This window comes from Cryptomeria japonica, chromosome 5, assembly GCF_030272615.1.
Source record: "Cryptomeria japonica chromosome 5, Sugi_1.0, whole genome shotgun sequence".
Lineage (NCBI taxonomy): Eukaryota > Viridiplantae > Streptophyta > Pinopsida > Cupressales > Cupressaceae > Cryptomeria > Cryptomeria japonica.
The window spans coordinates 796,531,609-796,603,697 of record NC_081409.1 but is presented as its reverse complement, the minus strand read 5'-3'; the positions used below and the strand labels follow the sequence as shown (position 1 = coordinate 796,603,697).

The window sequence follows — 72,089 nt, the reverse complement described above, 5'->3', positions numbered from 1 at the left end:
TCCCAATCTCACTCTCTCTCCCTCTCTCTCTCTCTCCCTCCCCCTCTCCTTCTCTCCTTCTCTCCCTCTCCCCCTCTCCTTTCCCAAATCTCTCTTTTTCCCAATGTCCCTCTCTCTCCCTCTCCCTCCCCCTCTCCTTTTCCCAATCTCACTCTCTCCCTCTTCCCCTCTCCTTTTCCCAATCTCCCTCTCTCTCCCTCTCCTCCTCTCCTTTCCCCAATCTCCCTCTCTCCCTCCCCCTCTCCTTCTCTCCCTCTCTCCCTCTCCCCAACTCCTTTTCCCAATCTCCCTCTCTCTCTCCCTCCCCCCCTCTCCCCCTCTCCTTTCCCCAATCTCCCTCCCCCTCTCCTTCTCTCCCTCTCTCCCTCTCTTTTTCCCAATCTCCCTCTCTCTCCCTCTCCCTCTCCCTTCCTCTCTCCCTCCCCCTCTCCTTCTCTCCCTCCCTCTCTTCATCTCCCCCTCTCCTTTTCCCAATCTCACTTTCTCTCCCTCTCCCCCTCTCCTTTCCCCAATCTCCCTCTCTCTCCCTCTCCCTCTCCCCCTCTCCTTTTCCCAATCTCGCTCTCTCCCTCTCCCTCCCTCCCTCTCCCTCCCCCTCTCCTTTTCCCAATCTCTCTCTCCCTCTCCCTCTCTCCCTCTCTCCCTCTCCTTTTTCCCAATCTCCCTCTCTTTACCTCTCCCCCTCTCCTTTTCCCAATCTCCCTCTCTCTCCCTCTCCCCCTCTCCTTTCCCCAATCTCCCTCTCTCCCTCCCCCTCTCCTTCTCTCCCTCTCTCCCTCTCCTTTTCCCAATCTCCCTCTCTCTCCCTCTCCCTCTCCCTTCCTCTCTCCCTATCCCGCTCTCATTTTCCCTCCCTCTCCCTCCCTCTCTTCATCTCTCCCTCTCCTTTTCCCAATCTCGCTTTCTCTCCCTCTCCCCCTCTCCTTTCCCCAATCTCCCTCTCTCTCCCTCTCCCTCTCCCCCTCTCCTTTTCCCTCTCTCTCCCTCTCCCTCTCCCTCTCCCCCTCTCCTTTCCCCAATCTCTCCTTTTCCCAATCTCCCTCTCTCCCTCTCCCTCTCTCCCTCCCCCTCTCCTTCTCTCCCTCTCTCCCTCTCCTTTTCCTAATCTCCCTCCCCCTCTCCCTCTCTCCCTCTCTCCCTCTCCCCCTCTCGCTCTCCCTCCCTCTCCCTCCCTCTCCCTCTCCCCCTCTCCTTTTCCTAGTTCTACATAGCCCGTACGGGTAGAACTAAGGCCAAAACTTCTAGTTCTCCATAACCCGTACGGGTTATGAGAAATTGTGAATGTTGACATATAAGGTTTCCATAACCCGTACGGGTTATGGGAAAATCTTTATATATTTTAGTCCCAACGGCCTAAAAAACAACATTGCAAGTTGCTTGAAGGCCCCACTGCTTTTGCACATGATTTTCTGGGACAGTAACAGTTAGGTTTTCATATTCTTTTGTCACTTTTTCTTTGGAATGATTGATTTTTAAGTTATTTTATAATTGTTACTTTAGATAATAACAAAATCATGATCATTTGTTGTTTTTTTGCTTTGATTATGATTTATTTGTCTTGTATTTTGGTTTTTTTTGAAGTTATTTTATTATTGTTACTTTAGATTATAACAAAATGATGATCATTTGTTGTTTTTTTGCTATTTGATTGTGGATTGTCATCGTGATGCTATGTGTAGGACAATGGGAAAGAATAAGAGAGGAACAAATGAACAAAGAGAGGCAGCAAAGGAAAGACAAAGGGAGCGTATGAAGAGATTACGTGAAGGTATGTCATCTAATGCACCTAATGAAAGTGATGAACATTCAACAATTGAAATTGATATGATTAATGCACCAAATCAAAATGATCAACATACACCAATTCAAATACATATGATGAATGCACCTAATGAATGCAACGAACATAGACCATTTGAAAAGGATTCGGTAAATGCACATGTTAATGAAATTGAAGAAAATTTACCATTTGAATTTGATGTGATCAATGCACATAATGCACCTAATGAAAACGAAGAGCATGCACCAATCTTAACACCTCTTAGAATAATTCATAGAAAACCAAAGTTCCTAATAGATATTGATGAAAATATTGTGAAGCCAATGCATGATAAAATTTCCGAAAGAACTTGTAGAAGAACGGTTAGAAGAATTTGTAATAACTATTTTGAAAACTTAAATCAAAGTGGAAGATGCCAATTAGTTGTTGAAATGATTAAAAATCTGAAATTTAGAGAGACAATGAAAATTTTGGGGTTAAGAACATCCAAAAATAATAGTGAAAGAACCATTGTGAGAAATCTTTTTGATGCATACCAAGCCATTGGTTCAAAATCACGCACTAAAGATGCTAATGTTACTCGTCATGTCCTCACATCAACCATAATGGGAAAGGAAATGAAAAAATATCGTTTAATAAGCAAAACAAGCAAGTCATTAAGGATAAGTAGAACCACATTACACTATGCCTTAGAGAGGCGAGAGAAAATTGAGGATCCTAACAATAATTCTCTTTGGGCATTCTCTGATAGACTCCCACACAAGGACAAGGTTGTTGTTGATGCACTCAGAACGTTAATTGAGAGATTTTGGCATGACAACACAAGGGTTTCACCCAACCAAAGAGATGTTGTTAGAAGGCGAATTGGAATTAGTAATTGTGAGCCACATCCAAAAAACTATTTAGATACAACTCAAACACAATTTTATGAAAGGTTTCTTCAAAGCTTTCCTCAGATTAAAATTAGTCAAAGACTTTTTGAGATGACAAAACCATTTTATGTTAAGATTAATCATGCACGTACTACATGTTGTTGTAGGCTCCATGTTGAATTTTCCATGCATTATGATATTTATCGCTATATCTGTTGTACTTTGCACACTAACGATGTTTTGCAGGAATGTGGTCTACAAGCACCTCCTAAGTCACCAAGAGAATTTATTTCAAGTGTACTATGTAGACGAGATGACGGGTGCATTTATTATAAGATGATGTGTTTGAGAGGTTTTTGTCCTACATGTGGTGGTTTGCAATAGTTGCATAGATGCCTACATCTGGATAACATACATGAAATTGGTAAGGAACTAGTTTCTATTGGAAAAAATAGGTCAGTAACATATGGTGTTAAAGATGGAAAAGAATTAAAGAGGTGTGAGTTAGTGAAAAGGGATATATGCATAGCTGATTTTATGAAGATGTTTCAAGAGAAACTAGTATATGAGTACATAGGTCACACATATAGAGCTAGATGGTTAGATGAGCAATTCAAGTTGTGTAAGGACACTTTCCCCCTCGGCACTATTGTCTCTGTCGTTGATTTTGCTGAGAATTATACACTAAAGCCACAAAATGAAGTACAATCTATGTATTACCACTCTACATAAGTTACAATTTTTGTACACATAGCATTCATGCATGCACATGATAGCACCGAGGAGGATAGAAAGGTTATAAGAGAATATCACTTCTATATCAGCGATGATTGTACACATTCCTCAGAGTTTGTGCAAGGATGTTTTACAGTCCTCTATGATAGTTTAAGGGAAAGAGATATAAGATACAACCAACACTTAATATGGTCGGACAATTGTACCGCACAATTCAAGAATGCAAGGATGTTCTACTGGTTGACTAGGATGCATGTGACAAGTGGTGTGCAACATTTTTGTAATTTCATTGAGGCAGGGCATGGAAAGGGAGAGCATGATGGTGCGGGAGCATGTGTGAAAAGAGCTCTTACCAGAGAGGAATTGAAGTATGAAGGTGGTGCAATGTTAATAGATGCAAAAACAATTGTGCAATGGTGTAGCTCTATGATGGGACCAAGTAATGCAGATAAGTCTTAGATGTGTAGCTCTACGATGGGACATGGCTTAGAAGGTACCACATTGTTGTGTCGAGTTGTATTGAGACCTCTTAAACTCATTTATTTAGCAGTCATTGTATTGATTTTGGCATTATTCTTCTATAAAATGTAGGTACCCTATCAAAAATTCTAATGCCTAGTTGTTTGAGGACTTTGAGACACATAGACATATTCTTCATTACTCAAACCTTCTTGTTGCAACAAATATTCATTTGATTAAATATCATCCATAAGTGCCACGGTCTCCGAGTTAGGCTACGTCAAAGTTTGACCCTTTTTTTCCGCTTTGAGCACTCAAGGGAAAATGTCGCTACGAGGTGGCTCGCAATGATCAGACGCATTGGGGAGTGAGACAAGGGCACACCTAACGTAAACCCGACCACCCAGACGCGCTCGCGTTGACGGTTCATTGCCACGACAAGCAGAACGAAAGATGCACCATTTTGCCACCTCTCACTGACAGCTTTTTACGGTTTTTGATGCGACAAAAAAAATCTCACCACAAGAAAACGGAATCGAGTTGCCCAAATCCGAGATAGGATTTTCTAGGCAGCGATAGCACAACCCCATAGGTTCAAACAGATCATCCATAAGTACCATGGTCTCTAAGTTAGGCTACATCAAAGTTTGACCATTTTTTCCGCTTTGAGCGCTCAAGGGAAAACGTCGCTATGAGGTGGCTCGTAACGATCGGACGTCTTGGGGAGTGAGACAAGGGCACACCTAGCGTAAACTCAGCCACTTAGACGTGCTCGCACTGACGGTTCATTCCCACGACAAGCAGAATGAAAGATGCACTATTTTGCCACCTCTCAATGATAGTTTTTGGCGGTTTTTGATGCAATAGAAAAAATCTCACCACAAGAAAATAGAATCGAGTTGCCCAAAACCGAGATAGGATTTTGTAGGCAGTGACAACACGACCCCATAGGTTCAAGCAGATCATCCATAAGTTCTATGACCTCCGAGTTACGAGACATCAAAGTTTGACCATTTTTTCCACTTTGAGCGCTCAAGGGAAAACGTCGCTACGAGGTGGCTCGTAATGATCAGACGCCTTGGGGAGAAAGACAAGGGCACACCTAGCGTAAACCCGTCCACCTGGATGCGCTCGCACTAACGGTACATTCCCACGACAAGCAGAACGAAAGATGCGCTATTTTGCCACCTCTCACTGACAGCTTTTGATGTTTTTGATGCGACAGAAAAAATCTCATCACAAGAAAACGGAATCGAGTTGCCCGAAACTGAGATAGGATTGTTTAGGTAGCGATAACACGACCCCATAGGTTCAAATAGATTGTCCATAAGTGCTTCAAATCTTCTTTTATAGGTGATGAAATGATGAACTTCACTCCATAAGCATGAAATGATGAACTTAAGCATGAAATGTCTTAATTGGTTCTTGAAATGATGAACTTCACTCCATAAGCACGAGTTTATGAAATAATAACTTCAATCCAATCTCTTCATGCACGAAGGACTCAAAGCAAATTCACTCAATCAAAATACATAATATCAACATTACCGGTATCAGTACTTGGGTATACACAATATGAGCAATAGATAGTTTAAAAGTATACGCCATATGAGTTACAAGTAATGAACAAATTGGATCACATTTCCAGACATATACACAACTAACAAATTTGATCACATTTCAATAGCAAATAACTAAGTTTCAGGAATATCATGTTTCATATATATCAATGAACAAATTGGATCGAATATCAAGTTTCATATATATCAAAATGAACAATAATCATGTACATATATCAAAAAATGGCATAGATGCCGAATCAATAATAGTTACAAAAATGTGGCATGTGCCATGTCTGTCAAAGTCGATATATACATATACAAATGTCGAATATATAAAAAATTGGCCCTTCAATGACCACAACTATAACTATATGTCTCTATCAGTATCTATGACTATGGCGGATCATCAAAATCGAGCCTCTTCGAAGGAGTACGTGGCTCTGCAGGTGGCTACACAAGGACAATTCAAATGTCTAATCAGATATATTTTCTCAATATAACATCAAAATAACTAAATACTAAACTCTAAATTGTTTGAAGTTGAAATGTTGATTACCTCATCTCTGTCTTCTGCAATTCGGTGATGCTGAGGATCTGTGGGATGTCCTGCAGGAGGCTATAACTGGTAAAATAATATTAATACATGTTAATGACATATATGTCAAATAACACATAATAACTAAAAATGAATAGACTAAAAAACTAAAGCATACCGGAGCCTCAGATGGATGTGCTGTGGTCCTAGAAGGCAAAGTCACAGATGAATCAGTTACGACCATTTCCTATATCCATGGTAAGTGATCCAAAAGGAGTTAACTAGACGGTTTCAACTCCGTTGTGCACTTAGTGAAAAGGAGTTGATCTAAGATAGACATACCTTTTGCCTTGGTCGTGTTGGATCCCATAATATACGTGTAGGACTTCTACTAAAATGGAATGGTAGAATAACAGTAGGAAGTTTGCAAGGGGCCTGTAATAGTTTAAAGACAATCATACAAGTTAATAACCCAAAGTTGTTGACAAACTAGATAAAACAAATATTTTTAACATATGTAGAAAAAATGCACACCGAAGCCTCGTATAGTTCTCCTGTAACCTTAGGAGGCCTAGTTGAATCTGATGCAGCTATTACCATTTCCTGTATGAAAAATGATAACATATGATATAGACATAAAAGGATTTAGTTATTTCGAACAAGCAAGAATGCAATCCAAAGTGAATATGAAGATATCACCTCTTCCCTCTACTGAACCTCATTGACATCAGGTGCATTAATTAATTCCGTAAACCCCATATGTTTCTGTATATAGAACAAATAAATTAAGTGCATTTATCAATATCTACATATACATGTTTGATCATAATACATTTCAACAATTGAATTTAAATTGTAGTGAATTACCTTCTATCGTTTGGGTGTCCGAGAGGATATCTTTTTCTGCCTCGGAGTGCTAGAGGATGGCTTTCTCACACGAGATGTCCTCGAGGTAGGTGGGGTAAACTAATGGAAAAAAATTAACATAAGGGAAAAGAGCATGTATTTAATACATCACTTAAGTAAAAAATATATAAATCTAAATGGTACCACATAGCTATCTTGGCTAAAGTCAATAGCTGAAAGCGTGATATCATCAAGTTGGGACATCTCAACCACTGATAAGCCCTACAAAATATCAAGTAATGATACATATAATTAAAAAAATATATTTTGAATCCAATGTATTATTATATTTTTAACAAATTTGCAAATCTTTACCCCTGGTGGCGAAACTATTCGTGACCGTGGAGTCGACTGAACAGTATGGGGTGTACTCCCACCACCTGTTGCACCCTGCAATGCATTTTATTTATATGTCACTTTAAATTGTTCTAAAAATAAAAATTCATTTCTTTTTATAAGATTTAGTCACTTAATTGATAACATGTCATAAACATAATTAAATGCACCTGTGTCTGATAGAGAGGGTACAACATATTGAGCAGTTCGTCGGTGAGGGCCACATCCTCTGCAGTGGAAGCATGACATCTACTCCCACAACATGTACACGAATGAGATGTCCCATCATCCTCATCCGCGTCAGTGTCTACACCAGAACATACACCTTGGTAGGTGGGGCACATATGCTGAATGGGTTGGCTCATGCCAGATGATGCATGAGGTGCTGCTGATGAAGGAGGTGTCGCCGAGGAAGGAGATGCTGCTGATGAAGGAGGTGTCACTGATGAAGGAGGTCCTGGTACATCCTCTGCTTCGACTAGCTGTGTGCCATGCTGAACAATGACATCAGTCAATGATGCAACTACCTGAAGAGTCTGTAATTCCATAGACTCCTTCAAGGATATAGGGATAGTGACATGAACCATGGGTTTAGGAGCTGTACGCCTCCTATGTTGTGGATCTACCACCCTATGGGCCCCAGGTCTATCTTGTGTAGAGCCTCTCCCTCTACCCTGAAATTGTTGGATGTCAAAGTAATTCAGCTTCTTGCCGAGGATAAACTCACAATACAACTTTCTCAAAAAATATAGAGGCACCTCCCAATTATTACAAGGTGGTTGGTCAAATACCATATACCACCTATCCCAAAAAGCATCTTTCAACCTAGCATGAACACACCAATGTATAGGAAACTGAGTCATATTTAGTTCTAGGTTGTTACTGGTAACAGGATCGGTAAAAAGAGCACATATGTCAGCTTTAACTATGCCCTTTTTCTTCAATTGATCATATGACAACCCATCCAAATAAAATGTTCGACATCTAACCCTCCATGAACCCTATTTCGTAACCTCCCTAGATACCTCATTTGCACTATTAGCCTTTGTTTCTAGTGTTCTGGCAAGGGTTGAGTGGTGCTCAAGCTTAGAGGTCCTCAACCTATTCACCAATATAGAAATTTGGGCACTATTTTGTGTAAGGCAATTGATGAGATCCTCTTGTGTGGCATCTATATGATCTAATGGAGGATGTGGAGGGTTTCGGGGTGGTGGTGGTTGTTGAGGAGCAACATTTTCAGGATTTTGAGGGTTTTCTTGTTGCTCTTGTGCAATGTTAACAGGGTTTTCTTGTGTTGCTTGTGTAGGAGGAGGTCTTTGTTGTCTATTTCATTTTTGGGGATTGCTTGAAGAATTTGACATCAAATTAATAAAAATAAAACTTAAATCAATTAAAAAATCCTAATTTAATTAAAATGCAAAGAAAAATAATCAAACAAATCAAATCTGACCTGTTCGACGGGGTGCCATTGTTGAAAATTGCTTTCGATGATGGGAAAATAAAAAATTGTTGCAAACCCGTGCGGGTTCGATGCTTTTTTTGGCTTCTCCTTACTGTTGTTCCATGGGTTTTGGCGTTGAAAATGGCCAAAACCCGTGGCCTAAACAAAAGAAATATGTTTCTCAAAACCCGTACGGGTTTTGAGAATCTTTAAATTTTTGTATTAAAAAAAATGTTCCTCAAAACCCGCACGGGTTTTGAGAATCTTTAAATTGTTTTTTTAATTGTTTTTCTCTAGGCTTGGTGTTACCAAGCCTAGCCCGTTTTTGAAATTTTAGAACCCGCACGAGTTATGAAAATTTTTGTTTTTTTTGGCATGTGGCCACTTTTCTGTTCACCATCTTGGTGCACTTACTCAAATAGAAGCTCCTATAAACTTAGGGCACCTTAGAAATACAAAGATTATAGCGAGTACTATTAATAATGAAATGACTATAAAGAAAACCATCAAATATGCATTGGAAAATAAGAGGATGAATTGAAGCTATACAAAACTCAAGACGAGGTAGATATAGGCCTAAAGGTTTTTAACATTGGCACCTGAAAATAAAACGATGATACTCAAGATTACCAATTCACTAGGCTAGAAATAAAAGTGAACACCAAAACCTTAAAAATAAAAAATAAAAGAGAAAAGGAAGAGGACTTGGAAGGTATCAAAAGAGAATGTCCAAATATTGATGGCTGTAGAAAAGTTAATGCAATCCACAAGCTCTAACGAGATCATTAAAGCCCTATAAAGACATTGTTGAAAATTCATTTATGGAGGCGTATAATTTATCTTTCTTATCCTAAAGTTCATGGAGATGACTTTGATGCTTGACACCATGTCATGAAAAGAAATAGATAGAGGTGAATTTTCCCTCTTCCTAATGTTACAATTTAAAACAAAAGATACAAAAACAAACCTAAACAAATTTCATTTTAAAAATACTTTTAAAGATTTGTTTCAATTTCCCATTAGGATTAGACTACATTATTTGTAATATTCATATCAACTACTTGCATCTCAACATAAACATATTCATAAATTTTTATTCTTACAAAACATAAGTCATTTTTCATTTGCATACAAGTACAATATACACCCTATGTTCAAATATAATATACACTATCATCAAATTATAAAGATAATTTGAAGATAAATTGTTAGAAGAAAGAAAGATTATTCATTACAACGTAGCTTTAAACAACATAGACATGTATCAAGACATAAACAATATAACTTAAACCCCCAAAACTGAATAATCTAGCCCCATAACCATATAACTAAAAACCCCATAAAAGATAACGACCATGACCATGTGGAAGTTACAACCTAGACCCCTGCCTTGAAGCACTAAATATTAAAACTATAAAATTATTGTATAAATATTCATATAAATTAAACCCCTTTTAATAGTAAAACATTAGACACCCCGAAACTTGAAACCCATTTGAAAGTATCACTTAAACCCCACTAACAGAATAACTAGGCGAAACATTAAACACCATAAAACCCAAAGAAACAAATTGGGTAGAACATTACACGACACTTACAATAGTTAAATAATACAATATCAAACGAGTAGCCAAAGAAAAATGCATCAACATTCAATGCAAATCAAAGCAATAGTATCTAAATGATTGGAATGATTTGTCTTTTTCTTAGAAACCCAACTTGTTTACAACAATGCTTGAACAAAACATTTATTTCCATTAGTTTTGGTGTGTTTATGAACCTATTTTTTTATTAGTGTTCATGAGCACCACATACGCAAGCAAGAGAACTGGCAAATAGAGAAAACTAGAGCTGAAGAACCTTTGAGGAAAGGTTAGAGACTACAAAACGATATGAATAAAGCAAAAAACAATATAGAGCACACAACAGACAAAATGTTCAATGATAGCCTTAGTGAGGAATAGTTCCTCACCTGGATCAAATGATGCTCACAATGCACAACAAAAACCCCTCCCGTTGGCCACAAAAATTTGCAACCAACTGTCAAACGGAAGTAACCTGCCAAGAAAACCAAATAGTTTTTTGAGAAATGCCAAACAAACGACAACAATTACCTTAAGTGGCAACCAGAAGACGAGGACATCGAGAATAGTGGCATGACAAGGAGGTGTCTTCGAATATGTCGAGGTCTCCATGTGTGCGAGCATCTTGCTACACATGAAACAATGGTTTTTGGTCCTCAAGCAACCCACTTCTAGTTGCTAGAACGACGTATAATCTAGGATAAGCATGAAAGAAAGGAGGGAAAGTGGGTGTGTTTTAAGATGAAATGGACCATTAAGTGGATCTTGTGTTGGATATTGGGCAATAAATAGGTTGGTGAAATGCAACGAGACACATAGTAAATGCCCTTAATCGGATGACATTCAGAGGACGACGCAACATTAATGCAACTCGTCCTTCGCAAAGGGTGGCAAACTGCTTGCATGCTATGCAGACAGTACAACCTTGATGCCTGCCTTAACACACCACTTCTCCTGGTTGACATGCACAATGACCTGTCGATCCAAACATGGGCCCCTTTTTCGATAATTTAGACCAATTACGCTATTGCATGTGGTAGATCGAGTCCAAGGTGGACAAAATATTTTTTCCTAGGTTTGCAACTAGTTTGATTGCATACTAGAGTAGTTGAATGCTAACATGTGTATACGCGGCAGTCCACATGACAACCTGGACATAGGGTGCCCAACTTCTAATCCTCTCCCCTAACAACTCCACATAAAATCCCCATGTGTAAGACATGCAAATTGTAAACAATATTCATTTATCACTATTATATCTATATTTTAAAAATATATGTAAAATATGGTGAGAGATATCTTATAATAGAAGAGAATCATTTGTAAAATAAATGTTCTTCTAAAATACTAAACGTCAAGAATATAAATCTATTAAAGTTTCACATGCAAAAAATTGTGAATCTAGTTGGAGACAAGTGGCGAGGGTTCTATTTTATTTGGAGTAATAAAATAACACCTCCACAAAAGCAGAAACATGACATATTTCATGCATTTACCCGTCATTTGCATGTCAAATTGTTTTAAAAATAGATTTTTGTTTATAGACATTTTGATGTCATTGTAGATGCCTCAATCGGCATAAATAATGCATATCTCAATTAAGTGCCACTTGGGTTTTACATGCAATGCAATTATTAACCAATGAATGTAAGCCATCATTTTACCTTGTTGATCGAATGAAGAAAACAACTGGTCGTTTATGAAAATGCATAAATAAATGAATGAAACCATCATTCATATCTTGTTGCTCAAACTTCAACTAGGGGAAGTGTACCAGTAGCCATTCTAGCTAACTTCACACACCCACATATTCTAAATGATACATTGGATTTTGACGATTTTTTGTTGTTGTTGTCTTTGCATGCAACTTAACTGCTTATAGCTAATGTTTTGGCTTTTGGGTGGTAACAATGCACACTATGGATTCCATTATGTGTGCAAGAGTAAAAAAGTACACATTTCAAAGTGTTGCTCGATACTTGCTTAAAGATGTCCCAATAACCGTACACTTATAATCATCTCTACTTATGCAAAAATGCTCCAGTAGTAGTGCACTATGGGTACTGATAAAGGTGCACAAATTGGCCAATTATGATCCAAAAAAGCTAAAAATGAGCGGCCATTGATATATGTGAAATTTATTAATGAACTTTTTTAGTTATTTATTTTTTGATTTTTTAAAAGTTAATATTAAAAGATTAGATAAACAAAAATAAACGATTATTTGATCTAACATGAGAGAAGATGCTCTTCCCCTAAGTATCTTTGGATGGCTGGGGTTTCCGCATCATTTCTTCAACATACTGGTCCGGCATCAGAGATCAGGAACGACCCAAGAACGTTTGAAAGGAGGCTTTACATCTAAAACATTATGGGGACAAAGCAAAGTTTCCAAGCTGTCGCCGCATATCCGATAGTTACGGCGATGGAGACAAAAGTAACCTGGGGATGCGTCCCCTTGTTTGTATGTCTAGACGGTCGGTCGTGGAATGATGGCGCTTATTTGAGACCACACATCACGACCTTATGAATGGACACAGATAAATATAAATATAAATTTACACCTAACTTTGGCCGGGTGAGAAATTTTTATAGGCGCGGCCTAGTGAACAGCAAAATTTCCAAAACAAGACGGTGAACAAGATATTTGACACCAGTAATGATGGTGACAACCACTAACCAAAAATCTCGGACCAATTACCTAGAGGAACGTATCTTTTCCAGGCATGGATTCACAGACGCCACATTAATTCCCATACTACCTTCTAGCAGAGGCCATTACTTATGGCTTATTTTAAAGCCAAATTGATCAATTCCAAGACCGAGACCACATCTTCCAATGGAGAAATTATGGGCTGTAGCTCCAACTTACAACTTGTTTCTGTTATGTTTTGCAAGTCATGTGATCTGTTATATACAACTCATGTGAGACTTAAAAAATGGTATAAAAAACTAGAAACCTATCATGTCTTCTGAGAGCAACAAGGTTGGAGAGATGCTTCCATGATTTTGAATTGTTATCGACTGCTAGGAGTTCCGGTTGCTTTATTGGTAATTTCTAGTTAAACAGTATGTTATCCATATTTTGTTCTGAAACTTTTTTCTAGTTCTTCAGTGCCCAGTTATGATTTCAGATGTTTGCTAAAGAAAAACTGTTTGAAATCATTGACTTATAGTTATGTTAGAAAATTTTCTTAGTTCTATCAATGCCCAGTTATAATTTCATATTTTAACTAATGATTTTGTGACAAGGGAAAAATGTATTTCGGAATGGTATAGGAACTGGGAGATTGAGAAGCTTGCGAGGTTATCTAATGAGGTTAGTGTGCAAAACTATCTAATATTAGATCGTAAAGCTTCAAGAACTTCTATATTGTTTTTCCATGGAAAGCTTAGGCAATATTTGAACTTATCTGAGTTCCTCTTTTGTCGGATTATTATATTTTTAAGCAATAGTACATTATTTTCTGGGAAGCCTGTAAGGAGGTGTGATTAGCAAAAATCCAGCTAGTGCTATATTTCATTCTAATTTGTTAAAACAGTTGAGTACATGAAGATAAGTCTTAGAGAAACTGTGGTTCTTTGCTGCCCTCTCCTACTAGTAGTGTTTACACCCAAGGATCCACTGTCCAAAGTTTCGTTAATGAATGAGGTATATAGCCTACAATTTTAATTGATTTTCCAAATAACCTTGGTTTTGGAGTTACTACAGCAAGAAACAAACTTTCTTCAAAGTGAAATGATATCATCCTTTAAAAGGTAAGCTAGAAATGAACTAGCATATTCGGATGTGCATTTCCAGTCACGCGGAGATGAACGTATCCACATAATTGCGGGCAATCGCAGGACTATTCAAGTACACTTCTTTCTTACCACGAGAGGTTCCTTAGTTATTAGATGTCAGGAAACATTCTAGGGCAAGCTCCTTGATTTCTCTTATAATTATCTGGCCTGGTCTGCCAGCCTTGGATGTAAGTAGAAATGAACTAGAATTCCTGGATGTGCAGTGGTACCCTACTTTTAATAGGTGCGTGGAAAGGAACTGGAATATTGGATGCATGTTTCTAGTAATGCAGAGATAAAAGCGTGCAACATAATTGCCGCCAATATTAGGATAATTCAAGTATGTCTCTTCCTTCTCCTTGTTTGCAGCCCAGGTCATGGAAATGGGTGCTTCTTATTAGTTTTATTTCTGCCACCAGAGGTTTAATGGTCATTAGATGTCAGGAAATGTTCTAGAGCGAATTTGTGGATTTCTATTATAGTTGTGCAGCCTCGACACCTCAGCCTTGTACTTTTCTCTATGAACATTCTCAAATCCTGAATGCCCATTCCATGATGATAGATGAAGATACCATTGGTTCTTCCGGTCCAAGCAATTGATACCAACGGTATCCTTTCTTCGTCTCCTGCTTTGATCTTCATTAGTTCATTGCTTCATCGAGAGGTCCTCCTCTCACAGGGTTATTTGTATTTGTGGCTAGTTTTTGTGCTTCAGGTTTGACTTCTTTAACGTACTTGATGCTTGTTAAATAATTGGGCAATTTAAAATGAATTAAACATCACAAACAGAGCGGATAAAACAGAGCATACACAATAAAATGACACAGATTTCGTGGTACGTCAATTTGGCTACATCCATGGGAAAGGCGGGCACAATAACTTAATTGTGAAACAGCAGCAAATGTAAGTTCTTCATCATACATATTACAATTAACAATCCCCAATATATATAAGTGATTTGGGGGAGCCCGGACTGTGTAATTGAAGAGGCATGGAATGTGAAGGGGCAGAGCCGTATTTCACATACATACAAATGCTTACATCAATTTTCTCAACCTTGGGATTTTTTATCGTGGTGCTTCTCTAATATAACAGAATGTACTTTTTCAGGTCCCAAGGTCATTTATATTTATGAACATTATCATAATTTATTTTATTTCTTTTGCTTAAAACTAATCAGAGCCACACTGAGTATGTAATGTGATTTTATTACCATGGTAATGTCATATAACTTTCATATTTAAACGTGAGTTCCATTAACTTTTGTCATATGTGGACTTCACTATGATTTCATTCACTACCTCCTTTCTTCATCTGATAAGGACAAGCAAATTCATAAGGATGAAATGAAATTGTATGAACATGTCAATTTTATATAAACACCATATATGACGTGAACAACATAATTTGGGACAAGTAGATTTTCGGTATCTTCATGTGGATTTTATTTCATGAAAGAATCTCAGAAAGTAAAGTGCATTGTTGAGCCATTTATTCTTTACTCCATTAAAGATGATTATGCAAGTGAAGTTGGAGTCTGCTGTAGACTTGAAAATTCTTGTAGTTATTAGTTAAATTTCTCATGACTTGGTCTTGGGTTTTAATGTGCAACTTTTATTTTGCTTATTAACACATTTCTTCTTTTCTGTTGGGATATCTTTCTGCCTTAATATGAAATACCATGTTGTTCCTCATTTAGTGTCCTTGACATTGTTTATCGATTTACAAAGCTCTCCAACTTTGTGCTTATCGCATCTAATATTAAATTCTATGTACGTTCTAATGATTTTCACACGTAGCCTTTCCAATATTCACTTATCTTTACTTTTTGATAAAGATATCCATCCACTGAGTCCAAAATTGCTACACAGAACCCGAGGAGCCAAAACAGAAAAGGTACTTCTCAGACTTGCCTCATATTATCATTTGATACTCTCCTGAAATCGGAAAAATTATATACAGAAACTATATTAGAGGAAACTGTACTCTAATGGTTTAGGTTGGTGATTGGTATTTGACACATCTGAAACTTCTGATTGGTATTCCACGTTGTCGAGAAAGAATGCTTGAATTGGAACAAGGTACACTCTGATGTGATGGAAAAAATGGACTACACTTAACTTTTTACATGGACAAGCATGGTACAATGTGACAACTTTTTATGCCACGTGAAGGTTGAATTACATACAAAAAAGGAGACAATTTTTCTCTTCTGCATATAGACTTTTCACCAATATATGCAAGCGCTTAGTATATTCTTATAGGCTGCTTTCAGTACTGAACCTATCCAGGGATATATTGACAGAGAGTCTCCTTCAGTTTCTGTAATGTGACAGGTTTTGCAATGAAAGAATCCATGCCATTTGCATAGCATTCATCAATACCTTCAGCCAAAGCATTTGCTGTCATCTGCAACAAAACAGGAGACGTCTTAGAATTTTAAAAAACTTGAATGGGCACTAAGTTGACATACACTATTACACTCATCAATGTCCATTCAAAAAGGTAACTATTACATACACTGAAAAATAAATTATTTCATCAGGAAAACATATCATTCTAGCCAAGAAGAGTTGTCAATGAATAAGCAATAAGTTGACATGGGAAAGGCTCTTTCTGTATAAGAAAGGCCACTCTAGGAAATTAAGACACCAGATGTTATAATTAGACTTAGAAAAAATAAAAATGATATTAGAGTTAAAAAAATATTAGATTGAGGTTAAAATTTATTTGACACATGCAAAAGAAAATTGAAGGAACAGAGAAAGGTAACTATAAATATACCTTGAAGGCTTTAAGCTTTAGAAATTAGAATTGAATGTGATCTTTAATAGTCTAGCAGAGATTAGTCCTTGTACGAGAGCAAAATTGATACCGTTACCTGATTCTTTTTAGATTTGAGCAGCTGAGTTGCTGCATGAGTTCTTTCTTATCCTCTACATGGTTTAAAGTGCTGTTTTAGTAAGGTTTATTTTGAATGTTTGCTATCTTAATGTTCTTTAGTTCATGCTCGAGTAATTTAATTTTATTATTTTAGATCTACTTTTGTGAAATTCCTGCTTCCATTACATTCTACTTGGTTGGGATGTATGGGTATCTATTTCAAAGTCACATAACACCTCCGGATAATATGAAATAGAAAAGAAAACAAATATTCCACAAAAATGTGCTAAAAATGTTCAAACATGGTTTTGATGGAGTTTGAATATGAGAAACTGCAAAGAAAGAGTTTATGGTGATTCCAAATGCATTTTCTGTGTGATTTTATTTCTGCAGGTGAAAGCAGTTTCCTACAATTTAAAATTAAAGAAAAGGAGTAAGATGAATTAAAGTTATTAATGATTTACCTATCTTACCATCAAGAGCCACATATTTTTTTCTAATATTGGAGCATATGATCTGATGTAAAGATTTCAAATATGGGAGAGCTTGTTTCGGCCTCAAGAATAGGGAATGAAGCAATCAATATAAACCTAGTCATCTGTTACTAGTGTTTTTTTATGGTGTACCAAAAGCAAGGATTCTGAGAATTTGATTCTATGTTTAGAATCTACTTTAGCAAGAAGGTTAAGAAAATAATCAAAAGTACAAAACAAATGAGGGTTTGATATGTCTGGAAGAGACTAATCATCAATTTCATCAGATTTCCACAATTCATTAGATTATCTCATAGTTGCTTCTGGATTTGATTGTGTCTAATCATGCTTGAAGCCTATTTTTTTTTTGGTAGAAATTAGTAGATGCGAACCCTTAGAAACAAAGAGACTAAGTGCCTATAGGCAATAAAATTGGATTATTAAACTAACTTACCAATTCCAGCTTGGGTTTGTCCATACAAAATCATATAAAAATCATAAATAGATATATTTTAGCCATGTATAAAAATGTAATGTCTCTGAATTAAATAGATACTGAATAAAAATTATAAATAAGTTAAAGATTATAAAGTAATTAGATTAGATATATTAATTGTCTATTAAACATTAGGTAAATAAAGTTGGGTATCTGGCCATTATATGTTAATATTATTTAATATCAAAGATACGAAAAATTGGGGAAATAAAGATTTAGGTAATAGTAAAGATTACCTAGAAAATGATTGGATTAAAGATTAGGGGAAATGTATAGAGGAGGAAAATACTCGATTAAATTCTAACCAATCTCTCAAGTGTCTCAACAATACAATAAAAATGATCTCAGCAATTTTCAATGTTTTCATGCTACGTTGGCCCCCACATTTTATAACCTTGATTGGCTCAAGGAATAAAAACTGTTTCTTTTTTATCAATGGACATTAAATAATCTCGAGGGAATGCATTTCACAAATAAATGAAAAAAAATTTGAAGGTCAACATTCTGGTGCCGTTCCCCTACCATTAGAAGAAAATCTTTGGATGTTAATAGAGAAACATTGGGGCTCCCATTTTTCTCTTTCATAGTCGAAGTCAAAGTCTGCAAAGATTTAAAAAACATGTTTTTTCAAAGCGGATTTGCCTTGGGTACCAGTGAATTCTTTTGGGTTAGTGACATGGTCACTTGGGACGAACCCAGTCTTATTCGCATGCTCTAGTACAGTCCCCACCCAAATTAGTGAATCCAAATTGGGTACGAACCGGACCCTGTTCCAAGGAATTCAAGGGATGAACCAGCAACTCAGTTATCAAACAATGGGTTTGAATGTGTATGTATAAGCATCAATATATATCCAATGGAGTGTGACCTAAGGTTCTTAGCCTAAAATTCATTATGAGGTTGATTAGAATGCAACTCCATAAGTCTTAAAGAATGTTGTATCTGCCTCCTTAGCATTTTACATTGATGTGCATGATTTAGTAGTACTTTGTACTAGTACACAAGCTCCAATAATAACATGTAGTCCCTATGCACAAGTCATCATGTCATTACGCACCACTACACGAGGCTCAACATATCTTTGCATAACATCTATTTGTCATAGTATAGTCAAAGTCCTACATGTGTGGCATCCATGTGATGTTTCTTTGTCAAAATTTGGGACTAGAACATCCAATTCTAACCTATTCATTTTTTTTTTTGATCAATAATATGCTGTTTTTTATTATATTTTGATTATTATATTTTGAAATAAAAGCACTGCATTAATAGAGAGTCATTAACAACCATCCACCCAAAACCACCCATTTAAACCCCCAAACCACCCAAAACAAAACCAAGTATCAAAAAACCACCATCCAACCACCCGCCAAACCAGCCTCCCACACCCAAGTAGCAGTTAAACGAGCACAAAAGACGCTCATTACATCATTGCCATAGTCAAAATTCACTAGCAATCCTACTTTAACAGACAACTAAAAGTATAAAATTTTTTGAACTAAAAACTAAACTATGCACATGGCAAGCAAAAAACAGAGGTACCCAAGAACATTTCTTGATCATTGACGAGCTTCCTTCTCCACCTTCACCACCACGGCATTAGAATCTCCACCCGTGCCTTCCGTCGCATCTCCACCATCTTTCGGAAATAATGCTAGAGGTGCATTTCTCACTGCCATAGTCTCGGACATACGTCTAGTTCATGGCCTCAACCTCCGTCCATTCAACTCAACCTCCCTTGCTTCCACTCGTGCTTGTTGGATAATCTCTTCCAGCTCCAAGATTTGAACATACAATTGCAATGCCTCCCATCCTCGCCTCGTCGTCTCTCGGAACCGAGCCTTCACTTCTTCTCTCCTCCTAAGAAAGGGGATGTTCATACATCTATTTCTGAGTTCTACCTGCTCATCTGAAATTTCTTCCGACACATCGAAACCCTGCCCCAACACCTCTCACTGAAGTAGCGAATCCATGTTTTGCAGATAATCCTCCGACACAATTGCTCGCATAACTTTCCTAACCTCCTCACACAGGGTGCTCACTTCTAACTCCCAGACCATAATGAGCAAATAAACATCCACCCTTGATCGATACCTATGGCCGATAACCGCCACCTCCTCTCCTAGCACCAGCTGCACGACTTTCAGAAACAAGGGCTCCCTCGACTTAAACATGGTCTTCAATCTTCTCTCCGAGATCGGCCCCCAAAATCCTGGCATCAATTTGTTGGTTTCAAGTGTGAAATTAGCCTCCATATCATTCGCCACCTACAAAACCACCTTCCTCTCTCACAAAACCACTCTCTCAACCTCCTGCAGTCACAAATCATCCACACTGACTAAGCATTCATTCTCAAACTTTCCATAAATGCATCCTCCGCCGCCCCTGCAGAATTCATCGGCATTAATTGCCACTGTCAGTGAAATTAGCCTAGGCTCACGCACAGGGGATGTGAAATTAATCTCACACACTTCATCCAAGTGGTAGTACTATACGAAATCAGGCATTCAAGTCATGCCAATGGAATATGTCATCATCCTCATCCCACAACTTCGTCATTCCTTTATCCAGCTCACATGCCACGTTAGATAAAGCATCTGCTAACTCATTGCCACCTCTTCTGATATGAGATACAAAAATCTTGAAAGTCGCATAATTTCGAAACAATCAAGGCTATGAGCTTATTTAATCTCCAACTCGGGGTTACCCCTTTCATAATTACATTCACTACAACCTTCAAATCACCTTCAAGGTGCACCTTCAAAATCTTCATATTAATTGCTAACTCCACTACTAATAAAGCAGCCTGTGCCTTTGCATCATTATTGGTTCCATCTTGTAGTCTCTTCGCACCCTTAAAGAGGATCATCCCACTTTCATCACGAGCAATACATCTTGCCCCTGAGATACTCGGATTACCCCTAGATGCCCCATCAAAATTTATTTTAATCCACCCCTGCTCCGGCTTACTCCACGATTCTTCCTCCTTTCTCCGTTCTTCACTCGAAGGATGAACCCTTGGAAACCCATGAACGGGTCTCTAATCTATTCATTTTAGTTTGAATAGAAGTAGTACATTATTGCCAAAGTCTCTCTCTCTCTCTCAATTGTGTGTTGGATTAATTTGATTCTTGTTTTTTATGCATAATCTATAATGATAATCCCATCTTTCACTAAGATTGGTTTATCTCCTAAATCTCTTGGGATCTAGATCATTGGAATTAGAGCAATGTTAAGCTCATGCTTGTAAAAATGCAAGCACAACAATGTAAGGAATATTCCCTCTTGATTTAACATCTGAGCATCCAAACAAACTTCACAACAAAAGTAAAATGGATGGTGTAAGCTGTTTTTCTTCAAGTGTGGGGCCCCTATAGAAAATCTAGCTAATATTATCTTAGAAAACAACAGATAATTCCCTACAAGTATGCTGTTTTCCTTGAATTGGCTTCTTTGGGTTTATCTTGGTTGTCATTTAGTTATGGTTTATCTAGTTAGAATTTTAGAATCATCTCTATGCTATAATTATTGTAATTAATTGCTTCCATCCATAACACATTTAAGTTCCTATAATTTAGGGTATTGTCCACTAAATTCCAATCAGATGTGAATCAGTACATGAAGCTCGGTTACTAAGAAGATGATGAGGAGGGAGCCCAGCCCAAACTCGATGATAGAATCTTTGTTGATATTTGAATGTATATCATAGTTATTTTTTGCAAGCTGCAATCTCTATATCAATATAATTTTGAAGCTCTTGGAGCTTTTATTTCTTTTATATCAGTAATGTAACATGTTTCTTTCAATTTTTTTTTAGTTTTCCCTTATGAATCTTTTAATATTTTCAGTTCTTGGTTTTTATTTAAATATATATGTATGTAGTACTATGTACACAATTCGTGTATATGCATTTGCATATGTATGATTTTAGTAATTTGGCGTACACCTTAAAGCTGCTTTTTGAAAAGAGGTGTATCTGTACCAGTACTGTGCCTCCAGGTCCCAGTATCCTTGCATTTTATGGAACATTGTTTAAACTTCAAAATCTTCAAACTAATCGTTTTTCTGCCTACTTATAATCAATAAAAAAGTTCTCTTTTGATTTCATCAACGATAAGAAGCTATTCCACAGCAAAAGGAAAATTGCAACCATGTTCAAAGAAAAATAATTGAGCCGACACTTATTATAACTCTTGATAAAAACATGGTATCAAATTTACTTTGGGAAGTAGATGTGCTTGGACAGAAAAAGATAAAGGTGTAACATTTGCCAAAAGAGAAATTCTTTGAAAATCGAAAGAGTCTAGTTTCACTTACCGCTATTATTGGGACTCTCTTCCTGGGAAAAGGTGATGTTTGACCATTCATATGAATACTCATCAAACAATCGGCTTTACAAGCTCTCGCTACTTCAGAAGCATCCCAATTTCCACTCAGCTCACATTTGCGGATCAACCGAGTGGCTTCAAGGCCATCCATTACAGGCATACATACATCCTGTAGGATTCAGTATCAAACATAGATTCAGACATTTGTTGATATATCAGAGATTGCAAGAAAGAAAATCTAAGTGGTTAATGACAATATTTTGTTTTTTAAAATCCAAAATGAAGTCAAATAGGTAGCCTATGAATATAATTTCTGGTCTTTTATTACCTATAAGAAAGTTCTATGTATGGGAAGGTTTTAAACATTTACATCAATACATTCAGACAGAGAAAAGGTATAAATTCAATAATCACTTAAAGGTTCGTGGCATTAACAAATGATTAAACATTTTGCACAACTTTGGCATCACCAGATTTAGACATCTAATTAAAGAAGAATATATTTAGGTAAACATTTAAGTTCAAAAGAGATAAGAGAACTGCTAGTTTAAAGATTCTGCTTTTACAAGATAATGCAGTTGATGGTCCAAAATATACACGTGTTATTCCATACAACAGCCATCTGCGTCTTCAAGATAGATAAAAGTGTCCTCATCCCAAAGCTCTGAAAGACTATCAATTTGAACCAAGAAAAGAATAAATCGGAGAAGACAATAAGACCAAGAGTTTGGATCAATACAAACACATTAGATGTGATGTTTGGCAAGTTGAAATTGATGGGATCACAAAGAAAAACATAGGGGCTCCTAGATGACCTATAAAGATGGATAACAACTTGTCAATAGAAGTCAATGGGTGGCCACATAAAATGCTCGAGAACCAAAGCATCCAAAGCAAACTTGAAGATGACAACGTTGATGTTGAAATGCATGCATTCAGAAGTCCTCCTAGACAACTTGCCAGATGAATTTTAATAGACTATATATATATATATAAATATAAAGACTACTTGTCACGTTTACATGCCATTACAATTTTGAAAACTCTATCCAATGTAAAATTATAGCAACACTACAGCAACTAGATATAGATTTAATAAACTATATATTCAGCATCCATTTTATATCTCTTTTTTATCTACCAATGCTTTTAGCTCAGTTTTTGATCTGGAAGAGACCTACCTTCTGTAAATTTATCTTGTTAAGTTGAATGTACTTTTAAACATTATCCTTGCTTCAATTTTGCTATTTTATGTTTTAGGTAAGGCTCAAATAATATCTATTTTAAATCTGTAAGAGAGAATATAATCTAATTTGTTTCACATTTTTATTAATTCAGTTTTATGAATATCTAGTTCAGATTACAAGTACAAATTTCATGGTTCTAAATAGTAAAAGTCCTGGAATAGCACGCGTTGATCTCTGGGAGGTTGTATGGAATTTGTGCATGTAATGCCCTTCTATGATAATTATCTGTGCCCCTCAAAAGTCCAATTATTGTGGGATGATGATTCCCTTGGGAGTATATTCTTCTTGTTATGGTTGACTCTAGTTTATTGTTTACTCTGGTACGAACCATTATTATTTGTAGAGAAATCAATATGGTTCACAAAACGAGTCCTCGACTGAGAATTGGTTTAGGAAATCGTCTGTAGCCTTTTGAAAAATATGATAACCCCACAAGGAATTTATTACCCTTGGCTCAATGTAGTAGCCCTACCAGGAATTCAACTGATATTAGTGTCCCATACGGTGTTCCTACAATTGATCATAAGAAAGGTCTTAAAAGGTCATCTTAACCTTACAAAGATGCTTGCAACACATATCAAATGATGCCTAGCTATAATAAGCTTAGTGATGACGATAAATTGATCTTCACTCTAAGAGTCGAAAAGGATTTGAGTAGGGTACACCATCATGTTGATGACATATGTAAGATACAACACTTTAATACCTTGGTTTAAATTTATCAGGATAATATATATATAGAAGACATACTGAAGAAAGTAGAAATCTGCAATAAAATAGTTTATATGCATTGTATCAAGACACTTTCAACTTCAGACATCACAATTACTAGGCAAAGAATATTCTTGGTGTTCTTTATTTCCAAGGCATAAAATTAATACAAGAAGAACACAAAATCTGCTTATTTTATTGATGGCATTGAATTACTACTTACTGCATGCAAATATATGATTCACTCTGACACTAAATATTCTTTGATAAAAAACCACTCTTTTTGGGGCATGATTCTTCAATAGAAATCTCTCTTCAGGACATTCTATCAAGACAACACATTGCAGAGTAAGGACATGGCTGCTTGGACAATCAACAAAGGAAAACAAAACGCAAAATTATTCTTTTGAAAGAACTTGAAGCAAATAAGATCGAGTTGAAGAGTGACAATAGACAAGCACACAAATAAGAACGTAGCTGGCAGACTATGATATCTTTTCATAACTTCTCCTATAAATTGTGACATTTTAAAGGAAGAAGCAAGTGCAGCTAATAGGTTGCTGGCCATGATGTGAAATATTTACCTATCCTCGACAAGAACATAATCACATGAAATGAGGGCTTACCATCAAAACAAGATCATAATTATTTGTTTTGACTGCTTGTACTGCTTCTGCTCCATTTGAAACAACATCAGGGCTATGACCTAGCCGCTTCATCATGGACTGTGTAACCATTACAATAACCTGATCATCTTCAACAAGAAGAATCTTGGGTCTAGATTGCATCTGCCTTGCATCTGAAATATTTTCTGGTGGCTTTTGGTTGGTCTTTTGCATCTTTCCCTGATTCTCATGTGCTAAATATGAAAGCTTCAAATCCTGAGATTCCTGAGAGTGTCTCATAGTAGTGTCTTTCTCAGTTGTCATTGGTGAGTGTGTGATTTGAAGATGCTGATAATCATCATTTGATGGGCAATCATTGACTGCTTTGTTGACATTTTCTATTCCAGTTAAATAGTCGCTTCCCAGCTCTGAGTGTTGCTTGTCAACATCATGGTTTAAACTTAAATTTTGATTTGAACTTGGAGTAGATTCCCCAGTGGGAAACATGTAGCCTGTGTGTATGCCATTCATCTTAGTGGTGTGATTTGAGTCTATTTTGCCTGCAGATAAAACTTTGGACCTGGGAGCTGCATCACCTGATGAGAATAAAGAACCCAATGTACGTGGTTTGAACTGAAAATAAGCTCTTTTATCATCTTCAGCTGTACTGTCGCTTCTTGCTTCACATTCAGAAAGAGGCATGTCATATAGCAGATCATTATCCATTTCATCACAGGTCCTCTTTTTCGGTACTTTGCAAGGTACCACAAAAGAAAATGTTGACCCACAATGTTCCTTGCTTGTTACAGTCAGACGGCCCCCCATCAATTCCACCTGTGGGCAATATTTTAGCCACTAGGATATATTTAATCTTTAATTCTAGTATGCATAACAAGTGCATGATAAAAGTCTTCTTTTTTGTTTTTTCTTTAGCAGAGAAGAATTACAAGTAATATTTATAAAGACCAATAGTCAATCGCAGAAAAGAAAAAATTATATTGTACTCGTTAACATTAAAATTAATGTTTATAACACTTTCATTAATAACAACTAGATTGTCTAATCACTCCTTTACAAACTAAATATAGCTCTTTCGTGAGAACAAAATAGATGATTTAGAAGTAAAAAAACGTGTGCAGCTGTTTGGAATTGTCTAAAACTAAAAGCAAAATGAAATATAAAACAAGCATGATAGTACGTTGTAATCTATGATTCCCAAGTCTTTACCATTAAGTTTTTTTGGCCATTGTCCCATTTACTGATGGGAAAGCTTTTATAATTTGACATTTCCATATTGAAGGTGTTGACGTTTAATAAGTTATTGCCAAATTTTACTGAAGCAGAATAATTCCTTGGGCCCATAAGTGCTTGCATGGCTGTAATGCTATCTCATGTTCTAGCTCTTAAGAAAATCTTTCATTGCCCATTGTCAATTCGTTAGCATTTTTAGGTTTAAGAATTAAGTGGAAACTGTACAGTTGTAAAAAGTTAAAAACACCAGATAGCTTCCAAATTTAAGGCAATATCTGCAAACTTTTAGAAATGCAGCATTGTATTTAATTCCTTTTAAATAAGCGAAAATAAAATAAGGATTTTTCCCTATATACCATGCAATTCAGAAATAAACCCGTAAATAGATGAAACTTGGTTTGACAAAGCAATATTTGCCCCTATCCCAATCAGCCAGATGTTTAAAGTGTACATAGATTATTAAAGATAAAATTTACTCATCATACATAGATTATTAGTATTCAATGGACTGAATCTGTTTAAATTTAACTAGCTATGCACCTTGGTGTGCAATGGGTACGCCAAAGAGAGGAAGTTTAAGTAGGAAAAATATTTTGTTTAGAATCTTTTAATTTAACTAGCAATCGCACCTTGGTGTGCAATGGGTAAATGTTTTTTTATTTTTTCATACGTTTGTGCAATACATGAAGTCAATTAGTAGGCCATTTAGCAAATGACATGGATAGCTGATAGAGAGAAAGCGAGGGAGGGAGATATGGGGAAAAATAGAGTTAAGAGTGATACAGATAGAAAGAGATAGATAGATGGAAAAATAGAGTGAAGAGTGATACAGATAGAAAGAGAGAGATGGGTTGAATACGAGAAAGAGGTAGAGATAATGATATATAGATAGAGGGGGAAAGTGAGAGAGAAATAGGGGGAAAGGTAGAGATAGAGATGGAGAAAAATAGAGATATGGGGAAAAATAGAGTTAAGAGTGATACAGATAGAAAGAGATAGATAGATGGAAAAATAGAGTGAAGAGTGATACAGATAGAAAGAGAGAGATGGGTTGAATACGAGAAAGAGGTAGAGATAATGATATATAGATAGAGGGGGAAAGTGAGAGAGAAAGAGGGGGAAAGGTAGAGATAGAGATGGAGAAAAAGGGAGTATGTGTGTGTATGAGTGAGAGGTATACTAGAGAAATATAGAGGGAAATAAAAGGGAGGAGAGAGAAGTAGATAGATATAGAGAGGAGCGATAAGGAGAGAGGGAGAGTTAGGGATAGAAAGGAGAGATAGAGATAGAGATAGATATAGATATAACTTGGGAGAGAGAGAGGAGGGGGTGGAGATTTTATAAAAAGATAAATATATGGGAATGATATATAGAAAGAGGTAGATAATATATATTGTATTCTATTAAATATTACACTTATATTTAAAAATATATCTATTTTCTATGCTTTGAAATGATATATCCTATTCTAAAATGAATTAATTTGAAAATATGTTTAAAAAATCTCTATAATTATATATATAACTCGTCAATAGATTCGAGTCTATTCTAAAATGAATTAATTTGAAAATATGTTTAAAAAATCTCTATAATTATATATATAACTCGTCAATAGATTCGAGTGAGAATAGATTGGAGCTCACTGGACTAGAAAATATATATTTTAGCTTAAATTTCATTTTATAATTATGTGTGATAAAAATACATAGCAAGTAGTGTTGTAATGTCTATTTATTTGTATCTATTTGATTTTTAATAAGTCTTTATTTATTGCTTTGTATTTAATAATTTTATAAAAAAAATTTAGTGAACAACGAATACAATTCAAGTAAGTGAACATATATATTTTATTTTATTTTAAAATTAAGATAGTTTGGTGAATTAATTTATCACAATGCTTAAATTCTTGTAAAAAAAAAAAATCTATTATAATAAATTTATTTTTCAATATTTCATAAATTTATTTTATTCCTATCAAAACATTGAATTCATAAATTAATGTTTTAAAATATTGCAAAATATAGAATTCATCTCAAATTAAATCTATTTTTAAATTATTGAAAACAATTTTTTTTTAAAGATTTGAGTTAATTTAATATATAATTAAAAAAAAAATCATCTCTATCTACTTATTAAAAGTGTGTTATTCATAGGAATGAAAAAAAAATTATAACCAAATAAGATTGTAGAGATGTCAGCTGTCAAAACAGCGAAAGGAATATTATATTTAAAATCTGCAGTAAATTCTAAAATTGATAAGAGGATGCTAACTTTGACTGTGTCGTTTTTAGCTCTTATGGGTGAATAATACAGGTGGAATAACCGTACTAAAAAAGTAATAGATGTTGTATCACATACGCAACCGATGCAATATTTATGTGCAGCAAAAATATATATTCTAAACCAAAATACGGCAAGCGGGGAAAATGAAAAATACAATGAATAGTAACACCTTTCCCCGGAGGATTTGACAGGTGCGGAGTACTCTCTGAAAACGGAGCGTATGTTCGGGATGTAATTGCTACGAACAGATTTTACATTGTAATGGATTAAAAAGGCAGCGAAATCGTTAAAAAAAATAGCGCAGAGCCAACGGCTGTAATAGTTTCAATCGTTGATTATTAAAATCAGCTGGTCCATCTCATATAAGATACGCCTTCGGTGTAATAATTTTTTTAAGTCCATCTCGTATAAGATAAGCCTTCCGCGTAATAATTTTTCCTTTATTTGTTAATGCTTTCATATTCATTATAATTTAAGGTTTCATTTATTTGGTTTTGATTGCCATGCCTATCTAATTGTGCCCGATATCATTATATGCTGGACAATACAAAGGGTCTTCCACTTTCATGTGATTTACATATTGTGCAATAATGATTTTCTTTTTGAGTTGTTCAAAAGGATGTCTCTGGTTTTGGTTTGCATGTTTGCTTTAAGTAGCTCAAATTTGTCGATGTCAGATCTTCATGTTTGTTCCAATGCTTTAACAACTTACCTAGTCTTATTACCAAGTTTTTGTTAATATAAGATGGATTAAGCACAGATTGTTGGACAATGACAAGAAGCTTGTCTGTGCTTTGCATGCTTCTGTTCGTGTATGTTTTTGATTTTCTGAATTTTCTTTAAAAGTATATCATTTTAGTTTGTTGCTTTGTTCTCAAAGTCATAACCATTTCATCTTTGTTTGTGGTTCAGTTCTAGACTGTTATTGATATACTCTCCACAATCAAACAAATCGATCCCGATTTATTTCTTCATTTTCTATCTCCTTTAGCTCTCCCTTAAGTTAGCTCTACTGTTGGAAGCAATCCACACTCCAGAGTCCAGACCATAAAGGGAAATAGAAATTTCTACAGATAACTTTTCACCGGAACTTTTTCCTCCAAGATCCATTGTCCACAATGTTTAACTTGGGTAAATATATTAAATGATAACTAAAAGTTGCAACTGAAAAATGAAGTCCATTGAATGAAGCCTACTTGATAACATAGACTCAGCAACACTCAATTAAGTGACTAAGTAAATATCCTAAAACAAATAATAAGGTTAAATAGGTGTGCAGATGCTCGGAGACTTTGAAACCAGTGCGGACTCCCAAAACTTGGGTGTGAAGGTGTGGGCGTATGCAGACTGCATACCCTAAAAACTTAAGTACACAGTTAACTTGAGCAGACTGTGACATCTAAATTGAAATACCAGTCCTGAAAGTTGAAACATAACATCATTGTGAAACTTCATAAAATCTTGTTTTATTTTTTTTCCATCTAAGTTTTAATTTCTTCAATGTATTGCGTGTAAGATTTGAGGAAAATTCTCCAAGTGCCGAAAGATGAATTAAACAGTACTTGGTATAAATTTAGTGTATCTCGAGTACAGTGTTGAGACTGGGACTTGGTGAAAACTCAGCAAGTTGTTTTTGACTTGGAACTTGGCATGGTCGAAACACTTGGCATAAACCAAAAAATATTTGTTAAAATATTTGAAACAAATATTTTTTATGACATCTTAAAAAATTTCAATTGGATTTCAATTTTTTCCAGACTCAACCGAATCGAGCAATTGAGACTCATAAGTCTCAGCCGTCAAACTAGACTAAGTTTGTTATTCTAGGCTACAAATTCGTTGTTCCTGGCTTGGACTCAAATCTGCAAGGCCTTGCTGAGCTTCACCAAGCATGACTCGTACAAGGATCTGAGAGTCCTCATTGAGATTTGCTGAGTCTCAACACCATGATCATGAGGGCATCCAAGTTTTAGTTGGGTGCACATACCCCAAAATCCTTTGTTCAAAACAAGTCTGTGTTAGACTCAGTCAATTCTATGAGATGAGGTAGCAGACTCACTAAGCCTGAATTAGACTCAGATTTGCTAGCCCTCACCTAGATTCATCAAGCTTGACTCAAACTCGGATGTGGGAGTCCCTACCACGACTCTCTGAGTCTCAATCCTATTATCGTAATGCACCCAAAATTTAATCGGGTGCGCACACCCAGAAAAACCTTGGTTCAAAACCATTTTCATACACATTCAATGTTTTCAATCCTAGTAGCATCAATTTTATTGAAAGATTTTGATTCTTAATTTGTCATTTCTTGACAAATGCTTGTTGCGAGAGATCACATTTTCTTAAAGAAGCATGCTTCCAAGTTCCAACAATTCACAGAAATTACAAGGAACAAATATTAATTCTTGTTGATCTCTAATTATTAAGGAAAAAAATTACAAAAATATTAATATATTACTCAAGATAGATATTTGCTAAAATGCATACATGATGTCAATTTTGTTGAAACCAAACTAATGATTATTAAAGATGGAATAAATTTTTGACTAGATGCAGATATCCATCTGGAATGATGTGATTGCATAATCATAACCTATTATAATATGTATTATAACTACTAAATAAATATATATTAGATTTAGTTACATTGCAACTACCCAAAAAAAAACCACAGAAGGGCTAATTCGTTTGAGTGCATGTAGTTGTGCAATTGCAACAGAAAGGAGGAATTCGGTTGAGTGCAGTCCTGTTTGCAGTTGCAATATGAAAACGAGACTTTCATTTTTCACACCATATGCTATCTAATAGCTTAGATTCAAATGTATAGTCAGCAACCAATAGAAGATTGACTACTTCCCTACTATATCATATTAGTTCTTTTGTTCTATTCGTGGACATGCCAAATAATTCTTGTAAAGAATCACACATAGTATCCACAATCATAATCGTTAAAGCATTTGCACTTCTGACATTATTTTTATGCCACGAACTATTAGCTGAAACACTCCTATGCAAAATCTATCCATTCTTTCCATAGTTTTAAGTTCAAAATGAATAATGATACAAAAAGATCTTAAGCCTAGAAGAAAGGGTCAACTTTTCTTTGATGTACAGAAAACCACAACAACAATCATTAATTATATAGTCTTTAAAAGAAGCACACATGGATTAAATAGACACAAAAACATTTAAATAAGATAAAACCATCTTATACAAGACACACTATCTTTGCAAAGATCCCCTAATTGACTCGTAAGGTTCCTATGACTAGTTCAAGTAATGCTATAGACAAATGGAAGGTCTAAATATAATTATATCGAAAGAACCCAATTCTTTTAACCTGTTTAACTCTGATCATGGATATATTTCTTAGGTTTGAACTTTGATAATATAGTTTATTGTTTCAATTCATTTGGAACTGTATCTCAGTCCCTATCTTGTAAGCTAGGAGGTGATTTTCAATAAATTCTGAACATCTAGCAATATGACAAGTTGTCAAAAGCTCCGGTGATGTATCTCTTAGTATATTTGCAAAAACATCAGCAAGTATAACTAGTCTGGAGCTCATTTTGAGATTGAGATGATTATCAAATATGCTAGTGACACACCCATTATCGTACATAGTTTTGTCAATTAAAAATAATATTTACAATTTAAACAGCACAAGAGTTAGAAATTATTGTGACAGAATATATGTAAATAGCTGAAAGAGAAATCAGAAAATTACAAAATGATTCCAGTAACATACCAGTTGTTTGCAAATTGCAAGACCAAGTCCAGTTCCACCATATTTTCGAGCATGATCTGTACTTACTTGCATGTACTTTTTGAACAGGGCTGGCAATGCTTTCTCTGCATAAAATATAAAAGATTTATTAAGAAACTAATCAAATCGAGATACTTTGGAGAGTTGAAATGGTTGGACTCAGAATTGAGTAAGGTATGATGAATAAGAGTTTATGCGAGAGATTTAGAGAACGGAGGCTTTTCAACCAGACCATAAATACTTTCATGGATAGCTGGAAAACTACAGTATGAAACATTTTTAGTAAATTACCTGGAATTCCTATCCCAGAGTCATACACATCACAATGCAGCCAAACAATTTTCTCCTCGTCATCAGAATCAATATCTAGGTATTCATCTCCATCTATTGACGATAATGGTCTTGTTTCTGATTCTGCCATTCGGTTCTGTGTGTCTCTACACTGCTTAGAATCTATTACACAACTCACATCATTGGATGACCTGTCTCCACCCAAACCACCATTTTGAGACAAGGAAGTGTCATTTTGCTGTGTGTTCGTATCTGTTTTAGAATATTTAGATAAATCTCCACAATCCTTTCTATCTTTCTGGTTCTCTGCAAAGGATGGCTGCGATGTCACCCGTAATGTTATACCTACTTTTCCTTCATGTGTAAACTTGATAGCATTGCTGCAAGATGTGGAAATGGCAAAGAAATTTCATTTAAGTTTCTGCAATAAAAATCTTTCAACAAAATAATAAACAAATCCATCTGTTTTTCGTTTTCTATTAAAATTGTCAGAAAAGTTGAATTGTTGAACAGTTTGCTGACAAATATTATTAAAAGCAAGTCTTTTCATCGTTACTAAAACTGTTCTGTTTCTATTTCAGAACTAAGAAAAATATGATTTAGATCTTGATTGAGGATAACTAACATTAATGATATGATGTTGAGGTACAATCGATATATGACATGTTATGCTTCAGTTGGATAGCAAAAGGAACTATAATGTCCCAAATTTGATGTAGTCACTAACACATAGGAATACCTCGTGGAATAAAACTTTAGTTGGGGGTGAGGCAACCTTCATTAGAGTCTAAAACCTTGTCAAATGTTAAAATATCATTCCCTACTTCAAATTTTATCAAAATTGTATTGTAACTATTTTGATGCTAGAAATACATCAGTTTCAATACTTTGGAAGTTGAGTTTTTCTCAAAAAGGTTTCCCCAATGTGTATTGTTCTCTTTTTTGTGATGTTCTTTCTTCCTTCTTATGTGTAGTTTATGCTAGAATGCTGCTAGAATTTACATATCATTTATATCGCCGTGACAATTTTTCTTGTAGGGTTAATTTGGAATTTTCTCATACTATAGTTCATGTAGGAAATTGTCTATATTTCCTTAAGAATCAACACCTGAAATGACAACAGTTGAGTTATACATTTGTATACTTGGAATTAATGGAAAGTTAGTAATCATTGCATAGAAAATGGCACAATATCATCTGAACTTGCCAAACCCATGTTTTATTGAAGATATGTCTACAATCTAAGGATATTCCACTCTAATTCAGCTACTTGATGCCATACACATGCCGACCTATATTCTTGGAGTCTAGAGAAGTTAGAAAAAATTTGTTCAGTCTTGTATGGTATTTTCCAAATGATATGAGAGTCAACAACTCAATTTGCTTATTTATCATGATTATTAGAGAAGTATAAGTTATCCACCTCATTTTAAATGACCGATATGCAAAATTGCTACTTACACATGAGGGTGATTTCTTTTAGTAATAGAAATATTGCTCAAAACTGACATTTTTGCAAAATTGTAGTGATGTTTTGTGAAACTCATTCCACAATTCAGCACTCTTCATAGCTGTTTGGTGCCATATATTGACAGCGATGCTTTTGACAAATATTTGACAATTCCCTCTCACTTAGATAAGCAACAAGTGTACCATCCTTGTCAAATATGCATGACTCATATTTAGTTAACCATGACATCTTTTTCACAAGTGGAGAAAACAACAAAGTACTCAATGCATGGATTTAAGGGATGCTATTCCTAGAAGGCAGGTTCAATTAACGAGTATAATCTAACACAACTACAACAAACACAACTTCCTTTGAAGACTAGAATTTCAAAATGGTCAAGTTGAATGAGAACCATTTAAATTTAATTGAATTTGGAAGTTCGTACCTAATCAAGTTGGTCAAAATTTGGCGTATCCTTAGAACATCACCAATAACCTGTTCACAAAGATCAACATATTAAAATTACAGTGTTTGCGGGACAACAAAAACGTTTGGTTCTTTCTAGGTACAAGATACTCTAAACCGGTAAATAAGTCCCTAGAAAAGACAGGACTACACTAAAAGATTCACACAACTTGAAATACAACTTCCGAAGTTAGAAGGCAAAATTGCTTCTGTTTTACACAAATGTGAAAACAAAATGAACAAAAAATGAGCCATTGTATATGAAAAATATAGCAACTAGATTTAATTAAAAACAAAATGGGAAGCACTGAGCGATTCCTAGAAGTAAAAGGGTTCATCCAGCATATCATAGGAAAGAAAAGAAAACTTCTTCAAATTAAAAGAATAGATGCTTACGTGACTCAAGGATGCATTTGGTGGATTGCAGGATGGTTACTTGTAGACTAATTGTTGGTCTTAAGGTCATAAAATTGACATAGACTCTCTTATTAAATCAAAGTTTTAGTAAGTCTTTGAACTTGCTAGTTTTCAACTTAACATTGAAGTGAAATATCCACCTTCTTTATTACAATTAAAATAGTACAGAAGCTACTCAAATGTTTATAGAACATACAATTTACTTCGATTGAATTAGAGTTTGATTTAATGACATACTAACTTTATGACTTCAGAAGCACTAACATATAACTTTTTTTGCATTTCGCCTGTCAAAATTGGGTGGGGGGTTGGCATAACTCACTTGTCAAACGGTCCTTGGGTGGAGGAAATAAATTGCACCACCCTAGTAGGAACATTCAGGCAGTTTTGGGAGGAGGTTCCAGCAACCTGCATACAGCAAGTAGGGGTAGAGCTTAGGTGGTGGATGTGACAGTAGTGAAGAGATGTCAATGACATTGGCAGTCTTAGTTTGTGAAAGCATCTAGAAGGAACATCAATATGAACACTACTTAACAATGGAGCCAACCTGTGAGGATTGTTGATACTTGATGCTCTTCAAAGAGCCGAGGTAGAAAGAAAGAAAGAAATACATATACATATAAAAACCCAGTATATATACTCATAAAAACCCAAATGCATATAAAGAATACATTGGAAGAGAACCTGAATACATATAAATGAAAGAGCCAAACATCTCCAAAATGAATGACACAATACTTGCTGAAGATTTGGAAAAGGAATAACAAACTAAGTGGCCGAATTTTAGTGGAATCTGGTTCAGATTAAGTGCACTTAGACAAAATTAGTACCTCGATGGGTGACCTCCCATGAAATCTTGTTACTTCACTCAGCATCACTGAGATGCAATGAGCGCCATGGATAATTCAACCTCATGAGTGCTTGGGAACCACTGCTTGTGAAAGATGGGTGATGAAGAGTAACTCAATAAGCATGGATTATGTAATGACGTACTACAAATAGTCCAAGTACATACAGACAAAACAGCAAGGGAGATCCAAAATAAATGGTTCAATAGGCACAATACTTGTTGAAGTGTTTACAAATAGATAAACAAGCTAAGCAAGCCTAGTTGTGTTAGAAAATCCATGGTTAAGGATGCTTGAGCCGAAATATTAGTAAGATTGGTGACATATCGCCTCTATGAACATTACCTAGATGCAATGAGCTCCAAGTGGACAATTCAATCTCATGAGAGATCGATTTTTTTCAACCAGTACTACAGGGTAGATAATGAAGAGTAACTCAATATTAATCCACAATTGATTTTGAAACATTATAGTACATAATGTATTTAGAAATATCAAATACAGACATGTGAATGTATGGCATAATACTTGAAGGGTTTATCTCTATAATAATATTATCCCCCATGACTTGTATATACTTTAGATATTCTTAATTGTGCAAAAATGGATCTAGCCCATCGCTTAGTAAAGTACATCGAATGGTGACAATTGTGCTGAACTTTCCATGAGAATAAAGCAATTGATTACCCCTGGATATTCACTTATGGCCTTTACACTCTCTTGTCAGCTTGGGAAAGTAACCTGCAACAAAGAACCAAAGCAGAATCTGGCTTGGGAAAGTAACCTGTGACAAGGAGTTAAAGATGAAACTGGCTAATGTCAGCTTGGAAAAGTAACCTGTAACGAGGAACTAAAGCTGAAACTGGCTCAAGAAAATAGCCTGTGACAAGGAATTTAAAGCTGAAACTGGCTAAGTGTAGGCCATGAACAAAGCTTGATAATCCATAGTAGAGTGAGCATCAGCCACAGCAGTAGCTAATAAACTTGGTTATAATTAGTTGATATTTTGAAATTAAAACAACTAATAAAGGAATATTCCTCCATTATTGTTTAGAGAGATGGAAACAAACTTAACAATAGTACAAGAATCACAAATTACTTTATGTTTGAAACCCAATTATCAAGTTGAAACAAAAAAATGCAAAAATGCAACAGCTAAGAAGTGTCGGTTAACTGATCATATTCATTTCTTAAAACTTTTACAGAAGACGAAATATGTCTACAAAGTGATGAAATTTAAGTCTTGAAATGTTGTGCCTGCTTGTTTGACAAGTAATTTCTATTTCTTTCATTAATGATCCTAGCCAGAGGGAAATGCAATGCTTTATTTCTTTCAGAATAAAAAAAAATACTCTCTTTCACAGCCTCAAGCCAATAAATTCACCTCTGATGGCACCTCTTCCGTTACAAGACCTTCCAAGGTTAGCTCCTTTTGCAAAGATGCTGCAGCAGTCTGTAGTACATGTCTTACAACTTCTCTTGGCCTGAAATTCGTAGCTTCCAACGTCATAGCTCCTTGAAAGATCAAAACAAATGAAAAATATTTTAAAATGGGACTAAACAATAGAAGGCTCTAGACATGATCAAGTAAAAGAAGTTATTAGAATTGTTCTCTATGTACCCATGAAAAATGCATTGAACATGCTTAATTTGGAAGAACATTGCTCATTAATCACTTGTCAACGTGGAAACCAAACTACACATTGCTTTTACCATTTTACTATCTTTAATTTTTTCCCCTTTATGTTTTCTTTTGATTCTTAATGTAATCAAATATTATTTCACGTCTTTTTTACTTCTCCATCAAACTTGAGTATGCCATTAATTTAAATAACATTAACCAGGTTACATCTCAGTGCACTTGTAGACGATAGCTTTATTGATATGTATTCATGTACTCTGATTTCATCACTACAAAGCAAATGGATGCTTATACATGATGTAATGTACTTATAGATCCCTGTTATAATATTTGGACTAGTGTTGTTTATGATAAGGTTGCATGTGGATGGTCACAATCAAGCAATGTAATTACCACGCTCCTCTATATGTGATTGACAGGTTAACACATTTTATGAGTTCTTCCTATGTGACTCAGGACTGAATATCTTGGTGAGTTGGAATATGTATGTCGTAATGATTGATGACAATGTCCTCACTTTTCTGATAGTGATGTTGCATTATGTGAAATTTTTAACATGAAGTTCATATATTCTGTAAAATAGCTGGCTTTGCATATGCAATGAAGAAGTATTTCTCATTCAAGTCTTTATATGGAACAATTTAGAGCTATAGTTCTGACACAGTTGCTGTTTCATCTGTGTTTCACCTATGTGAAGCCATTATCTGTCATCTTCATTGGCCAACCACTGGTAACCATCACTATCTTGCAGTTATACTTGATCTGGAAAATTCAAAACAATAGATAAGGAGTCGGAAAATAGAATGGAGAAAGAGGCTTGTTGACTAATTCAAAATTGTGGAAAACACTCTAATGGCTTCTCAGAGTCAGATATGAATTAAGAGGTGATGAGGCATCTGATGCTGACAAGAAAATTCTAGCAGGATAATTTTTGCGGGGAAATTTTTATACCATTTTACTAGAAGGGAGCATAACAGACCACAAACAAGGAGAAAGGCATCAACACATCTAAGAAATATAAGTAACATTTATTACTGATTATATCATTTATAAAAGGAAATAATTCCTTTGAATTTGCATTAGCAGTGTCACTAAAGTTTGGCTTTGGAGGAGAAGATTTATTTATAGATGAGCAAAATATGAGAAAAAATGAAGTTTAGTCATGAAGCAATACCAATAGATGCAAACAGACAAAAATGTGAACAAAAAAAGCAAGCAATAAGGAAGAAGTTAAACCTGGGAGAACCATATAACAAAGCAAGCAAATTTTGAAGCAAAAGAGGTTAAAAATTGTCCTAGGGTAACTCACCTCAACTCTATTGCCAACGCCCAAATTTTGTTAAGGATAAAAACTACAAGGCATTTCCCTGATTTCCAAAGAAACATATTGAAGTTTGGATCAAAGATTGCAATCTGATAGCAGCTGTCATCAAGCATCATCCATAAAAGTCAGATCAATGACTCAGGAATGCTGCTCACCAACCAGCTGCCCATGTTGGATCAGTGACTGACTAGGTGATCAAGTCTGCCATCCAACTGCCCACGGTAATTCTACAGCACATTTAGTTCTCACTTTTCAAGTTTTCATCTATGTCCTTGGTTGCTACAAAGCCCACAAATAATGCAAATGATAGATCGCAAATGCTTACAAGTAGATTTTAGATCAGATAAAATGAAGAGATATGATTAAATGTTTCTCCAAGCATTGCTTGGGTTTTGAGGATTTTTGATATATTTTCATCAACTGAATTTTTCCTTTGGGAAAGTGAAGGTATATTTTCTGAAGAATTTGATTCAGGCTACAAAGATTCCATTGGAAGGTGATGAGAGGCCATTAGATCCTAGTGTAGAAACCTAAAGTTGAAAGGATGTTTTGAGTCATCTGAAACAGAATGTATGACATCAAAGGAAGAGTAGCTGTCCACAAATTTGGTCTCTTAAATTTGGAACTTGATTCCACTGTTATCAAGCTAGCTCTGGCCTCTCAAGACCAACCTTGAGCTGTCTGGGATGTAATGCCTACTAGTCAACCCCTTATGCCAACCCCAATCATTAAAATCCAACCTTGATGGCTGTCACAAGCAATCTATTAGCATCATCAGGCCACAAACCTAAAAATCAGTGTTGTATATCAAATAACTAATTTCAGATTAAAAAAAGCAATATCTGTGGCTTAGTTATAAATCTAATATTGGAGATTCGTGTGGCATCACAGGCCACCACAGACTGCTTGGTTAATATCTGAAACAAGTCATGGCATTTCTCAGCAGCCTAAATGTGTTTTCCAAAGAAATTTCTGTTAACAACGTTTTAAGAGTACAAATTCAAGACTGCAAGCTGTAATTCAGATAATGCAGGAAGGAAACTCCAAGCTGGGTCTCAATCAACAAAATTTTAATTGTGCTAGATTCCAAATTTTAGAGCTTGGAGATGAAGTACAAACTTAATTGTTTGAAAAGCACTCATCAAAGAGTAAATGTCTAAGTGAATTGAAACACATTTGAGTGAGAAAAATGGAAATTGTTTGGTGTCTCTATTTTGGTAGGATGCCTAACTTCATCACCAGCCATTAAAGTCGTTCAAATTCACAAGGCTCACCAAAAGGTAGGCCATGTAGGGTCCAAGTCCAATCTTCAATTGTCAAGACACCCACCAAATAATAGGCCATGTAGATTTCTGATTTCAATCTTTAATTTTTAAGCCACTCACCAAAGTTACTGAAGGGGTATGGGGTATGGGTGCAGATACGGAATCGTGGAATCGGCAATTTTTTTCTTTTTCCTTGGGTATGGGTATGGGTACGCCGTACATATATATGCATATTTTCTCCTTTCTTGTGATGTAACTTGAGAATATCAGTTATTTACTTAATCACTTAAATAGTCAAACCGGTAATGCGAGAAGGAAAGCCAAAGAGACCATGCACACACAAGTAACTCACAACACCAGATTTACGAGGAAAACCCAATATGGGAAAAACCTCGGTGAAAAAAGCTGCTGAAGTCTACTGCTTCAATCCAGCCTCATAGGCAAAATACAGATTTACACAAATTTTGGGCACCAACCCAAGGAGCACCAACCCCTGCACCAAGCTTCAACTTGGCGATATATATTGAAATACTATTTGAATACAATTAAGGCTTCTTGTTGCAAATGAATCCTGCAACTCTTTAATCAAGTAACTCTCTGTTATCTTTCTCTCCCTTTTTCACATAGTTTCACAACACACTGTGTTACACTAGGATGGTGCCTGCTCTGCTATACCTTACCGGTTAGGCTCAACTGCCAGACTATGATACCACCGGTAGAATCCTTTCACCGGTTTGCTTGCTCACTCACACTTCAACTTGCTTGGAACACCTTCTCAAGATTTTCACTTTGCTCGCTCTCCTTTCACTTTTCTGCTCAATCTTCGCAACATCAACGCTTTTCAGTCTGGAGCTTTCATCACTTATCAGGTGATTTCCCGCCAAAATACAATTCAAAATTTTGACGGTTAGGGTTCACCATCTACGAGGCAAACCAAATCCTATCAGATCTTGCACGATCTGATCTTTCTTGATGTCCATCTGTTTATCTTCGCCATTTTTGCGCCTTCTAAAACATGTTTTCCAGACAAGGAAAAAACACGATCTATTATTTCAACCTACAACTGTCAAACCGCTATCAATGCCTTTGTTGTCTCCTTCTCGAGGTATACTTCCAATCCAATCTTCTTGCTTTGATCCAGGCACCAATTGCTCCCTGATCTTCCTTTGTTATTCCTTCTTCCTCGAGCCGCAATCAGTCAGATGCAATCCCTTGATTTGTGGCTCCTTCATTAATGGTGATTATCTGTTTCATCTACCCTGTTGATGAAGCTTCACCAACCACAACAACCTTGCCACCTCTGCTCCACACGGCATCACGCTGATTAAGACATGGCCTACCAATATGCAGTCAGTTCGGCAAACACATATTGATAAGACCCTTGACCAGTAGAGTGTTCTCCTTCTGTTAACCAGTAGAGCATCCAGTACCGGTTGCATATCTTCACCGGTTGACATCAATGACAACTTAGTGCAAAAATGCCAACAAGTGATTTCACAAAACATAAGCAAACAACTGCTACATATGGACAATGTAAATTAACTGAAATCAATCTCAGTAATGCTGATGTAAAGTTTATTAACCTCGCATTCATAGTTATAGCTCAAAAATGCAACTGAAATGATATTTAATTGCTTGTTGGCTAGCATATTCTGATAAAAAATGTTGTCACAAAGTTATGAGAGTGAAATTGAGGTTTTAATTTATGAAATTAAGCTTGGTTACGGCCCTTGGTACTTCCTGGGTGCTTGGGTTCTTTGTGGGTCGTTCACAGAAGAACCCACAGAACCCAAGCCGTACCCGAACCGAACCCGAACCCAAATCGTACCCGTACCAAGACACGGGCTAAAACAGAAGAATCCGGTATCTTAGGTTTTAAATAAACAAATGATCATACAAGATAAAACGTAGTTATGACCTTGCTGTAATGCTTGTATTACTGATGCAGTTATTGTAAGGTTAAAATCATTTAACTGACATACCTACTATTTCCCCCTTCCATATGTAGTTGATTAATTGGTAAATATGGAGTTTTTCACTGCATGATTTCTACTGAATTCTCTCTATGTGAATTAGGCCTGAAAAAGTTGGAGATAATGCACCACACTGATGATTACTAAAAGCAATCCTATTCTTTTGATATTGTGCAATGAATCTAGTCGATGCACCTTTGGGGACCTAGGACGTGGCTTGGAGGATGGTAGGGAGATTCCTATCAATACAGGAGAAACATTATTAAATGTACAGTGTCTTCCCACAACTCTCATGAAATCTCCAAACTTGAATGTTGTCTCCTTCTAGAAAACCAAAATAAAAATGAAAAGCGGGATAAAATGGCCCCCCCAACCAGTTTGGCCCAACTCCATTAACTCCCACATGCTAATTTCAGTTGTTTAGTTTAAAAATTTAATTTTGAAAGCATTCCTCAGCTTTTTAAACTTATATGCATCATGTACCATATTGTTTTTGAAACTTACATATATATAAGTACTTTTTAAAATTCTGGTGTCTCCCAGTATCCTCATATCCAAATTTTTATAGATGACATCCTTACCCCATTTCTTATCCCCTATACTTGGACCCATTGTCAAATTCAAATGTCATGGTAATATTCATTGTTTAATATAAACATTAAACTAATACTCGATGAACATAAAATAAAATGTGTATGTGCATGTGTGTGTGTGCAATGTGCGTGCGTGCGCACACATTTGTGTAAGTCAAAAAAACTTGTAAAATCGCTTGGATTCATCTAGGGTTCAGATTTTTTCATCCAAAATCACACAAGCATGTCCGTGGATATGCCTAGACAATTCTAGGCATAAAAGCAAAACCTTGGATCAATCTGCAAGGTTTTGTACCCATGTCTGATCCAAATATGATCCAATTCTGATTCCAGGTGTTTTGGAGAGTGAGTTTTGGATCTGGTAATCATGAGTTTGTGGTAACTAAACATTTTTGGAGAGTAACATGGCATTTAATGGTCCTTGCAAACAAGTATTTTATTTATAATAATTATATCCAAAAGTTGGTTCGTTTTAGTTGATTACACCCATAACTCTAGTGACTTGCTTAGTTTACTCAAGATTGGTCAAGAGGTTGAAACCACCAAGGAGTAAAATATTTAAATAGGTAAAGTGAAAGTACCTTTTAGAACACGAGGACGTCTTATGCACCAAATTGGCAATAGCTATATCAACACATACAAGTTGCAACTTGTTTCTAGATAAAATATGAGTAGACTGTTGTTGGGACTAGAGGTTGAAAATCTTGAAAATCTTTGTAAAAAAATTTAATATTTTGCCTTTTAATTTTTGGTCTCTCATGGAGAGCTGCTCTTGGAAGAGTCTTGGGATTTACATAGGAGACTAGCTGGAGCATCTTTGACCACTATTTATATTATAGTTTTAAAAACCAGAAAAAAAATGCCTAGATCACAAGTACTCATGGGCCAAACAAGCTCCGAATAACTTGCACAAACACTCGTCACCAAGTTTTGGGCAAGTACTTACCAAAAAGCTGGTAAAAAGTTGTGAGATCAAGTCAAAAGCTTGGCCAATGATTGAATAAAATTAAAACAGCCCACTAATAAAAAAATTAATTTTATCACTTTACACATCAATTTTTTGAGCATTTGAGCATGTGTCATGAAGGTTCATGTGGTATCATGGCCTTGATTTGGGCTTGGTGGCTCGTTTATCCTTGTTTTGTTTTTAAAAAAAAAAAATTGTTTTGTGCCCGTGTTTTCCATAGCTGAAAATTGTAAAACATTGATGTGTGTGTTGATGTTTTGGCCGAACATGCACAATGATGTTGAATCCTATGCGTGCACCTACTTGACTTGTCAGCAGGATAAAGCGGTGAACCAACTACCTGGAGGTTTGCTGCAACAACTTCCAATCCCTGTGTGGCCATGGGCCAGTGTGAGCATGGATTTCATTACCCAGCTCCTCTTGGTCAACGACCTTTCCAACATTATGGTGGTTAGTAGACAAGTTTTCAAAATATGCAACTTTCGTGGTGTGCCAAGCGCTATGTCGAGTTGAAGATGCTGCAGAATACTTCTTCTGAATTGTGGTGAGTACTGGAGTATTCCACTCAACATCATATCAGATCGTGACCCTATGTTAACAAGCATTTTTTGAAGCAAGCTCTTCAAGCTCATGGGCACAAAGATTTTGATGTCTACTACTTATCATCTACAGATGGATGGCTTGACAGAGTGGATCAATGGGATTTTAGAGGACTATGTACGCCACTTTGTGTGTGGTTAGATTAGTCCAGTTGGCCTAAATTACTTGATGCGGCCTTGTTCAATTACAATTTGCAAAAGTAGGGTGCGAGCCAGTTCTCACCATTCCAATTGGCTACTGGCCAATAGCCCCGAACTCCACATATGGTGTTGCGTGGTTACCTTGGTGTCAACTCATCTATCGCAGACTACTTGTGTGAGTGGAATGACAGAGTAGACTTGGCTCACTGCTATCTCACCAAGATGTCCAATTAAATGAAGATGTATGCTGATGCGAATCGCAGGCCCCTTGAGTTTAATGTTGGTGACAAAGTACTCTTGAGGATGGATTTGAACTAGTTCAAGCTTCCTTGGTAATAAGGTTTGATGGTCCCTTTGAAGTGGTGCAATGGATTGGTAAAGTTGCCCACAAATTGAACCTGCTGCTCCACATCAAAGTCCACCCCATGTTTTGTGTGAGCTAGTTGAGAGGTCACCATGTAGATAAGGATGAACCTATTGCTCCACGTCAAAGTCCATCCCATGTTCCATGTGCGCTAGCTGATAGCTCACCATGCAGATAAGGAGGATGCATCGCGAGGCATTCGAACTCGTGGCCTAGCCAATGTGTTGGATCAACTTGAGAAGCAAGTTGTTGAGGTTTTGGCGATGCAAACCCATGGCTATGGAAAGGTGTCGTACAAAGAGTTCTTAGTGGTTTGGAAGGGCAAGCCACTAGATGAAGCTACTTGGGAAAGAGCCGAGTCCTTGTGGTGGTTTGAGGACAAATTTCTTGAGTTCCTGCAAAGGGACTCAACTCAACAAGAGTGAACTAGTTGCTCTCTCTGGTGCGGAGAAGCTCTTGTGCAGAATGGGAGTTGAGCACCGACGTTGAGGGCATTGCTTGAATTGGTAGGGGGAGAATTACAGGCGACATGTGTCTTTGTTGAGCTTGATCTATGAAGCGAGTATCTTGCCACCAAATCCGTGGCCCAATCTGAGATCTCTTGGGCACATGATGCCTCAAGTTCAATAATGGTGCATGTTAGTGACTCAAACACGACTCTTTGGTGAGCGCATTTGCACAACTCTCTTCTCGTGTCTAGCGCATCGACTTGTTGTGATCATGGCCAGTCCAAGTGGTGCTCGAGCTCGTTAACTTGTCGTTGGTTAAGTTAGGTCATGGCTAGTTGCACACCACATGGAACATCTTGTTCTTGACTGTTGGAGGTGCATGCCTCACCTACACCAAGCTGAAGCCACGCGGCTTGAACTCGAGAGCCAACAAGGTTGCGCAGTTGGGCACGATGGACCTCATCATGAGTTCTAAGTCGAGCGCGTGTTACAACAGGGCGGGCCAAGCCCGTAATCCAGGAGTGTGTGCCCTTTTGAAGTCAAAACTACAAAAGGGTAGTGTGCACACTTGGAGAGGTTAGGCTGGGAGAGATAACATTGTAGAGCGAGCTAAGTTTGAGGAGACTAATTTGGTGTGAGCTAAAGAGGTGTGCCAGCATGAGTGGGATACTTCAGTTCGAGCTTTATGCTTGGGGTTTAAATTCCTTGGGGTAGATTTGTAAGTGCAAGTCGAGCATTGTCGGTGGAGCCCAACTTGACCTTGGGTCCATTATTTGTGTTGTAATCTTTTGGTGATGTAATAAATGGATATTGGCTCCAAATCTAAGTGTCTCTTAGCATTGTTGTAGTTTTACATTGTCTACTTTATTTTCATTCTACACATTGTTCAAGATTCCTGGGTTAAATTGGTTAGGTGTAGTCTATTTGGTGCATGCTCCTCGAGACTCCTTGAGCTGAGTGAGCCCACTTAGCAGTGCCGCACAAGACTGCCCAACCCAACCTTGTGACTGTGTGTCTGTGTGAGTGATTTATAATCATATGACAACATGATGTGAATTGAACTCTTTTTCTAATAAATAAAGGAAAAACCATTTACGACCTTTTTAATTCAATTTTATGCATGTTTTTTTAAGATTATTTTACAAATTTATGTGTTTTTTAATGTTTTGAAATTTTGCCAAGCTTTTTTCTATGTTTTTGCTGAATCCAATGTTTTGAACTATGTTTTATAACCTGATAAGAGCATCTTAGAGAGGTTTGAATGGGCCAAATTGGAACGCTCAAGTTTGGTGGGTGGACTCTTTGAATTGGGATTTACATTCTATTTTGGGAGGAGATATTCTTGGAGGGCACGTGTCCAACTTGGACTAGTCGGACTAAGACTTGGCTCTTGTGCTGTTGCTTGAATCTTCTTGACTTATACATTGGATGCTTGGGATGGATTTTGTGTTTGTTTTTTTTATTGTAGGGTTATGATGTCGATGTGTCTCCAAATATTAGAGATCTCCATACTACTTCTATGATTGCATTGTAATCCTCATTTGAAGATAATATAATCAGTGTGCTCTCTTCTACTTGAGTTTCTCTCAAAAGGGTTTTCCGTGGGTTATCCTCTATTGTGGATTTTCCTACTCCATTAAATTATTTAATTTTGTTCTCTATCTTGAATAAGTTCCTCATTGAATGGAATTTTATTTCTTTTCAACTATTTCCAGAATTTTCCTTATGTGCATTACTGCTACTAGGTGTTATTAAATGTGCCAATGACACTTGTGTGTGTGTCACATTGCAATTTTTAATGATGCTTGTTCAGAAAAAAATTGGTTGTGTTTTTGTGGTGTTTGACCATAGTAAAAAATGAGTATGGTATTATGGTGGTACTCAAAGATGACCACATTTTCAATCAATTGATAACACTTCAACACATGTAAACATTTTAATCTGTATCTTTATTCTCTTCATACTATTACATCTTTTGGGATTTCATAAGAAAATGCTTTTAAAAAAATCTTACAAAATTTTATGCAAAAAGTTAGAAAATTACAAGCCTAACAGTGTATTTCTTTAGTTCTTTAAGCTTTTGTCAACCACCTATCAGCACTTTAGGAAAACTTGTGTAAGTTATATGATAGACCTAAGAAACCTCTATAAATAGATTCCCGATTTTCATAGGATGCAGTCCCTGAGGTGGGGACACATTTACATACAGGAGACAAGTACCGAGGGTCAACAAAGTATGAATTTCAAGGTAACCATGGTGCAAGACAAAAAGTCATAATAAGACCAGCCAATTATGCAGGCAAAGACTTTTTTTTGCATTACACTGGTGTTATTCATTTCTCATATTACAATTTAGAAACATAAAAAATTACAGCAAAAAATGAAACATTGACAAAGATTACAAGGAGAGTCACGTAAGAGGCATTCTTTACTGCAAGAACATTTCAGATAAGCACCTAAGGACAGATTTTATCAAATAATCTAGATAAATGTCAAGGTCCCAACCTGATTCGACTTTGGACAGGTCAAGAATGTCATTTATAAGTTGAAGAACCAAATCCCCAGAGGATATCATGACACCCAGCAACTGCTGCTGTTCTTCATTTAATTCAGTATGTGCAAGCATTTCAGCCATTCCAAGAACGCCAGTTAATGGTGAACGGATCTCATGAGACATGGTTGCTAACATTTGTTTTGCCCTCATGGTTTGCTCTGCAGACAAAAATTATACATATTACAGATCATTCAATTTTAAACAACAAAGTGGTCAAAATCTTTCTTTCACAGATAAAGATACCATAGACCATATATTTCAAACAGCAATTAAAAAGATTACTGGTCCTCATTAATCTAGATCTTTCAAATTTGAAAAAAAATGCCTTTAAATCCCTCCAAGGTTCAATCTTCCCATCTTTATGCCTGAATGTTATTCTAAATGGATTAGGCTAAATTAGGTGAATCCTTCATTAATTATAATTAAAAGGATAGATATTAAAGTAATAAAAATTTGAACTCGCTAAATCATGGATGGCTATTACCTTGAAAATCCTCTCACTGAATTAACTATACAGAACTGAACAATCAATAGAGCGCTCATGTAGCAGGCATAATGACCTCATAAGAGTAAAACCTGCCTCTCAATTCCATTACTAAATATTTACCAGTTATATGTATGGTTTTGTTGAGTTCAGTCTCCATAGCATTTCGCACTGCTATTTCCTCTCGAAGCTTTGCCAACTTCTCTCTCTTTGCAACCTGCAAAAATTGCCCATACAAGGAACATTATTCGGTGACTTGGAGAACTGCTATTGGCCTAATGTAGCAGCTGATCCCTTCTATTGGTTCCAACTACCATAGAGTTTTGAAAAGAAATTACTGAAATTTTAAAAGCAGATGTCTTAGAATAATGAAGGTCTTAGAATTATTTCCTTCATTAATCAAAGTATATCTTTCAAGATCATTTCCACTTGAAGCAAAGTCATTCTGTAAAAACAGAAAACAAATGTGTCGTAACTAAAGAAGACCCTGAGGTAAAGAAGCACAGGTTATGAAGCCTCTGCAGTTATCTTAATATTTTTATCTACAGTTTAAATTTTCTTGGAACTTCTCTCTCAAGGCCTTTCTTGTTGGTTGATTATCTATATTTTTCATTACCTGGATCCTAGTATCTATATCTACATCTATATTGCTCTTGTATAAGGATAGAATATCCTCTACCAATAGAGGATTGTCTATACAGTAATGTGATTACATTCAAATTTAAGATTTATTTCATTTATTTTAATTTTAAAATCAATACTCATACTAACTGTTACAACAATGAAATTCCCCTGATCCAGCAAGTATATAATAACATGACTCAGATCACACCATAAACAAGTTGAGTTGGCAGACTATTTTTATCATGTATTTTCCTTCTAACACATAATCATTCTACCTGTTGCAACAATTAAACTGCCTTACTTCAGCATGTAGTTGGTAACATGATTTAGATCAAATTGTAAACAAGCCGAGTTGAGAGACTTAACCAAGACTTGGCAGCTCAAAGTCAAACTCGTTGAGTTTCCCAGGTACATTGCAAGTTGCAGGAAACTTGCTTAGTTCTGTCTGTAAACGAAAAAGACACACAAGGACACTCTTTGTCTTGTAATCTGCATTTCAAACATAATATGGGCTAGATGGCTATTGTGCATAAAATCATCTCATTGTTTTCAGCTATCCGAAGGTATCTGCATTTTCTTCCTAATTCATCATCAGAAAAATAAGGAATTACATGCAATAAACGACTTTACGACTTTCCAATTGGGAAAGAGTGTAGAGGGTAAAATCAAGCAGTGGATTTTCTAATTGTCACCATCCTCTCCCATACTAACAAATGCTTATAGATAGCTTTATTTGAAAGCTTCCCAACTGAAGGTAACCTCAGAATGGTGAATCAATCAGCTCAAGACCTTGCATACAAATTTTGAAGGAAATTGGAAATATTTATTTATTTTTCTGGTTGCAATATTTTTGGCTTTTCCATGAACCTAATTCTGTAAATGTTATTATGCTAAGTTACCAGACATTTGCAGTAGACATTTTTAATCTCCTTATGCTCTCTACCAGCCTGATGATGGATCATGGAGTGTGATCCAAAACATTGATGCAAAACACATTCACAATTGAATCCAGCAGCAGAAACACAGACAGTCTCATGGATTGTGGAAATCTAGTAACATTTAATTGCCTTGTTGTTTACATATCTGATCTGGAGTTAGACCATGCTTGGATACAACAAGATATGTATCAGTTAATCCACAAATTTTGTGCAATATTTTTATAAGTATAAAGTAAGGATGTGACTGTGTTATGTCTAGTTAGACACAGTTGTATTCAGGATACAAGGTACAGATTACCCAGATAGGCACAATTATAGCCAGATGTGGGAGTTTCCCATATCAATAATTGTGTTTATTTTAAATAAATTTTTATTTATAGCAGTTTTAGGAAATTGTTCTTATTTGCAAGGTTATTTATATCAAAACTAAATCGTTTTCTAGAAATAAGAAAAAGTCCAATGTTGTATGTTAATATTTTTTTTCCTACATTCACATTTATCTATATGACATATCAACAGCATACCATATTCTGAAGTCCCAAAAAAACTTAGTATCCTGGAAACTTGGCAATTTGGTTAAATGCAAAAACAACAATTGTGTGGCATATTTTTTCTACTTCAATAAGAACAATGTTTCCTCCAAAAGCACTTTAAAAGGTTCTAGAAAACTCTTATTCTAACCATTTGATTAACCTTTTCTTTTACCTTATTTAACTTTTTTTTCTTTTCGGAAAAAAGGTTCAAGAGCTTTGTATTAGTGTATGTAAAATTTAGAATAAAACGAGGGCAAATCATTTAAGAAAACAAGTTGACAATCTGTCCATTAGGCAAAGCATATGGTATAACCTTGGAGAGCAATATCAGCTCAGATTAAAAAATGAGTTAGATTTCTGAGCATCTATCTTGAAATATGTATAGCCAAGAGATCAATAACATTGAAAATAACAGCATCTAAAGTACTATATAAGAATGTAAATGATGCCAATACATAAGGACGCTCTGTAAGTCTATGATCTTCCCTTCAGGAGAAACAGGTCCATTTTCTGGGGCCTGCAACAGGTCCTTTTACTTTGGATCAGGTTCCTTCCTTCCTTCCACTTGAAGAAGGGGAATCTTCTAAAATCTAAAGATTTTGAAAGAGAACTGGTTCTAATAATGGTTTCTCATCAACTGTTGGATACATTCTTCTTCCTTATTGATATAATTGTACAACTGGAAAATGCCTTCCGACAGAAGACTTTAGTTCCCATGGTTCCCTATTTTTCTAGCTAGATGCAAGATAGTTCCCTCCAGTTTAATGTTTCCTTGCTCGTTTTTAAGTTACCTTTTTTAACTTAAATACAAGGCCGGCCGGCCATATTTTCTTAAATCTCATAGTAGTTTCAAGATGCATGTCATTATCAATGTCCCTGTCCTCTTGGTGACTTTTGAAAGGAAAATTTTGAACTTCTTGGATTGTATCATATGCAATCTGTCAATAGTTTAAGATGTGGTCAAATTAAAAATATCAGGAAAGTAATAGCTTTCTTATCTGCACTTAATTGAAAACTTTCATGTTTCAACTGATTCAGCGAAATGTTCTCCAAATAAAGTGTAAAAGCCATTAATGGGATGAACATTAAATCATAATAACAGCAAAAAATATAACAAGATCAAAATTTTTCAGTGTACTAGTTTTGTCCACAAGCCCAAAAGCTCAATACAATTTCACACACAAGGAACAATAAATTACCTGTTCAGTAATATCCATTCCCATATAATTGACTCCAATCGTCTCTCCAGTTTTGCTGAAAACAGGCTCTACATAGATTAAGAAAGTCTTTGTTCCAAACAACTCTGTTTCAAATGTAATTTCCCGCTTTGCTGGTAATCCACGTTGTAAAACTTCTGCCTTGAAATCTTGAGATTCTTTTACACCAGCGCCAGTAAATATCTCAACATCAGTTCTCCCTATAATATCCTGCAAAAGAAAATTGTCTCTCCAAACAAACTACTTCCATGTCAGATTATTTCCACCAAGTGAAAAAGAAAACAACTTGGTGCGAAACACTTCTCCACATGAAGCAGAAGTAGAAAATGTGAAATGCAAAGAATAAGTGTTAGTCAAGCATTGCAAGCTAAGTATTTTGAAACAGCTTTAGACATTCATCAGTCCTGAGTTGGAACCTGATAAATATCAAAAACTTTTGTGCATTTATGATATCTTGATCTCAGGTACAATTTAATTTAAACTGTAAGAAAACAATCTAATTTATCCTCATAACTGTAATGATGGGAATATAATTGTGCGCACATGTCCAAACTATAAATAGAATGCTGCTGTTTTAACTTAATGAACGGCTATTATGGCACAAGCAAATACGTCATGCTCTTATAAAAGTGATGTTTCTGCAGTGCATCATTACACAAGAAGCAAGTTTGAAGCAAACAATTGAATAGAACTATAAATCAACATGAAAATTATAAGTTAGGAGAATAAAAAGGAAAGATTGAACTGGAAGTAACTAGCACGTTCAGTTGGTTTGAAAACAAACTTTACCTCTTCTTGGAGACTTGGAAAATGATTGTAGATAAAACGGTAGCGCAACTCCTTGTCCTAAATAGTAATAATCCACGTGTAACAAAAAAAAAGGAATAACAATTAGAACCCCTTTGAATCCAAACTGCTATTCGGTTGAAAATAAAGCAGTAGAAAATGAATTTTAACTATCTTTTAAAAAGCAATCCATTGCTCTTTCCATGTTTTGCTTCCTTTTTGTATCTCACAGCATGTAGAGGACAAATAATTTGTCTTCCAAATTGATAGTCAGGTGTTCCCATAATATGCAAGGTACTGTTGGTTGACTAGAAAAGCATTCAAAAAAAGAAATTCCTCATCTCTCATATCAAAGCTAAAAACTTCTCAACTTTGAGAATAAATATTTCAAAGAATGTGGTAATTATTCATGTATCAAATTCAGTAATTCAAAAAAATCAATGCTCACATGGACGTTCATCCTGTATGCTGCATGAAATGCAGTATTTACATAGCTTTGCTCAAGATCAAAATATATTAGAGAATATTTTCAATCTATACATCACAATGTGGACAACTTTGCATGTGTAAACTTCTTTTTTAGGGCTTGATCAAACAAAATAACCTTTTCCAAGCAAATTTTTCCAACAGTATTCTGCAGCTACATGCCAAATACTTATAAAATTATAAAAAAGTCAAATTTCAATTGTAGACGTGTATTTTACCAAATTCATTGTATCTCTTAGGCAAAACTTCAATGTGAACAGTTCTGTCTTCTGTCCCCTTGTGCTCAAGAGATTGTAACTAAAATAGAGTTCGTATAATTAACACTAGGACTAAATAATAGAGACGTTCCTAATGATAAGTTTTAATGGACTGTGGATACATATTAAAAATGAGAGAATTCGTTAAAAATCACAGATGGGAACTGGAAGAGAGAAGCACTCTTGATAAGAGATTTTAAAACAATATACATTTAGGTTCCTTCAATACTTATATTTTTTTATTTGTGATTTGACTTCCCAAATTACTTCATCGAATGGTTGAATCATGACTAACAATTTGAACAAGACGGAAGAAGTTTTGATTACACATAACACAAAAGGAAGTGGATAATGCGTAAAAAATGCCAATAAATACCATCAGAATAGGCTGATTTATCTTTGTATTGCAAATTGAAATTACCAAATAATAATTATGACTTAAATTTAATAATAAAATCTTATTACCAATCAATACTAATTGACTTATATATAAGAAGCTTGTAGTTTTTGAAAAAAACTCTGATCTTAGTGCATATTTACTAAAATAGAACCTTCTCATAGCAACAAAGTTAAACAAAACTTGAAATAGATTTTGGTATTATGTGATCAATTCTTTTAAAAACCATAAAAGATGAGGCAATTCTACATTCAAAGCTTTTGCCATACTACAACAGGAATTTGTAAATATTATGGGAAAGAAACAAAATATAATATTGGTGACAGATACCTGATGGCCAATGACGACTGGTGCATTCTGTAGAATGAAATGCAAAAAATTGTCTGCTCTCCTTAAAATCTGAGATAATTCTTCTACTGGTGAAGTTTCCTTTGCCAAAACTCTTAGGTTTTCTTGCAGTTTCTCCTGAAGTTTGTTCTCTCTTTGAAGGCTTTCATCAAGTAATTTTTCCATTTTTTTGGCCCGCTCCTTCCAATACTCTATAGAATCATGTTCAACATCTATTTGCCATTTATTTTTGCAAATTGAAATGTCTTTGTTAAATATTGGAGTTGCATCTCCAAATGCATAGTCATCTTGAAGAATTGAAATTGGCCTCTTGTCTCCAACAAAATTATCTGCCTCAAACATATGCTCCTCCAAAATTTCGAGTTCCTTAAGTTGAGCTTCTTGCTTTTGCTTGTTTAAAATATCAATTTGTTCATTGAGAAGACGGAAGGCATTGGCCTGTTTATGCTCCCACTGCTTCACTAGGTAAGACAATTGTGAAGACCCTTTCTCACTGAAATTGGTCAATTCCATGAGACGTTTGAAATCCACAATAGATGGTTCCTCCGCTATTGAAACCTCATCCAACATATCTTGATCTGCAGCTGGTTTGTCTATATTAAACTGCTTGTCGGATTCTTTCCCTAAATTTTCTGGCCACATTGATGATAAAATTTCATCATCCATATCTGAAGAATAGTCCTCTTCTTCCATATTGCAATCCTTGAAGAAATATTAAAACCACTTCAGCATGAAACTACTTCCTTGGAGTAGGAATTACCATTCATTTCACATATACATTATGAAGTTCTCATATGTGAAGAAAAGGATCAATCCCAACCATTGAAAATTTTTTACAAGTCTTATTTCCTTAACTGTTCCCTGATGGCCAGGTTTTTACTGCTGGTTATGGGCAAATACTCTGCAGCATGCTGTTTCTACTCCCACTACATTTAAGCCTTAAAACACCATCCCGTGATAGAAATCAATCAAATTCATAAGCTTATATCCTGCACAGAAGAAAGTTGAACAACTGGTTAAAATCCTTGAGTAATAGGCATCTAAGTTCTTAAAAGCAGAAAAATTGACTGAAATATTCATTGACATTCATGTAGTTGCTTAAGACAATTCTGAAAATGCATTTCTATAAACGTTTTCCCAGTATCCTGATTTTGTTTAAGTATTCATTATTATGTAAAGTTAAAACAATCTGTATGCCATCCCCAAGGCATTTACCATCCTGCCTTAGATAAAGTGATAACTCCACAATCAAATTAATAAACCGTCACCTGTTGGAATAAATGCTCCAAAATAAACATGTATTATCAGCTAAGTTCGATGTGCTGTCAAACATGTATGTTAGTCTATCAGTTAGCTGTCAATCAACTACAATTAGTTGTCAAACTCTTAGCAGTTTAATAGGAAGTTTGTTGAGTTATCTTGCACATATAAATATGTAACCTGGCGATGAATAATTCGGAAGAGTTCTTCTGCAGTTCCATTGTTTGATTTTTATTTTTGTTGTTGCTGTCATAATTCTATTTTGGTATTAGAGCCGTCCTATCCTTTCCTGTTAAAGCCGTAGTTCTGCTTCTTCTGTGAAGTTCTAGTTTTTCTTTGCAAAGCACATGAAGGCCATAAGCCCGAGTTGTTAAATCTGCATTTATATGTATATATAGTGTTTAGAGGAAATCTGTGCAGCATCATAAGTTTGAGCCCCGTAGGTGACCAGCCTTTTGGCACAGTGAAAGAAACCAAATCCATATTCATGTGTGCGCAGTCTACATGTAAGCAGCTTCGGCTAGCAGCATATGTGATTGTAGTCAAGGCAAATTAGGAGTTTGAGCCCATTGCATTTTTCTTTTGTTTTAACAGTTGTGTTTTTTGTATCTTTGTTTCTATGTTTAAAAAGTCTGAGATAAAACCATCCAGTAGTTCAAAACTCCGATTTAATTGAGTTGTTGCAATTAATATCTGTTGGTTAGCTGAGCATTTCTCATTAACTGTTCTTGCTCTGGTGAGTTGTGGCGTGGTGAGAGTGCACTTTATTGGAAGCGACCATCAAAGGGGGAATCAAGGGAAGCTGAGAAGCAGCATTGCATGTTCTTAGTTGAAGAGGAGCTGAAACTACATGCTGATGTTAGCAAAGAGAATTGCTGTGGTGTAGCCAATAAAGGTGAAGGCGGCCCAGTCTACTAGGTTTGAGAAGAAGACTCCTACCAAGTCAAATCCTGTTGGCATGGCTATAGTTGTTGGCATGGCTATAGTTGTTGTTGAGGAACCACCAGATATAGATAGTGATGATGATTTCATTGATAATGAAGCATTTGTCTTATTTTGAAGAGGCCAATGTTTTTTTGAAGATAGTAAAAGATGCAATAGAGGCTAGATAGATGCTCAATATTCTGAGGTGCTAACGGATTGGAGGAACTATACCTCATTAAGGTTATGAAGGTTATGAGACATACATGTGAGGATTGGTGTCCACTAGTTCAGGGGAGATAGCTGGGAGTTCAGCATCATATCTTTACGAGGGTGACGAGTCAACTGCAGATGGTGTCCAATGGTGTTGGGAACTTGGATGATAGCTGCATGACTATACCAGCACTTGGGAGTAACTTGAAAAAGTCTTACTAGTCTATGAACTAGTTTTCAAAGAACAGCTTTTACACAATGTATTTCATATTACTTAATGTTGTAAGTCAGCTTATTATTGTAGCTTTAAGACGGGGTGTTGGAATAAATGCTCCAAAATAAACATGTAGATGTGTCTTGTTTGTTATCAGCTAAGTTCAATGTGCTGTCAAACATGTATGTTAGTCTATCAGTTAGCTGTTAATCAACTACAGTTAGTCAATCAGTTAGCTGTCAAACATGTATGTTAGTCTATCAGTTAGCTGTCAATCAACTACAGTTAGTTGTCAAACTCTTAGCAGTTTAATAGGAAGTTTGTTGAGTTATCTTGCACATATATATATGTAATCTGGTGATGAATAAATCGGAAGAGTTCTTTTGCAGTTCCGTTGTCTGTTCTTTATTTTTGTTGTTGCTGGCATAATTCTATTTTCACCAAGGAACAATACAAAAAACTTAGAGGCAAATGTAGTGAATTTTGTATGATACAGAAAACGCAAAATGAGCCAAAATGCCCTTCAAAATTTGGTAAATTAAAATGCCCTAAGCATGCATCAAAGAAACTAAAATGCTTCAATGAAATAATGCATGCCGAGCTAGCCTACACTGAAACCGAGATAATTTCCAATATCTAAACATGCATCCTAATTAATATTGGTATTCTTGCGGAATAATAAGTTCCCCTTCCAAAGGTGAAACTGTACAATTCAAGACTGGTAAAAAACATTAGGGTAGATGGGGGCAAGTAAATTAAAAATACGAGTAAAGAAGCAATGCGGTCATCACAGGTGGAAAACTTTTTTAGTGAATGAATGAAGAAATAAATCATACCCCGTTAAACCAAAACAGATATTGTATTAAATTCACAACAGTGAAACTCTCGAGAGTTTACTTTTAAAACTGCATCCCAAAACTTTCTACATTACAGCTTCAATCATGCTTCAAGTAAAGCATTATACTCCTTTTATAAAACTATAGGTATGAACCAAACAAGAGGTTTGAAAATGATCGCGCCTCTTCAAAATGAATCTTGTTCATAAACACTATAACATAAGAAACATAAATTTTGACATTATATGAACTTGTTCATCTTTTGAACACACGGACCTCATATGCTTGAAATTCAAAGAAAAAGAACAGGTAAAATTTTGAATATGTAAGAAACATGAGGTGAAACAGTAACATAGAGCACAAAACTTCTTGAGAGTGTTAGATTAACCAAAAAGTTTACAGTCTTAAGTTTATATTTCCAATCTACTTCATTGCTACATCAAAGTACCAATATAATCTAATAGTGCACATAAAGAGAATCAAAATGTAAAAATACGATAAATTACAAAGAAAAAGACGAATAAGAAATGATGTATTCAAGTGTACCCTTGTAATTCTCAAGAGATATATAACCCCTAAGAATTTTTTAGATGACTTCGATATGTAATTTCATCAAATAGCAATTGCCAACTGGAATAATTTTAAAAGTTACTCTGAGGATAATGGCTCTGACCAAGAACTGTTATGGCATGTGGCTGTCAGATAAGAGTATGAATGGTGAACAAGGCAATCAGGACGTCACACGGTTCTGTAACAATTCTCAAGCTGACTCCACGAAAATTTAGGCATTGTCAATATTTATAGTTTGTCTCACAATACAAGTATCAGTGCACAATGAATAAGGTTAATTCTTAAGTCTCAGGCCTAGTTTAATGCTCTTCATTGAAATAAGCGTCATAAATCTCTGGCAGTTTTAGAGAATATCCACAAAATAAAAGAGTTGCTCATGATATAACGAACAATGAGTTCTAAAATTAATCAGCACCACAGAGATCAGATTTTGGGTTTCTACCAGGCTTAAATTTTTTACCTTTCCCCTAAATCATGAAGAGGAAAATCTGGTTAATCTCTAAATCAAATACTTACAGAGGCATAAAGTTGCCATTTATCATAAACCTATTTGCAGAGGAAACAATTATGTTTCTATAATTGAGCTTCTATCTACGAGCTTAACAATGCTCTGACTCTTTTTTCATCTCAACCTATGCAAGAAAATGAAATATTTTTTGTCTCTAACATTATCCTGCACAATTCGAATTCCATAAGATGCATAGAATGATTAGTTTGGAAAACACAGAGCAAGGCTTACCGTCTCATGATTATACTTGATTGTATAGCTTGATTTAGTCTCTCAAAAGCAGTGATGACTGTAGAAGAATCCTATAAAATGCAGCAAATGCATTTGATACCCTATCATGAGCTTTCTACAAGGAAAAGAGAATGGCATCTAATCAGAGATCGGCAAAATTGCTGATTCCTTGTTAACTTAATGGTAGTCAAATTTTAGCCTCTATCCGAGCTTTTGGTACAGCTAACATAATTATCTTGTGGCTCTAGGAACAAAAATGTTCTTACCCTGCTTATAGATTGGCCTCTGAAGACTTGCGACGAATCATCATTCCTCGTAGCCATGTATCAGGCACAGGAACATGATCATGAAAACAAAATATTGTGTACGGAACCAATTATAAATCAAATCTACACACCTTAACCAGCACTTCTAATGTGTACATTGGGTTAATGCTGTCTGTCACAAATTTGAAGATACAGTCAAGATAAGCACTGAAAAGTTGCAGTCCGAAGAGTTTGGAAGCACAAAAATTTAGGAATGCCCAGAAGCCTTGTTTGCAAAAATCGAGCACCTTACAGAGTTGAAGCAGTCTAAACCTAAAAAAATCTATAAGGCCTTTCAATTGTCAGGAGTCAGGACTGCCTGAAACAGTCATTAGGTTTTTTGAAAACTGGCGCATTCAATAAAATAGCACCATAAGAGTTTCTATATAAGCTACCATACAATCAATCTGATCTCCTTAAAACGCATGGAAATTTTCAACATTTCAGCAAATTGCGAAGTCTAAGAGTTGATTATTCCAATTCAGATGTAGAAAGGTCATAACTGCAAAATCCCCTATTTAAACAAATGCTAATAAAGCTTAAAAGACTCGGAATTTTCTCATTCTTACATCATCAGATGAGCTGCTCATCTCCTGCAGAGACATACTCTAATGAATTCAACTCATGCAGCCACTGTGAAAAAAGAAAAGGCAAAAGAAAGACAAGAATTAACCCATAATCCACCTGTAACTGAATACCTACTTATACTAGCCCACTCCTTTCAAAACAATTTTCAAGGCCTAGATTCTTTACTCCATAATCCCCAGCATTCTTCTTAGAAGATTGGGATTTTCTCATATCAATGCCATACATAAGATGGTATCGCATCTCTTGCAGAGAGACACTCTAATGAATTCCACTAAAGCAACAACTGCACAGAAAGAGAAGGCATAAGGCAGGCAAGAATTAACCCATAGTGCACCTGTAACTAGAAGGCTACTACTGGTAGGCCACTCCCTTCAAACGATTTCCAAGGCCTGGATTTTTTTAACCATATGATTCCCTGCATTCATCTCTAAAGACTGGAATTATCTCATACTTAACATGTGTTAGATAGGCTTCTCATCTCCAGAGCCACTCTAATAATTCCACTCATGCAACTGCGAAAAGAAAGAAGGCTAAAGGAAGTCAAGAAGTAACAGTACATCCTTCAACAGGCTGCTTATAACAGCTCATCCTTCCAAAAACATTTTTCTTCAACTCCTGGATTTGTTTTCTGCTGTCTAATTCCCGGCATTCATTAAAACAAAACCCATTTGTAAATTAAGAGAGCACTTTTAAGGAGCCCAAATCATACCATCATAAATTCTCTGCAAAATTGGAGGCAACATATCGAAAAAGCTTCCGCTGCTCCGGGAAGCAGCAAGCAAAAAGGATACCCAAAAAATTAAAAGTCTAGTGGCAGCCTGCTTACCTACATTTAAATCTTTTACGGACCAAACAGCAGCCTGCCATGTGAAAAAGAGAAAAGAAAGGCAAAATCATTTAGTCCTATTATAATCAACATATAAAGTCGCATGTGCCTCTGAGCAGCCCACTAAGCAGCAATACATCCAACTCCATTTCATTTCCTCTCAATCCAATAGAATTCAATTTCCGTTTGTATTGAAATGAAATGAATTGTAATTCCCAATGCTATTTAAAAAACCCAGTCGCTATTAAAATAATTTTGCATCACAAGCAATCAATAAGGAAACATTTCTTAAAAGCTTAAGATTGTTTAAACAACTGCCTTTAACGTCTGCAACCCGGCGAATAGAAGTTAAAAAAAGATGGGTGTTTTTTTTCTTCCCGTGGTGGCGCAGACACAAACAGAAATATAATGTAGTATTGAAAAAAAAATGACTTTTCCTACACCGAAGCCTCGTGGAAGCACCATTGCTAAGCACTCGGAGTTCCTTTACTTAAATTTCTAAAAATGGGACTTGTTAATTACGGGATCAGTTCATTTTGCATGCATTCCGGTCATTGTCCAGGCTGTAGATGGTGATAATCGGACAGGTATTATTATTTATATCCATATTCAAACCCATTCCCAAGAACAGGAATCTATTTAAAGAAAATATATACACAGAGTTTTCATGGCCCAGTAAATTTCCCTTTTTAACCAGAATGAGCTAAAATCACAAAAGTCAGCTCTGATTAAAAATTTTGCTGTCTTTTGCACTGTTCACTTCGTAACAGAGAAGGATTTTTATGATGGAAAATGTAGTTTTTTAATGATTTATGCAGGAAAATTATTGGTTTACTATTATATAATTTAAAAAATGTCAGTACATGTGTTAGCTTAAATATAGTTTACTTCAGACATTGGTTTCATCTCAAGGGTGAAATAGTAATTCTGAAAATTGTATAAGATGCACAACCTTTCATAAGTTAGATTTCGTTGTAATTATTAATGTGCAGAATGATGTTGACAAACTTTATCTTCATTTTAATTCTTTTGAGTGTAGATCTTATTTAGATCTAAAATGAAAATGAAAATGACCAGTGATCTTTCGAATTCAAGTATAAAATATGGGTCCAATCTAATTCTTGTCATTATGAATCAACTAAAATACGAAATATTTTAAAGTGTGCACTAGAATGTTATAGAACAAACTCTAGTTAAGTTGAATCAATTTAGAAACAGTATAAAAAAATTCTATTATTTGTTACATCAATTTTAAAGCATGGCATAGCACCTTAGGGCTAGATGTGATTCACCTTGCAAGTCTTAGGAAAGATGTAATTATTTAATAATGTTTTTATGTATTGTAATTTTGAGCCCTCATGGAATAGGAAACCACCCTTGGAGAAATCTCAAGATTCTTTAGATGACACACTATGTCACTTTGCAATTGAATATGACAAGTGTAAGAGAACATTGAAAACATTACATAGTGGACTACGAAAAGCATGTTTGACTAATTAAAAATAGCAATGTGTAAGAGGGTTGTAAGTGTAATCAATGCTCTCAAATGGAACACTTGGGAATTACATATGATCCCCTTGGTTATAAAAGTCAAGTTTTTTAATTATATTTTGGAAGGAGTTGCTCTTGAAGAGGAACACATAGGTATAACTTGGACTAGTTGGACCAAGAAGTGATTAGTGGTTTTGGGAATTTATTGATGGTTTTCTAGATCTTGTTGGTTTATGTATTGAAGATGTGGGTGGGGTTGTTTGACTCTTTTTATTGTAGGTACATATTGTCAAATTGAATCTAAAAGAAAGAGTTAGACCTCCATTGATTTCATAGCTATTTTATTTGTATTGCAACATTTTCTAGTTGATGCATACATTTGAGTGTGATACCATTGATGATTTTTCTAATAAGGGTTTTCTCAAGGTAAATCTTGTGTGTCTATTGTTGTGTTATTTATTTTTCTATATATTTTTAACTTATTGCATTGTTTCTCTCGAAAGATTAGTGTTAGTTTCCTTTCACATGGAATCAAAGATAAAATAACTTTACTTGATTTAAAGCTTTGCATAAGCAATCTTACTTTTAGGTGTAAAGATGGTTAGCACCATCAAATGGAGGTAGAGACTTTAATGACACAAACTTTGAGCTTTAAAATATCAAGAAGGAAGACTTGCTTGTAGACTCGATGGATTCTCATTAGATCAGTTTCATTCCTTTAGGAATTGATGTAGATGATTTTTTCAAACTTAACAAAAAGATTAAATCCACCATGAGATTGTCTTTTGAATTTAGTGTGACTAAATGTTTCTCCATAAGATACCACTAAGAATTTGTGAGACAAACTTGGGAGAATTTTGTAAGATCCATCTCAAAATCTAATTTAAAATTAATAAATAACCAATCATTTTAAATTTGTAGTGTTCTACTCATTTTTTTTAATGATATAATTACTTGAATGGATGTTTCACAATAGTATATTAACAATAGTTCCAATTGTCACTCACAATTTAAAAAACAAACATATTTTCAAGAAACATCAATATTTACATATGATTACATAAATATATTATACTTTTGTTTGATATAATGTATAGATGTTTAAATTATTTTGAGAATAATTATCCATTCATTTGCATATATGCGTATGTTAGGTCCCGGAGACAACTGAAAGGGGGGGGGTGAATAAGTTGTCTAATAAAGTCAAACCAAAAACAACTTAACCAACCTTAATGCTTAATACCGGTAAACCAAACTTTATGCCGGTAGACAGTTTATCAGTTAATTACAATATCGGTAAAGATTAATGCATGAAACAGAAAGATAATAACATCCACAACACATAACACCAATATTTGTACGTGGAAACCCTATAAGGGGAAAAGCCATGGTGGGAAACCTTACCCACAATCAGATGATACTATTGCAGATAGTATGTATATACAAATGGGGTCTGCACATACAGAAAGGCCAAGCGCCTAGAGCTCACTGCTCAAACACAAATAGGAGTCACACTTACTACAATTGGATGGTTAAATCCAATAAAGATGTATTGCTCAAAATAGCATCTTCCTATGCTGGATTCAGTACCGGTGTAGTTCTGATTATCTTTACAAATACCTTGCTTCACCTTCAAATGATGTCTGTGTGTATAGTTCTACTTATTCTCGCATATACCTTCTTACAATTCCTTATCCTTATTGCATATCGATCTTACATATATACCATAACCTAAGACCAATTTTAGTAGGTCGGCTCTAAAAGATATTACAATAAAACAATTACAAGTAAATCAATAACCGATACAATATCCGATTCAACATGCCGGCTTAATGCATTTACAATAACAACAAAATCATCTCCAAAGCGTGTCGTGTTGATTTGGAATAGATAAGCTTGTCGATGCTTATCCTGGACCTATTTGTCGGTAACAACAAATATGCAAATATGAATATGCCAATGAACAAATCTCCAAGACAAAGTGTCCAAACGATGTCTTTGACATAACCAGGTGTTTTCCATATCATTCCAAGTGCCGGTGAACATTATATCCTACCGGTGTACCAGATACCGGTGATTGTGCATAAGTCATTTTGCTTGCCGGTGAACATTGCTAATCCTCCAAAGTGCCAAAGTTGATAAGTGTTGATAGGTGTTGACATCAATGACAAAACCATACCAAAATACCAACAATGTATAATCATTCAATGCAAATAATTTCAAATCATGTTGACATATTACAAAAAATATCATCCATTAACTATGTAAGTCGTTTGAAGTACATTAATTGTAAGGAGGGGAAGCATCATCTAAGCGTATATTTCCGCCAACCATGGGCTTAGTAGTCCCTCACATTTCTCTAAAACTAAGAGTGGCCTTGCCCTTCAATGAGGGTGGTAGGTAATAACTAATGTAGAATATTGGAACTAATTGCATCTAGTTAGTCATATATAGAGACTCTCTCTATCTACTTCCCAACTTTTGACATACACAATCATAAAAGTACAATAAATCAATAAGGTACATACAACTATGTAACTCAATAAGACAAATACATCTAGAGCATCATATTACATATAAATTGACTCACTCATAATTGATTTTGACTCGATATTTTATAATAAATTATAAATTTATTCACTACTTAAAGAAAAACTAAGTTGTAGATTTAAATTTAAATTAATTTATAATTTGCACAAAGAATAATTATCATTAGTGCAGTACAATGTAATTATTTTATTTAGAGCTCATTCTCCACCCGTTGTTCAATTCTCATCATATTAAATACTCCATTCATTTTAAAGTAAATTTTTAGTTTATCTATTGAATTCAAACAATTTACAAATATTTTTATAATTAATCTCAACAAATTTACATTATCAAAACATCTTATCAAATATTTATGGAATATTATTGACATTGTTTGCATCCTATGAACTAAAACTACAACGTTAATTCACAAATAATATCATACAATTATCAACAATGACTTTAAATTCATTCTTACAACATGCTTCTTTTTTTTCTATTAAAATATAATTTAATGTTTCAACAAAAAGAATAATCCAGAATTTAAAATTTGCTAATATGCAAATAATAATATTCTTTTTGGTTTCGATTGTTAATATATTCAACATATAGTCAATTGAAAAACTTAGCTTCTAGGATATTGTTGTGGAACGTTGGCTTAGATAATTATTTTAAATTAAAACCTTTAAAACAACATGTCTATACAACATATATGCAAAAATAAATAAAATCACAATAGTAGTATGTTGTGAGTGTCATGTAGTGGCGAGTACTTGCCTTCATAGTATAGTAATAAAAATATTTGTTTTAATTATTAACTATTATAATTTTGCATTATTGTTATTTTAATTATATTTATGTAATAATAATTATAATTGATCTAATAAAAAAACTATTGTGGAGTAGGGCCCCTTGAGGACTCAACGACCTTCTCTCCACTCTGAGCAAACCTTCAAGGTTCTCCAACCTTAAATTTTGCTCACTAAGGATGGGAAAAGTGCGTGAAACTCTATGAAGTTGAAAGATAAAAGTATTTTGAGTCTTGGAGGAATTGAACATGCAGATTATCTAGACCACCTAGTGAAATCTATACACTCTTTGATGTTGAAAGATAAAAGTATTTTGAGTCTTGTAGGAATTGAAAGTGCATATCATTTTGACCACCTAGTGAAATTTGTACACTCTTTGTCTAAGACGTACATTCGGGGCATGACGTGCAAGCATCTTGTACAAATGAAGTACAAAATCTCATACCAAAAAGCACAAAAAATTAGAACTCTGATTTTGAACACTAAATGTGGCAGATATGAAAACAAGAAACTAATGACTAACTGAATTAAACAACGAAAATACAAAGAAGGGAAAAATAAATTCACAAGATGTTTAACAATGAAGACTTTGACCAACACTACGCCTTTCCTTGCCAAACCTGCACACAAATGAATGCAGACAAGAAAGTTGGGTCTGTGATAAGAGGTTTTCCATAGTCAAATCGTCGTTTTGGTGTTCCCACCTCCACAAACAACTAGATAGATAGATTGGATAAAAAGATAATGGAAAAATTATAAAAGAAATAATACAAGTGATATGTTGTAGTAGAGATGATTAAATTAATGATGTAATGACAAAGAGAGAATGAATTCCCCTTCAACACAAAAAAGTAGAAGCTCAATGAGATGAAGACAACTATGAATCTCTCTAGTGGATGAAGCTTCACCAATGGTGGTGATATAATGGATGAGTGGAAGATGCCAAGCAATATGTAGAAAATTAGCTATGAAAACCTTAGAGATCACAAGAAAGTTTGAAAGATCATCTAGATGACCAAAATAAGGTCAAAATGACAAGGTAAAGAGGATTGGAAGATGTCCCAATGTTAGTGGACGTAGAAGGAGGTGTTACACTTCTAGAAATAGCAAGTGTAATGTCTTAATGACCACCTTTGATCTAAATATTTGTAGGACGAATGTGTGGCACATAGATGTCTCCACAGTGTGTAGGTGTCCACGAACAATTTACTCCACATGATTACAAAATCGAGAAAGATAGATGACAAATAAATTTGAGCAATCCAATGAGGTGGAAAGTCTGATCATCATCTCTCATTTGGCCAAGGAAAAGGCGTTGTGTGACATGGAATTACATGGGGTGCAATTTATGATGTTACATTTTACCCCTACTTTAAAGAGCATATCAAAAGGAAATGCGAGTTAAAGTAGAGAGAAAGACAAAATTATACCTAGGCAAGAAGGGGAAGAAGAATCTTGTATCCACACAGAGTTGCCCCTAGGGAAGAAACTTGAATCAAACCATCATAGATATAGTGTAGGGTTGTAATCATAAGCATGTTAGTTGTAAACAAACATGTTAGATGAAAATAAAAAAATTGGATGTAAAAATGATTACCGATCAAACATAGATTACAAGATAGTGATCACTAAGACATAATATGTTGTTGTATGCATAGCAAGTTGTGCTATGCTGGATAGTCATACGATCGGGCAGCATGTGAGTGCTGCAAACTACATTGTAGGACAACCATATAAAAGATACCAAATTAATAAGATGGTGGTTTGGCCCCACAAAGGTAACAAATAAGATAAAAGATTTGACATAAATATGATAGCCACCCCTTAGAATGATATGCATTACATAGAAGGAACACAAGTCAATCTAAGGAGAAGAGACATTGAGTTATATTAATATAGCAGATCTCTCTATGGAATGCTACCTTGCAACATATAGCACATGATACCCACAACATCAACAAAAACACATAAAGAGATAGGGGGGTCCAATTTTTTGATGTTAGTATAAAAAAAGTAGTGAAATTAGATCATTTATATGGCTACATATGAGTTACTCATCATGATCTTGAAGTTTTAAAATTTGAAGAAAGGCATACGAAGACAAAGATAAAATAAAAAAATTAGGTTAATATGGAAGAGGGCCTAAATGCCCCCAATGCTTTGCATCATCCCCAAATGTCAAAAAGAAAGATATGACAAAAGAAGAAACATGAGACAAATAGAAGTGTACGACAAATATAATCCCCTGTATCAAAGTACCTATGGAGTAACTTGGGTCATTTAGTAGAGAACAACATGTAAAGACAATCATAGGGGAACACAAGACAGACACACTCTAGTCTAAAGGATAAGAAGAGCATTACTCTAGAAATCCTCCCATCAGATCATCTTCCTCTAAATCTTGATTATAAGGGAAGGGAGGATGAGATCGAAGAGAGACAACCACTAAGGTAGGATTAGGTGTCTCACTAGCAACAAGAGCCAAGGATGAGGTTGCCTCAACATTCTCATCCAACAACTCTTGAGAGGAAATAATCAATGATTTTGTGAAGATTGTTGACAACATCAAAATTTCTTGTAAAGAGTCAAACATACATCTCTTTGATGAAGAGGTAGGTGACTTAGCCAAAGGATGCAAAATATGAGTCACATCGCCAGCCTCCAGAAGATGGGCGATGATGAACTTTGAAGAAGGCGAAGCCTCCTCAACAACAAGCATAGATGTAGACAAAGAGGTCGCAAGAATTGATTTTCAACAACAAAAATTAGGAACAAGGCCTTGCTCGAACTTACGCTTATGCGACTAAGGTGATGACTTACCATCTACTGTAGCAGGTTTGAGGACCCCAAGAAAGCCATGATGAAGATGCAGAGATAATGTGTGAGGACCAAACAATGTTGCACTAGATACCACTTATGTATGCAACATGTCGATCAATTGGGAAAATAGAGGGATATCAGCCAAGGAGGTGATGAGAAGTGGCTCCAAGGAGGGAGTGATGAATATCCATACCTGCTTAGGGAGAGCTCATCAACAATCCTTGAAGTAGTGAGAAGCAATGCAAATGATGAAGTGGAAATAAATGTATAGAACTAGAAATAGGAGCAACAAAAGAGAAAGTAGACATAGATGCAAAGAGAATCTTGAGAAGACTCAGTAACATCCTACCCCATAGGAGAGGTCGTCAGTGCAATCGTCGACAAAGAGGAAGGCCCAACCAATGGAGTAAGAAGTGCCGTTGTTGCAAGCACTACAGGCTCAACCGCAGATACCTTTCCTCATTTTATCTAGGAGTAGTTGGAGGAACATGAGGTACCATAAGAGGCTAAGATGCAAGAGCCAAAGGAGAAGGGTGACCATGGGGAAAACACTTACCCTTGCCATACAAGTAAGGCAAGGGATTTCTGCAAGGATTGTCCACTCAAATAGAGGGCATGCCTTATATTTTGCCAATGTAGGTGCATTTCCCTTGTATTTTCTAGGCACAATCATAGGAATAGAAGACACCATTGGAGGTTGCATGGTCCTCAGCAGACGGGGAGGACTACCTTGAGGAATGGGTTTATCTTTAATTGTCAACAAAGAGGGAGATGAAGAAACAACATGCTGCAATATAGGAGAAGACAACGATGGAGGAGTAGAGATAGATGCTGGGGGAGCCAAAGACACAACAAGCTGGAGAGATCTTGATGCCAATTCCCCAATTTTATACATATTGTAGATGTATAAAAATGACCATATTCCTAAATGAATATTTTATGTTCATTTCTCTATTTAATTAAATCCAATTTAATTAAATTACCCGCATTCCTCTATTTAATTAAGTAAATTACTCAATTTATTTAAATTAAATTCACTATACCATTTAATGAATAAATCATTTTATTCAATTAAATCCCTTCTATCCATTTTTAATTAAATTCAAATTTAATTAAATAGTTATCCTAAATTGAATAAATCTAATTTATTTAATTTCTCCAAATTGCAACCAAATTGAATTAAATTAACTTTATTTCAATTAAATCCTATTATCCCTCCATCCACTTGCATTTTCCTACATCTCCCACTTGCTTCCTAAATCCCTTGCTAATTTCTTCTAGACTCTTCTGATAGCTTCTAATTAGCCTAACCCATCTTCTAAACTTTGTCACATCCCTAAGCAAGGGGAGGTCACTTCTCCAAACCTTAAAGTCTTTGATAACCATTAAAGGCTTCAAGTCTTCAACCACTAAATTTTCCAAAGTCTCCCAAACCATTAATGGTTAATTCAACCCTCTTACATGGTTAGAGACTTTTTGCCTAACTTAACCTTCATCCAACCCAAGGGTCTCATCAAGCCTTTAATGCTTTGACCATGATTATCTCTTAATCATTTGCACAAGAGTTTATCCTTGGATTAACTCTTAATCCAATGGGTAAGACTAACTTAAGCTTAACCCTTATCTCTAGATGACCATAAGGTCTTCTCGGGCATTTAATGCCTCCAACCCCTTCTCTCAACCCAACCCTATGTTGACACTTGTCACCATTTCATTGGTGCAAATTACAAACATGGATTCCCAACTTTCAAACTCAACCCTTGATTAAACCTTTCAATCCTGGCCATCCATTGCCCTATTTTTTCTATAAATAGAGCTCTCATTCCTCCATTTTGATCAATCCAAGTTTGTAGTATCATACTTATGCTCATATACATTCAAACTTTCATACCATTTTATGCTCATCATTTTAGGCTCTCTTTTAGATATAAATTAATTTAATATGCATGTTTAAAGTACTTTCTTTATCATTAGCTTAAATCATTAACTAATATAGTATGCTAGGATAGTTTGTTTACTAACCTTGTCATCTTATAGTCAGTTTATTGCATTTCTAGAATCACGCATAGCTTAGGACACATCTCATATTAAATCAACAAAAAACATCCCTCATTCTTGCATTTACCATCGCTAAACCATTTTGCTCAGTGATCTGAGAGCAAAAACGTTGGTTTAAGGGACCGTGTAAGATAGAGAACCATGGGACCCACCTTGGGAAGCTGAGTGATGCTTCATTACTCCATAGCTTGCACCAAGAAGTCCTGTGAGTGTGTGAGCAAGGCTCCATAGAGCTCCATTTTTCACATATTGAGTTCTATCGACCCACTTTTCCCACATACACATATAGACGTATAAAAATGACCATTTTCCTAAATGAATATTTTATGTTCATTTCTCTATTTAATTAAATTACCCGCATTCCTCTATTTAATTAAGTAAATTACTCAATTTATTTAAATTAAATTCACTATACCATTTAATGAATAAATCATTTTATTCAATTAAATCCCTTCTATCCACTTTTAATTAATTTCAAATTTAATTAAATAGTTATCCTAAATTGAATAAATCTAATTTATTTAATTTCCCCAAATTGCAACCAGATTGAATTAAATTAACTTTATTTCAATTAAATCCTATCATCCCTCAATCCACTTGCATTTTCCTACATCTCCCACTTGCTTCCTAAATCCCTTGCTAATTTCTTCTAGACTCTTCTGATAGCTTCTAATTAGCCTAACCCATCTTCTAAACTTTGTCACATCCCTAAGCAAGGGGAGGTCACTTCTCCAAACCTTAAAGTCTTTGATAACCATTAAAGGCTTCAAGTCTTCAACCACTAAATTTTCCAAAGTCTCCCAAACCATTAATGGTTAATTCAACCCTCTTACATGGCTAGAGACTTTTTGCCTAACTTAACCTTCATCCAACCCAAGGGTCTCATCAAGCCTTTAATGCTTTGACCATGATTATCTCTTAATCATTTGCACAAGAGTTTATCCTTGGATTAACTCTTAATCCAATGGGTAAGCCTAACTTAAGCTTAACCCTTATCTCTAGATGACCATAAGGTCTTCTCGGGCATTTAATGCCTCCAACCCCTTCTCTCAACCCAACCCTATGTTGACACTTGTCACCATTTCATTGGTGCAAATTACAAACATGGATTCCCAACTTTCAAACTCAACCCTTGATTAAACCTTTCAATCCTGGCCATCCATTGCCCTATTTTTGCTATAAATAGAGCTCTCATTCCTCCATTTTGATCAATCCAAGTTTGTAGTATCATACTTATGCTCAAATACATTCAAGCTTTCATACCATTTTATTCTCATCATTTTAGCCTCTCTTTTAGATATAAATTAATCTAAATATGCATGTTTAAAGTACTTTCTTTATCATTAGCTTAAATCATTAACTAATATAGTATGCTAGGATAGTTTGTTTACTAACCTTGTCATCTTATAGTCAGTTTATTGCATTTCTAGAATCATGCATAGCTTAGGATGCATCTCATATTAAATCAACAAAAAACATCTCTCGTTCTTGCATTTGCCATCCCTAAACCATTTTGCTCAGTGATCTAAGAGCAAAAACGTTGGTTTAAGGGACCGTGTAAGATAGAGAACCATGGGACCCACCTTGGGAAGCTGAGTGATGCTCATTACTCCATAGCTTGCACCAAGAAGTCTTGTGAGTGTGTGAGCAAGGTTCCATAGAGCTCCATTTTTCACATATTGAGTTCTATCGACCCTCTTTTCCCGCATACATTTCTGGTGCCCACCGTGGGGCTCTACCCCATATATCTAATCAGTTTTGAAATATATCCACTTTTGCAGGCATGCAGGAAAAATGCATTAGCGCATTAAGTTAACTGTTTAGCGCATCCGGTTAACAACATAGCGCATTCGGTTTACTGTTCAGCGCGTGGAGTCAATAAACTAGCGTGTAAAGTCCATTTATCAGCGTATAAGATTACTAATTTTCCTATAGGTCTTGGCGCAGAAGAAAAACAGAGTAGCGCTTTCGACGCACAGAGTAGCGCATCCCGAAAATAGTGTAGCGCGTTGAAACCTTCTTTTAGCGCATCGCTGTTATATTGTAGCGCGTACAGTTTGTTCTATAGCGCATCATAGACAGAAAAGAGAAAACTAATTTGTAACAGGAACTAAAATTTAGACTTGTGGAAGTCCACGGAATTCGCCTTTTTGCTAACAAATTGACTGGTTTTCTGTAGGTTACTAACAGTTGACTGCAAGTTTTGAATCCATTTTATTTAGGCTAGAGTTAAAGTAGTTTAAATTTTTACTAACTTTTCTAAGTTAGGCAAAAGTTCAAATTTCTTTCTTTTCTTGTTTAAATAAAATTGAACTCACTTTTATTTTGGGCAAGTAAAACGAACAACAAATCAAAATCTTTTCTTGCTTTCCTAGGAGAAAATTTCTCAAATTGGGCTCTAAAAAGAACAACACAAAATTTTCTTTTTCGCAAAAATAGAGCTTAAAAAGAACCTCACCATCC

The 72,089-nt window shown here is 35.5% G+C and overlaps 1 protein-coding gene and 2 long non-coding RNA genes across 4 annotated transcripts; 1 reads left to right on the top strand and 2 right to left on the bottom strand.

Annotated features, from left to right (window-relative positions):
* Positions 1 to 5,964: 5,964 nt before the first annotated feature.
* LOC131074460 (uncharacterized) lies at positions 5,965 to 6,366 on the bottom strand. The gene is made up of 3 exons (XR_009113063.2): positions 6,286 to 6,366; positions 6,122 to 6,149; positions 5,965 to 6,030 (listed from the first exon to the last, which is right to left on the bottom strand). It is a non-coding gene; the product is annotated as an uncharacterized LOC131074460 (long non-coding RNA).
* Positions 6,367 to 12,780: 6,414 nt separating this feature from the next.
* On the top strand, positions 12,781 to 56,447 carry LOC131074474 (uncharacterized). 2 transcript variants are annotated; one of them, XR_009113066.2, is made up of 4 exons: positions 12,781 to 13,260; positions 13,462 to 13,528; positions 37,568 to 37,618; positions 49,432 to 56,447. It is a non-coding gene; the product is annotated as an uncharacterized LOC131074474 (long non-coding RNA). The 2 variants fall into 2 exon arrangements; XR_009113065.2 differs by lacking the exons at positions 37,568 to 37,618; positions 49,432 to 56,447 and adding an exon at positions 25,302 to 25,436 and having other exon boundaries at positions 12,785 to 13,260.
* Positions 15,893 to 54,140, bottom strand: LOC131074472 (histidine kinase 5). The gene is made up of 12 exons (XM_059221753.1): positions 53,430 to 54,140; positions 51,963 to 52,019; positions 51,156 to 51,383; positions 47,985 to 48,078; positions 47,329 to 47,535; positions 36,891 to 37,021; positions 34,222 to 34,271; positions 32,327 to 32,706; positions 32,018 to 32,121; positions 24,757 to 25,569; positions 22,162 to 22,341; positions 15,893 to 16,401 (listed from the first exon to the last, which is right to left on the bottom strand). Exons 1-12 carry the CDS (start codon positions 54,138 to 54,140, stop codon positions 16,276 to 16,278), a joined length of 3,081 nt encoding a protein of 1,026 aa, XP_059077736.1. The 3' UTR covers positions 15,893 to 16,275.
* Positions 56,448 to 72,089: the final 15,642 nt, after the last annotated feature.

Bases quoted from the DNA above. Each gene is read 5' to 3' on its own strand.
- LOC131074472 (XM_059221753.1), bottom strand. From the start codon at position 54,140: ATGGAAGAAGAGGACTATTCTTCAGATATGGATGATGAAATTTTATCA. The intron at 34,272-36,890 runs GTGAATTTATTG...CTTTGTGAACAG, and splicing joins CGGAAGAGGTGCCATCAGAG to GTTATTGGTGATGTTCTAAG. The intron at 25,570-32,017 runs GTATGTTACTGG...TATTGCCCACAG, and splicing joins TTGCAATTTGCAAACAACTG to GTGGAATTGATGGGGGGCCG.